The following is a 71475-nucleotide window of genomic DNA, read 5'->3' on the forward strand; positions in this document are numbered from 1 at the left end:
AGGTCAGTGCAGAAGGAGGGGCAGGAGGTGCTCCAGGTGCCAGAGCTGAAGCTCCCCTGCAGCCCATGGTGCAGATCATGGCAATGCACCTGTGCCCCTCAAGCCCATGGGGGAGCAGAGATCCACCTGCAGCCCGTGGAGGAGCCCACATTGGAGCATGTGGAAGCATCTGAAGGAGGCTGTGACCCCGGGGGAAGCCTGCACTGGAGCAGGCTCCTGCAGGAGCTGTGCAGAGGCGCTCACACTGGAGCAGGTTTTCTGGCAGGACTTGAGACCCAACAGGGGAGCCACATTGGAGCAGCCTGTTCCAGAAGGAATGCACCCTGTGGGAGCCACACTGGAGCACTTCATGAAGAACTGCTGTCTATGGGAAGGATTCCTATTACAAAAATTCATGGAGGACTGTCTCCCGTGGGAAAGGCCCCATGCAGGAGCAGGGGAAGAGTGCAAGGAGTCCTCCCCTTGAGGAAGGAGAAGAGACAGTGTGTGATGAAGTGATGGCAGTCCCCATTCCCTCCTGTATCACTTGCAGAGAGAGGTAGAGAAAATCAGGAGTGAAGTTAAGGCTGGGAAGAAGGGAATGCTGTGGGAAAGGTGGTTAAAGATTTGGTTTTATTTCACTCTCTTTTACTCTTAACTGATTGGTAGTAAACTAATTTCCCCAAGTGGAGCCAGTTTCGCCCATGACTGTAATTGCTGAGTGATTTCTCCCTGCTCTAATCTTCACCCATGAGCCTTTAGTTATATTTTCTTTCCCCTGTCCAGCTGAGGAGTGATAGAGCAATTTTGGTGGGCACCTGGCATCCTATTGAGGTCAGCCCACCACATTCAGGAAGAAAAAACTCCAAAATTTTCCCCAGGGCATTTCTATCTGGTTGGTGTCTCCCTCCTTTTTCCTCTCTCAAGTAAGTCCCAGCTGACTGAAGTCAGACTCTGAAGTGCCCCATCTTTCTGACTGACTACACAAGGAATACAGGCTTCAGCAACTTTGGGGTGCTGCAGTGTTCAGTATCCAGGTTTCTCTTCAGATATAGCCTTGTTTCTCTGTGAAGAAAGCCTCAAGAGCCATTTGGAGTGTAGTAGTCAAATTTATTTCCACTGTAGAAGCACACTTGTTTCAGTAATAAAAAAATAATCTTTGCAGAATAAAAGTAAACCTGTAGTGGTATAAATATATTTACTTGCACAAGAATTTACCTAAGTCACTCGACCTACATTTAGACTTAGTATTCTCACAGTCCTAAATTTCCAATGGAGTTAACAAGATAGTTACTTGCAGAACGATGAGAAAGGTGAAGTCTGGCTCAGTTGGGATTTAAACACACATGAAATAGTAGAAAGCTTCCTTGGTTGTTTTTTTTGTTGTATGAATACATTGCTTATGAAAAATACTTACAGCCTTCAGCACTGACCATTTCTGTTCATCTAATTAAAATATATTACATAGAGAGCCACAGAAGCATCTTCTGGCTGCCTTGCAGACATGGCCTTGGTGCTGGCCAGGCAGAACCACCAATGAGTGTGTAAGTGTTCAAGCTCAGCTCTTCTTAGGCTGTGCTCAGTCTCCATGTCTCCATTCCTGAGACTCCCATCACCAGCTACTGCCTTTCAAGGAACAAAGAAACTCTAGCAATTTCCTTTAGGGGATCATCACAGACTCATTAGACAGCATGCCTGATCAATCAGTAAATCCCTGTGCTACACTAACCCAGGTGCTCTACTCCATACAGCATTTTTAACAACCTGGTGAAACCAAGTCCAGCTTTATAGTAGGTATGGCTGATGTGCAACTTCACCTAATATGAATACGTCATGCAAAAAAAAAAAATAAACAACAGAAAAAACAAACCTATTTTCTGCACTCCCATTCAGTTCAAGCCATGGAACAACAGTAAACACAACTGCAACAAATTTAACTTGTACTTTAACTTCTAGATAACTCTTCAACTCTTTTTCCCAATTGTGGGGGTAGAGGAAAAAAAAGGGGGAAATAAAATGTAATGAATCAATCTCATAATGACTCTGTATTCCCATGTTCTGCCTAAATTATACTTCTTTATCATACAGGCTATCGTCAGCACCATGTCCTCACAACAAATGCTGATTTATCTTGATCCTTCCTTACTGTTAGTACAGTGACAAAGAAAATACAAGGTTCAGCCTTGATCCTTCTCAAGGCCTCTATGAGGAGGACACCGAACTAACACAGCACAATACTGAAGACAAGAGAACATAACACTTAAGTTCTGATACACTGAAAAGCAATTTCACACATAAGCTCATTTATGTAGGCACACTGACATATTGAGCACCATTTTTTTTGCAGATCAACATCAACATTCAACTCTGAACAGAAGAATGTTAAGCCTCTAGGAGAGTTTCAGTATTAAGAAACAAACTACTTCTAATTTAGAAACATCAAAACACTAATGTTGACACCTTAGCTGAGACGTTCACTGCAAGTGACCCTCTCTCTGAATTCGAAGGCGCTCCTTCTCCACTTGCAAGCGTTCCTTCTCAATCTGCAGCTTCTCTGACTCAAACTTGAGGAACTGCAGCCTCTCTTTCTCTAACTGCAAACGTTCCTTTTCAAGTTTTAACTTTTCAGTTTCTAGATCCAGAGGCTGCATGATGGGTTTTTCTGTTTGGGGGAGGTCATTTTCCAGGGCAGGTTTTTCAGCATGCAGAGTCTCTAGCCTGAGTTTCTCCCACTCAATCTGAAGTCGCTCCTTCTCAATCTGAAGCCTCTCACGCTCCAAGTCAACGTGCCGCAACCGCTCCTTCTCAATCTGCAGGCGCTCCTTCTCCACTTGCAGCCTTTCGGCTTCGATGTCCAGTCGCTGTTTCTCCAGCTCCACCTTTTGCTTCTCCAGATTTATAAGCAAGTGAGAATCTTCATACGCTAGCCTAGCTTGAGCAGAGCTCAAATTTCCAAACTCTTCAATGTGGGGGAAGTCTGGTAGGTCATTTTCCTTTTTCGAATCTGGCAGAACTGATGACAGTATTTCTTCTTCTTCCTCAATAGGAAACTGGAGAGAGGAATGTGACAGACAAGAATTACATTCCAGTCTTTATGTCAGAATAAATTTGTTACACACAACTTGACTGGAAAGAACATACTGCGTTTTTTCATCTTTAGAACTATTCAGAAGTGTTTAGCTTGTATGTTGTGAAATAACCATGCTAGGTGAGAAGATTTTTCTATCATTACACAGGAAGAGAAACAGGCTTTATCTGCAAGTTAATATCTGGTAAAGAAAACCAGAAAATCTTGTCAGCGAACATGCAAGAACATACAGAAAATACTGAACAGTTGTTATTACAGATCATTCAGAACAACTGATAGAAAATTGGATCTAGAAGACCATATGTTGTTCCTACCTTTCATAGAGCTGAGTGACATTTATGTAAGCCACTAGGCATTTGTTGTGACTAATTATTTATCAGAGCAGATGGATCCATCGGCTATGTGTTATGTAAGCTAACCTAACCTTCACTAACTTGGGGTATTCCATTCCTAAAAAACATTTAATACTGACATTTTTCACAAGCTCCTAACCCTTCCAACTCTATTAAGTGGATCAATAAGCAGGACTTGTTTAACCATTTTGTATTATCACATTTGCTGTAAAGCTATTTGTGACGCAGATGATGAGGTGGTTAGGACCACTGCTCTCAGCAGACTGTAACATTTTGTGTAGAATCATAGCCCTTATGTGCTACAAATCCATAGTACACAAGAGATAAATGGTCTCCCAGTATGTATGCTGCAAGAGAAAGGCAAACTGAGGAAGGTGAGTGCTCAGAAAAACCTTTGAACTAGGAGAAACACTGCCAGTCCTCTAGCATTAGAGAAAACATACACTGTTCCTCAGCACTGTCTGACAGTAGTTCTCACTACCATTTAACAGCTTACAGATTTTTTCCCAGCACACGTATCAACAGAGTTAAGACAGGAGTTGCTTCCCCACTCCTCCCACTCAAAAAAAAACCCAACAAAAAACCTCTCCCGCAAAAACCCAAAGCAATAAAAATACCCCAAGCAAAATTGTTTGGGTACCCCTTTTTGAAAAGGGACCTATGTATTTGAAGAGGAACAGCAAAAGTATTCCAACATTTCACTGCACTCCAGCTGGTTGCCTTTCCCAGGACAGTCACTGTACTACTAGGAGTATCAACCTGTCTACAGAATCCACTACTGCTTGTCAAACTCACTAAAATTCTGACAGAGAGGAATAGGAATGACTGACTGACTAATTCAAGCAATGTTTTCATCTCCTGTAGGTTCATTTTAAGAAATGGAAACAGTATCATAGTTCTTTCTGTATTTCATTTCTCTCTGTACCTGCAGGTAACATATACTTTCATTTGTTAAAGATGAGCCCTTCTCCATTCATCCATCGAGGCAGCCTGAATATTAAACTGACCAGTTTCCTTCAACAGTGTATTTTCATTGCATTGACTCAACTAATTCTTATGTGTGACACATTCAAATGGAAAATACATATGCAAAGACATACTCAAAGTTTAGGGATATCAAATCAATAATCAACATCCAAGACCTTACATACAACTGCAAGTTGCTAGATTTGAATACCATGTCTCTGAATAATATTTACTTCTACAGTTTAATTCACACATTCACAAAAAAGAAGAAACAGATGCTATGAAGAAACACAGTAAAAAGCCTTATGCTGAAATGAAGCAAAGACCATATTGCACGTAGCTCATGCATGTCAGTCACTCACTTCGAAATTCTGCGGATCCTCCTCTTCCTCTTCTACTTTGATTTCTGTTAAAGATCCACCGGCTTCTCTGAAGTCAGTGATATTCTGCCATTCAAAACTAGATTCAATTGCAAATCCCATTTTCTCATCCATGTCTTCATTGAGAGAGTCATCTAAATTGGATGAAGGAAGGTGAAACCCAGCACCTACCACTTTGATGTTTGCATTCAGACGTTTTCTCTTCATGAGTGCTCTCCAGTCAAGGTATCGCCTTTTCACTTCTGTCCCTGTTCTTTGCTCTCCTTCACCTACAGCATTGACACACTCTGCTATTTCCTCCCAAGCTTTCCGTTTCATCTCATTAATTGTTGTATTAAGTTGCTTCGAAAAGAGTACTTCTCTCCTTTTTCTGATTTCCTTAAGGAGAGTTTGAGTTTCCTGAACACTAAAATTGCTTTTTCTTTTTCTTTTTAACTGTTTCATTTTTTCCAGGCTTAACCTAATAATTTCACCACACCAGATCACTGAGATGATCTGACACTAATCAGCTACTAATATAAATAAATTTAAAAGCAAATGAAAGCAGAGCTCAGTTCTTGTGAAGTAAATTTTCTCTTCACTTTGTAGTATTTTTCTATTTGTCAGGCTTCCTAAGAGAAAAAGAGCAAACAAGATAAATCTCCAAGGTATACACCATATATTTTCATTTAACAATTTGACTCCTAAGTCATCATTTAAGGAATGTGTATTTGGAACTGTTTATTTGATAAAGGAAAACCATTTTGTTAAACTTTGAATATAAAGTAGTCACAGATAGTTCCTCTAATCTCCTATGAATTATAAAACCATTAATTATCCACCTCATGAACTGCTAAGGTTGATTTTGTATTTCCATTACAAAAGTACAGTTATTTTCCTTCAGCTCTTCAGAGTTTTGCCAGTTGGGACTTCCTTAAGACTGAAATTTGACACACACATTTCAGTTTGAATCCTAAATTACTTCCAAAAGAGCTGAAATTGTTATATCATTACCTCAAAAACATGAAACGTTTAGGGGACTGAAATTTCTGAGACACATTCTAAAGAAGACACCATTTCCATTAAAAAAAAAGGTAAATTAATATGAAAGGTGGACATTTTCAAGGCTCTTCTAACTTATCATAATCATAAATAAAAGAACTGGAGCAATCCTGTTGAGTGTCATAAAACAACTACTAGTTCAAACAACTGTCATTCATTAGAGGCATTCTCTAGAACACATCTGATACAAGCCCCTGGATTTCCCAGTGAAACATCAGCAAGACCTATATATTTTAGAACTCATGACTACTAACTTCCAGTTGGTAAGGACATCCTGCCTCTTTAACTCTTTCCTTTTTGAAAGCACACTGCCTGGTTAAGGACAATTCCTTCCTAATTATTATAAATGGGGTTAGTGAATTGTCTTAACAGTATATTTACTCCCAGAGATAGCTCTGTGTACCTTTCTGATATATTAACTAAAAAACATTATTATCTAATAAAAGCTGAGATTTGGGATATTCAGTTCTTTGCCATTGCCAGATGGTCTCCAGGATATTACTCTTCAATGAGGAAAAATGAGCTGTTACATACTCAAGGTACCTAAGAGACAGGAATGTAAATAAGCTAGGATTTGTACACATTCTAGATAGCCACAGGAATAAAAAAATAACATCCTAAATCTCAGCAGCTGGGATAGCGTTAAAGCACGTACTAGTAGCTGGGACAACACTGTGTTTTGGATTAGTGTGACAATAATGTTGGCAACACACCAATGTGTTGGTTCTGGTTAAGCAGTGCTCATTTTAATCCCAGGACTTTTCAGTTTCTCATGCTCAGCCAGTGAGGAGGTGCACAAGAAGCTGAGGGTGAACCGCAATGCAAAATGCGTACCTTAACAGTTTGGGTAGAAATGTGAAGTGCTGGCTAAAAAAAAAACCCCAACTCTGATGATATCATAAAGACTTCAAGGGTCTTCCAGAAAAGATGGCTACATAGAGCTTTGAGTCTGGGCCTGTCAGGCCAAAAGCAACCTGTGATCAAGAAGGCTCTCATCACTGTACCAAAGAAACACAAACTGTTCGGGTTGAAAAGAAACAAGTACTGTAAAACAAAGCTGGAAACTCCATAAACAGATAGAATATACATACACTGAATACCTTAGGCACAGTTAAAGACGGAAGCATCTTCATTCTGCCTCTGTCTTTTCTGTCTCCTTTGTTCATACCTTATTGTCTGACCACGTGTTGGACCAATAAAAATAGAAAAATTAACAAATCCACCAAACAAGCAATGAAGCAAACAAAAAGATCCATACATTCACCAGGACTGGAGGACTGTTGCTAGCATCACACTCGAATAATCCTTTACAAAAAAGACTTTTTAAAAAAGATGAAGTCTTGATGATTTTTTAAAATAAGCTTGCAGGGCTTATGCTTGAATTAAAAAAACATTCAAATTACGAGGACCTGTTGTCTCTTAAGTTTTTTTAAAAGAAAATCAGAGAGTCTGAGTAGCTTTGCCTAAGGCTTTCTAGAAAACTTTGCGTGTGATTCCTAACAGATGGCTACATTGGCTTGGAGCAACTTACGCTTTTCTACAAAGGCTTTAGTATAAGAGAATCTGGGTGCTGCACAACACATCACCCAACGCAGCCGTGCAAGAAACCCGCGGTTTACTCAAACGAAAAAGCAGGCACAGAAGGGAACCAACACCTAAAAGGATAATTCAGCGAAGCAGGGAGAAAGCACGGAAGATGGGAAGCAGTTGGGGATTCAGGCTATTGAAGGCACAGACTTCTCAGGCCTAAGTTCCCCTTCCCCTGAACCAGCCACGGCCACGAAGGGAAGAGAAAACCTCATCCCTGCGCGGGAAGCGCGCTTCGGAGGCGTGAGGGCGGGCACAGCCGCGGGTCCGGGGCCAGCTCGGTCCCACCCAGAGCGCTGCAGGAAAGCAAGGCGGCAACAAAGGGAGGCGAGGGCACGGCCGGCTGCCCCGGCCAGCACAGCCCCCGAGTCCCGGGGAGCGGATGGGCCCATGGGCCCTACCGAAAGCCAGGGCCTCTCCGGCCGGCGGGACTCTGCGACTCTCCCGGGAAAAGGAGGAACGGGACCTTGCCCGTGGGGAGAAAAGACGGTGGGCAATCGCCTCATCACCCCCAAGGGCCGAGGGCGGCGGAGCCCAACCGCTCTACCCCCGCAAGGGTACCGGGGGCTGCCCACACGCCGCGGGGGGAGCGCCCGCCCCATCCCCGGGCCGGTCTCGCTGCCCGCCCCACCCGGTCCCCGGGGGCCGCGCGCGCGACTCACCTGCGCCCAGCACTCCCCTCCGGGCCGCCGGTCCTTTAACGGCTACCGTCCTCCCATTGGGCGAGCCGCCTGCCTATCATTCTTCTCCGCACGCCTATTGGTGGTCCGTGTCCGCCGCTTCCCCCGCCCCGCCCCGGCGCGCCAGGCGGGCGGAATCCCCATCGCTCCTCCGCCGGCGGGGCCGCGCCGCGCAGATGCCGGGCAGCCATTGGCTGCAGCCGCCGCCTCTCTCCCCCAGGCCTGCCGCTGACTGGCTGCGCGCTGCCGTGGCCCGCCCCCCTCATCGAGGGACCCTCCGCGGGGTCGGGTGGGGTGGGTTTGGTGCGGCCGCTCCGCCGCAGGGCGCGGCACAGGGAGGGGCTCGGCGCTTCTTGGCGGCGGCCTGCAAGGGCGGGAGAAGCTGGGTCAGCTGGAGCGTGCGGGATAACCGTGCGGGATAACCGTGCGTAAGGCACCGGTGTGGCCGGCGGGTTTATGATGCTGCTGCCCAGAGCGAGCGCGCATCAACCGGGTGTTCCTCCCGAACTGGCGCGGTTTGTCATTAAAATGGAGAAATGACGTTTATCAGACACTGTAATTAAGAAATGCAGGCATTTTTCGGGAAATGCTGCATGTGTGAGCCACCACGCTGTTGATGTGGGTGAATACACACACAAAACCCTTTCCTGGAGCTTTCGGGCTTGGGGCTCCTCGTCCCCCCTACGACACAAGCTGTGTCTGGTCCTTGCCCTCTGTGTTACCTCCTGTTGCCTTGATGATGTAACCCTACTTTTCCGAAGTTACGTACTTCTATTCTGCCTAACCTGATCTGTGCATTTATTACTTTGCATATTCGCTAACAATTACTTGCTCAGTCCTTTCATTCCAAGTTCTTTCACTGGACAGGTAGTTATTTGATTGATACAGCTTTCAATAAGCATAACGGTGATGAAACTACAAATCTCCCTAAAATGGTATTTTCCAGTTGCAGCCAACTATTAATTTACCAGTTTGCTTACAGGTGATAGTGATAGTTTTGCTGCCATACTTGCTCATTGTGTACTGAAAATCATGTTAAAAAGGAAAATGGTAAGGAGTAGCGTGGCAACACCATGCCACTCTGATGGCATATATAATACAGGGATATTTCTTACTGAGACCCATGCATGAACTTGGCTTCCTTTTACATTATTACCAGTATTTTAACAGTGCTCAAGTGCACCCTAAAGGTCTTGTAAGCTAGCTCAAATTAGATTCAGGTGCAAGTAGGTGGACAAATGATGGAAAGTGGAAGTCATTAACAGTCTGAGCCTCTGCCAGTCTGCAAAAATAATTAGTCCTAATTATACCTCATTGAATATCCTTCTTTTATTGTGAAGGAGAAACAGACCAAATATGATTAGTATCCATTAGAATAACTTCAACTAGGAAGCATATGGTTTCCTAGAGTAGCCATGCACATAAACCTAAATAGCTCTACTTTCTCCCAAAATAGTTACTCCACTTTTATGGAGGCTACTGATCACTGGTGAAAAATCCTGGTGTATACCAGCTTCCTCCAACAAAAATCCTTGGATCTCCTTCATTTATGTGAGCTGTCTTGAATTTATGTGTAATTTCTGTGTATTTTAATCGTTAAATCAGATTCTTTCTTCCTTGCTTTTGATGACAGTAAGAAAATCCCTACCATATGGTCTACTTCAGATGCAAACTGTTCCAAGTCCATGGAGAATTCCCTGGATCTGTAGAACATACATATACAATTTCCTTCTGATTGTGCACAGGGTTATGCAACTTGGGCTCTCAGATTTGGTCTGTGAATCCCTTCATTGTTCCATATAAGCTTTTAATATTGTGAATGCTGTTAGAATGCTTTGTACATGTCTCCAAAAGGATTTTGCTAGCTGAAAGGCTTTTGGGGCAAAGGCCTTGGAGTGCTGGAAGGTTAATCTGTATTGATTTAACTCTAATTTATCTACAGAGGAGTCTTGGAGTTACAGAATTTTAAGTTTTGGAAGAATACAAGACAACACTGGGCTCCGTCACTTCATATTGATGTCATTTCTTCATGCCTTGGCATGCTAATTTTAGACTAAGTAGCTTTTATCTCCTTTTATTTAAAGCTACTTCTACTAGTATGGAAGGTCCGTTTCAATAAAAATGAACACCAAATCATTTGCAATACTTAAACTGTTAAAAAACCTGTATATCTATCTCATCTAACTAAAAAAGATACCAATTTAAATGAGTACCTTACAATGGTAAACTTAGGAACTTTTCAGCAGACAATTAAAATTAGCATGGGAACAGTAACTCAGTAGGCAAAGGATATACAAATACAAGGTCCAAGGGTAAGTCTAAACCCCCGTCACTGCAGTTTTCATCCATGCTAGTTGCTTTCTTGGTTATAGCATTCAAAATGTTCTCCAATTAGAAAAAAACAAAAACTGAAAAGAGATTACCTGCATTAGAAACACTGTAGATTCTCTGCAGTTTGAACCTCACTGGAAAAAAAAAAAAAAAAAAAGAGACCCAACAAGGTTTCAGTTGCTTAGTGCTTTATTTCACAAAAGAATGAACATCTCGGCAAACGTGTAATATCGTACTTTCCACATATCAGCAGAGCCCAGGCAGCAGCAAAATGTTACTGTTCTCTATGCTTTATTTGGTGTTAGAAGGGAAAAAGTAAATTGAGCATAATGTTCAACTATAAATATTCTCAAATACATCCCTGTTTTCAGTCTGTTTTAATTAAAATAGATCTTATGCTGCCTCCTGTTGGTCTACAAACAGAAACATCTAAAATTAATCTCCACATTAGGAACTGCAGTCAGCACATTCTATAGCCTATACCTTACCTACTACCCAGTACTAACCAGAGGAGGTAAACAATTTTCTTCACAGAGTAATACCATAAATAAATCTAACTCAAAAAAATCTACTCCATTTTGTGAATATAATGAATTTTTAACAGCAGTAAACTGAATTATTACAAATATATTTAGAATATAGAAGACAAATTAATTAGTCCTTAAATAATAATCATCAGGTCTGTGCAAACACAATCAATAAAACACCTGAATAATTGATATTTATTATAACAACTAAACCAGTATGATGACATTACCAAAGTGCCATAATGTTTTGACAGCATTCTTTAAAAATTGCGATTACCCAATATAATCATCACTGGATATTAAAATCCCACATACAATATATATTATCTTCGTGTATACTATACTGGTCATGCTTATAATGTATTCTGTGACATAAAATAGAATACTATTGGAAATGTTTTGGTTACATCATTTAAGTGCAAATAGTAGATTATAATTTTACATGCATTTTGTATGTTTAAACATCACTATTTCAGTGAGAACATAGGTAATCGTTAATCTAGTTACTGACTATTTTTAGATGCAGGTACTTTTTCATAAAGCTTTGATTCAAAGAGCTTTGAAAAGTCAGAAAAGATATTAAAAAGCTCACTTTGCATTAATTTTGTGACCTTTTTTTTTAATTGCATAACTGCTGTGTAGACTGAAAAATCTGTTTGATCCAGACCTACAACAGTTATTCATGCAAGTAATTCATATTCTTTTGTGTAGTTCACTGAGATTTCTTACATCTTTAGCAATTAATCACAGGGTTTGGAACATAGGTCCTTACTTCTATGAAGCCTTGTTTTTAACCATGACTTTCTAACACTTCTGCTTCTTCTGCATTCAATTCTGCTACCAGATTTAACACTTTGTATGTGGAAATGTGGCAAATTACCTTTTTCCTTCTGCGAGAGCTGTAGTACAGGCTTACCTGCCTAACTGCAGAAAATCAGTACCATTTCACAGTAACTCTTCTGTAAGCAACGTTAGAAAGCAACTGACATTACTACATTATTTCCTGATCACTGAGTAAGACAGCTCAAGTCCCTGTGAAATCCATGAATGGTTTGTCAAACTGGGAACTGACATTAGTTCCTACACAAGCGTAGTGTAGAATATTAAAGCATGACTATTTTCCCAATTCAGCTTCAGTCAGTTTTCACTGTCTATACTGAGGAATATCTCACATACATCACTGCTCTGTCTAATGTCAGATGCCAATCTTATAGCAAGTAGCTGGGTGGAAGAGTGCCAAAAAGATCTGCTGTAGGGAAAAACTTAGGGGAAAGAGCATCACCTGAATGAGTCGCTTGCTGTTTATGTGATCCAGCAGTCTGGTCATGACAGTGGCAATTAAAAAACCTTGCAATTCTCTAATCTCTTCCAATTTGCATAGCTATTTATACCCATGTACTATGGGCATAATATGTTACTTTTCTCAATGCATAAATTGCATACTCATATTACTCAGGTATAAAAACAACACAAATACACAAGCAAAGGTGAATTGCACCTCGTATTCCAATGATGTGACAAGTTGCAATAATTATGGTTAATGAAGTCTCTATGCTACCCTGAGTAGCTTTATTAAAACTAAAACTACTGTTTTCCTATGTGTCTGGTTTTTCCTATTGTTTCAGTAAGCAGGAATAGTATTCTTCCTCTCTCTACTCAATACACTTGCTTTGCACTAACAAAAAGCAGTTGTGTCCCAATATAAAAATACTTGCATTTCTGTAACATGATTGTAAAGGTTACCTAGCTACATTTATTTAAAATATGGAGACTTATAATGAAAAAAAAACAAAATAAATGTGGAAGTTGCCTGAAATACTGTAACAAGCTACTTACTTCTACAGAATTGACACACGTTAATACACAGAAATTATTGAGTGGAAGGGTTCTGCTCGATTAACATGTTCTCTAAATGCGCATAATTTTCATTTACATACTTATGAAAATTGTTATGATGAATGTTATCTAAATTTATAAAGGTATCTGATAACAAATTACAGAGTCAATCACAGAATTGGAACTTTCCATTGCTGACTGTTTAAAACAGAAGAATGTTCTAGGCAATATTAAGCTTTAAGCATTAATATTCAGCTTAGGTTTTGCAAAAAGTACATGCAGTAGTGATGTGACAATGAACTTACCACAGTTGTCTCGAGACATATGAAAGATGTCTCTGATGCCTCACTAAACTTTATTCATGTTTTAAACTGCTTGAAAAGGTGTGCTTAGATGTTTAGAACCATTATTTTGTCTGGCAGAAGACAACCTGCTTTCACAATACTTACATGGAACATAAGGGCTCTCAGTGTCTTATCTGGATACCTGGTAAAAAAGGAAATTCTCAGGCTGTGGAAGATTACAAATTAACTGATGAAACCTAGCTAATTTCATGTCCTCCTGTCAGAAAGAGGACTGACTTTGTAAGCATGAGATCAAATTTACTTCACAACGTATGGCTAGATTAATATTAGCACTAAAAGTCCATTACAATTTTAACATTATAACAGCTGACTACTTAAAGTTTATCAAGCAATATATAGTGTAGTGTTTACTGTGTACTATTTTAACATTTAAAATTACCATGAAGTTTAAGATAAAGTGTTTTAATTAATTTAAACCACAAGAGATGATTTCTCACCTCAGAAAAACTATTTACTATTGACTTTTAATATGGGGGTGCAGTTTTGTAACTTTGTATTTGATGTATGACAAGATACAAACTTTTCCCATAGTTAACTGAAGCAACAGCTACAACTGGTTCTACAGCTTGCTGCTATCAGCAGCCTAGTGACTGCTTAGTAGGTAGCACTGAAGACTTCAGAGATGGAAGACTTCTGTTAGAAAACATCCTGAAGTGTTTTTTCTTTAGTCAACAACATGACTGAAGCAAAGATATCACATGAACCATCCATCCTGTAGAAATCCTACCTATCCTGCAGTATGTTATTGAAGTTTACCTTGCCACAGTTAATGGGATGGAAACGGAAAATAAAGCTACTACTAAGGCACAAGGATGGAGAAAAACTGGTAAACCTGAAGAGCTAAAGTAAGATGACAGGAATTATCAGTCTCTTCAAGTTAGATACCTGGTTTTAATACTGTGAAGGTCACTTTGGCTCTTGTCCTTGCTAAGGTCATTCTGATAAGATAAAGCTGACAATGAATTCCTCTTACAGGTTTATGAACATAGAAAATCTAAATAACACTAATGAAAATTTCTTTTAAACTTCAGTTACATAGGGAAAACAGTATCACAGTCAGTTTTCTCATTTAGCAATTTGTCTATTGGGACAACTGTGAATATTACAGAAATAATGGCAAATGTTACACAACAAATTCCTCATGAATATTCTTTTTTGAAAAGTAGTATTTTGAAAATTATTCTGATCATTACAGAGAAAAGTTGTATATAAAATTAAGTAATACTGTCTGTATAATGACTAGCATGAATGACATTTTAATGGACTCTTCCAAAAGCAATCCTACAGCATATAATTTAAACTGAAAATTTAAACAAATGGGTACGTATTTCTCCATCTGTAAACTAATACTTAAAAAGTGTTCTAAAACTTATGCATTTACATAGACTCTTTTGACTCAGGAGTTTCAAAATTCTCCAGAGCAAATTGTCAGTACAGGTGACCAGGGGTCCCTATACTTATTAAACTGAATGACCTGACAGTAAAACTCAGTTAAGGCTCTTGGCATTGGTGAAACTTCTTCCCACTCAGACCTACTACTGTGGTAGACTTGAACTTCATCTGTGATTTCTTCTGGAGCATAATCACCACCTAGTATATAAATTTTGTCTTCTGTCCCAACTGCCCCTGCATTAAAGCCAGCGCATTCAAAAGATCCTTCCCCTTTCCAAACACAGGTTTCTGGGCAAAAACTGTAGACCTTGTAGGTGGAGAGATCACATATGTACAATGTACAGTTCACTGGAACAGCTTTGATTAGAGTTGCATGGAAAAACTGCCCAAATTCTGCTACAAGCTCAGACCACTGATCAGTCATAGCATTATACTTGAAGAAACAGTCAAGAGATGGATTAAAGGCATCAGTAATCTCTACTTCTGAGCCAAGGACGTAAATTATATTCTGGCATGCACTTGCTTCTGGATAGTAGATACCTCTTGGTAATTGGCTTACAGATTTCCAGTCTTTAGAAAGAGGATTATAGGATTCTACATCCAAAAGACTCCGAGTTTCTTGAGCTCCTCTGGTCTTTCCACCTATTACAAAGAGCTGGTTTAAGGTTACAACAGACGTGTGCATTGTCCGTGGTTTCTTCATAGCTGACACTATGGAGAATTCATTGCTGACTGGACAGTAGCACCAGGTTTGGTCAGTGGCATCATGAAACGGTTCAGCAATATGAAGCCTGACAGTCCTATAACAATTCCCCTTGCATCCTCCAGTTATAAATATTTTTTCACCATAGCTAGATAAACTTGACCCTGGCAGATCGATCATGTGCGTATGTGGTAGTTCTTTCCATTTATCTGTTTTGATGTTGTAGCAGAATGTGTGTCTGTTTTCTCCATCTTCATCAGTTTTATGAACAAATATATATTTTTCTGTTGTTGAAGGACGTGCATCTGGAAACAATCCACTAAAGTTCTGCACACTTTTAACTGCATCATTGATTATTACTGAGCAATTAGCACTCTTAAGTAAGTGTTCTTCAGAATGCAGAAAGTCCTGCAAAGTTTTTTCAGGTAACTGGTGTAATCTCACTTTTTTAATCAAATTAGGCAGGTATTTCTGCCGTGTTTCTAAGTTGTGTTTGGTCCATTGGAGGACAGCTTTCAACACTGATTCTTCCTCAGGGACATTTAGTTCATCAGCCTCAAGACATTTTTGTAATATCTCAAAATTCATCTCCAAAAAATCACTTGATCTGAGCAGCAATGAAAAGTGGTGTTGTACAAAATCTAGTGCATGATCAAACAAGCGGACGGACCCATAACTTTCTGATAGAGAAAGCAACTGTAAGCAATTCACAAGATCAATACTTTTTATTAGGAAGTCACTGCAAGCTTTGGAAAGGAGTGAAACTTGAAGAAATGATGACAGTTGGAAGAGCATTTCCACATTATCATTGGTTATCTCTGTTTTTCCTGTGTAAGCATAATCAAGAAAAGCTTTCACTGCCTTGGGTGATAGGTTACTAATAGTAACATTGCCATCATCTCGTTCTTTCATATTAACTTCAAACATGGCTCTGTGAATAAAATACAGAAAAGATACACACAAAGATTTAGCAAACAGAAGAGAACACTAATGTGGAAGGAGACAATCAGGGGCACGTAATAGTGTGGGCTGGTCTAAAATAGGTCTAAAATATGGAAGTTCTTATATGAACAATGAATTTACTTGGTGTGTTTGAAGAAAAACATACCAAGAATAAGAACATATTCAAAGTGATGGCTTAACAAAATGCACCTGTGTTTTCTATGGATTTTCACAAACAGTGATGAAGTCTGCAGCTCTCAATGTGAGAGAAAATGTGAAATTGTTCAGGACAGCATCAGTTTCAACAGCTTAGGAAAGAAAGGCTGATTTAAAAAGTACATAGTATAAAAGCCCCATGAGTTAGGTCATGCACTGTGGATGAATATATAAAATTAAGTGGAAAAAAAAAAGCCTTCCAAAATGCAGGCTGAGCAAATGGCCAGAGAGATGATGGGTGTAGTCCTCAGAAATAAAAGTAGGTGAGGGATTAATGAGGAAAAAAACCACAAGGAAACTTAATTCTTGCTTTAGAGTTGACAGTGATGTATGAGTACAGGCCAATGTCAGAGAAAAAATGAGGTTTTGACATATGATTGCATGACACAATGAAACTGTGCAGAAAGTAGATTGTGACTGAATACAAAGATGATAGTTGAAATTGTGGAATGAACTATTGATCAGTAGATTTGAGGAAATTTTATTACAACTTTAACTGCCTTATTCTAAGTATGTAATAACATTTAACTATTTCACACAATCTAACAAGGCAAGATAAAATATCTAAAGTTTTACAAGCTGGTAAGTGCTGGTAACAGAACAGTGCTGCAATATCCCTTGCCCTACCCTCTCAGAGCCTAAGCATCAGGCTGGGAAGCAGTGGCTTCTGAATATGACACAATGTAATAGTGGAGGAAGAGTTGGATAAATCATCAAATGCAAAGGACAGAATCTGGATCATTAATACATCATAGTTAATTCATATTAAAAAAAGTGTTATATCATAGTTCAGTTATACACTTAGTATCTCTGTTGTATGGGATTTTTACAATCCCATCCTTTTCTGAAGCCAAAGAGGAAAAACATCACTGTGTATAGCACATACTCTTTGGGACATGAACATCTGGTAAAGCAGGAACTTGCCTGACTTCCTGAACAAGAACATAAAATTACAGTAAGACACCTGTGTCCCAAAGACCTCTTTGCATACTAAGTGATGACCCTTATAATCCTTTCCTCATTAACCCAAGAGCTATGAAATCTCTAATCAGGGAGTAAAATAGCAACTGAATAATACCAGTAGAAGGAGAGCAATGTAGACAAAGGCTTTGACTCTGGAAGCTAACAAGTAAGGATCAAAATATTGCTGAATCTTGGGTTTACACAATGAAGCCAAAACTTAAGAGAAGTCCAAAGGCCAGGAAAGACAAAAGGTGTTCCATTTTAAAATGTATCTAGTGGATTTAGATAATTTTTATTCCTTGAAGGTAAAAAATGGGCCTTGCATTCCAGGACAACTTATGAATCTGATGGCCGCTATTATCCGCTGTATTAACCGTTAGGAGCAGGGAGAGATCTCTCCTGGCAGATTTTAATCTGCAGAGTCTGTAAGTAATGAAAAGGACACATGCATTTCCATATGTGCTTAACTTCAGTTCTAAAAATTACCACTGGAAGCTATTTCATCCTAATATTTCTTTCTACCAGATCATCTCGGTGCTGTCAAGAAGTTAAAAACAAATGAAGTAGTTCCGTGTGTCAGAGAAAAAAACAAATCTGCTGCTACAGTGGAGAAAGTACTCATTTCATCTGCATTTCTTCTTTTTGCAGTAATTCTTAGAACACATCTAGCTGTCTTCTGTCATACATGGCAGACTCACTTAGACCATGGTATGTTCCAGGACATTTGAAAATAACACTCACCTATGTACGGGCAACCGAATTGAGGCCATTAATTCATTCCCAGGAGTCCATTTTTTCTGTTAGAGTCTTAGCTCTGTTTTTCATTAACTGTGTTCAGAAACACTTTCAGTGTGGAACTGCAAGTGTGAACCTTTCTAATAAAAGGGTTAGCAAGGTTTCTTTATAAATTAATATTCTGTATGTGAATGATCTGGCTGTCCTTTAAGAATACATAGCTTTAAGCACCAGAAGGAAGATCCATTTCATGCTGAAAGGCTGAAATCTGTAGTTTAGGAAAAGTATGCATATCTGTTTAAATACCTCTGAAGACAATCTCTACCACACTGACCACTCATCTTGGACAAACAAAAACCAGTTCCATTCAAAAGTTATGTACAATTTATCCACAATTGCTCAGTACAAGATGTATTTGTAGTCAATCTGTTAAGTTTCGCAATATAAATGTGTCACAAGTCAAACAATATCCTTGCAGACCTTCAAGAACTGATATGGGCAACAGGTAACTCCTAAATATATTTAACTTGTGCCAGTTCTACCTAACAGCACAACCACACATGATTTGAAACTTCAGAGTTTGGATTGCTGTCAGAATCTGATTCACAGAGTCCTTGTGATTTTTTGAAAATACAAAGAACTGGCATACCCTTAAAATGATGTTTGAATGCTTTGCTCAAAACTCTGCAGATATATGTAAATTGTTGTAATTTTTTTTCACTTTTTTTTTTTTTTTTGAATTCTATTCCTTCCCTCCCTCCCAGAGAACTTAGAATCTATTTCCTGCATATTCATGCCAAAAATAGGTTTACCTGAAAAAATCACTGCATGCTGCCAGTACACAACGATGACAGGGAATTATTTCATCTTTCACAAGAATTTTAAAATCAAAAAATATATTTTGTTCTCTGAACTTTTGTAGTACTTTTAGAATTTGTTGTCCATGACCTTCAGCCACTAAGGAATTGATTTTATTTTCAGGAACAGAAATTCCATTGCAAATAGGTCTGCTAATGTAATCCCGTTGATTGGCCATGTTTTCTTCAATCTATTCCTGAAATGGAAAAATAAGTAATTGATTCTACAGTCTTATTATTAAAAAAAAAAAAACCAAGCAAAATCAATACACTGTAAAATAAAAAAAGAAGTTCCCAGCATTTAATTTAGTTTGTAAATCCTATGCACAGTTAGAAATTTGTGTTATAAGTGATTTTTACACTGAATTTGATAATACTACTATTTTGTAAAATATATACACATGGCATATTTTTAAAAGTAAATTATCTGCCATATATCAGAGAACAATTCTACAGATAATACCCACCTGTAGGAATTTTTTCAGTAAAATCCAAAGGAAGCACATCAAGGAGTGTGTTTAATTGTCATTTAAGAGAAAGACTAGTCCTAGGCTTACCCTCAAAAACCCCCAAATTCTTACAATTTTATGTAAAATTAAGATGGAAAAAGAAAACTTTGTTACATATTTTACATTCCAAAAGGCTCATCACTCTACAGCTTGTAGTGGAAGGGAGACACAAGCTACTAGACTGCTTCCTAAGTGGATTCCCATGAGGCACTCTGGACTGCAATAACGGAATACAAACACCAACAGCCTGGCTGAATCACAGGATTGCTGGGGCTTACCAAATAGGGTCATTTAGAGACAATTTGGTGACAGTACACCTTTGAGTGTTTACTCAGTTGAAACTGATTTTGTCATGTACCTCTAGTCTTGTTAGGAAGCTTTATGTTTGCCCACTTTGAGTTTCATTTACAGTGGCGTAAATTAACTGGCTTTAGAACACATTTAAATTTAAGACCATCTCCCTTTCAGCAGCCAAGTCTTTTTTGTGATGAAAATCCCTACACTGAAGTGTGTTTTTTTCTATGGTAAATTGGCTTTAACTGGGTTTTACAATGAAAATATTTTACTCCACTTTGTCAACATAAAGAAACTTTAAACATAAGTATATTTTATTTACACCTATTTAAAGAGCTATTTATATATTCCAGATGCATAAACTGCCCTTACTGCAACTCTGAGTCAAGATTGCCTATTTTAAAGCTTAAAGAAACATTCCGATTTTTTTTATTCCAGGATTTTGCTTCCACAATTCCAATTAGAATCAGCAACAGGTAAGGGCCCACCTGAATTGACAGGGGACAAAAAATTCCAAACAAAACCCAGAAACAAGAAAATACTGGTTTTGGTTTTTAATTTCATGGAAAGGCTTATCTGATGACATGATACATTCAGAGCAAACTAAACCATCAGGCAGTCTTCTTCATGTGAGGTACTTTCACAGCAGACTGATCTATACTTTATCTAGTCAGGTAGCTCCAACCACAAATAGACCTCCATGTCTCCTGGAATAGAAGAGATCCAGTGATCTTGCTGCCAGCACTGGCACCCTTGGAGCAGGCATCTTCTCCTTCCCATGGCCAGACAATCTCAACGTATTCACTCTTTCCATTCTAAGCCTGAGGAACTAGGAAAATACAGAAGAACAAGACCACCATTTATTCTGATAATGTATGGCCTCATAAACCCCAACTTCCATAAATCATAAAACTTTTTCATATGTCAGAATTTTCTAGAATACCCTTTTCTTATGAATTTAAAAGCCTGCTCCTCAAAAGACTGAATCTTCAAAAGCAGAGTTGCTTCAATAACATTAATTTCCCACATTTGAATGAAACCTTTGTTAAAAAAGTAAGTGAATTTCAAAGTTAAATTTGGCATCAGGTCAAATAACACTTCTTCTAAAAGAAACGTAAACCTTTCTGCAAAATTCTGGAACTGACAATAGATACTAGATGTCTTTCTCCTCTTACATGTAATTTGTATAGCAAGCTCCAACCTACAACGTGCTTTCTGGAGGTAAAATTTCAGTAATATTTGTATTTTTATAAAGAACATGGAAACATCTACTGTAATCAAGTCCAACTATGCTATTTTAGGCAAGACATCATATGATCACTTTCATACACGCAATCGATGTTTCAGAAAGTTTTCTTTTACCAACCTATTACCACAAGAACTCTATTCCAGTACATTGGTGTAGAGACTGTAAACCTCTTAATTACACAATCAATTTATTAATGCTTATATATATTTATTCTTCTGTTAAAATTGTTATTTGACTTAATTTTCCTTTGTATACTTATTCACTCTTACAATTATCAAGAGTGTTGATATCCTCTCTCAACTTTCATTAGAATGAATAATTGTCAAACTTTCCAAGGTCCACTTGTAAGACTGAATTTCTGTTTTTCATTATTATTTCTTGCAATTTTCTCTTTACTCTGGTTTGATCCTAAATATCTTTCACTGATACAAGATTTGTTGTACAACATTATGGTTCAGATCTCATCACTGTCTCACTAGTCCAATTTGCAAATCATCTAGTGCATCCTAATCCTAATCTCTAATAGCAGTATCTCATTATTTTCTTAAAAGCAAAATTCAGAAGTGTATCTTTAATGTTTTGTCCATGATTAAGGAATGTAGTAATGAATGCTGTGCAATGACTTAGCCTAATTCATCCTCCTCTCCATTTAAAAAAATCTGTACTAAAAAAATTTAATTTCCAGATCTCTTGTAGCCAATTCCTGATTTATTTCATAATTTTGCTATTAATGTACCACTTTACTGAATCTGTTGATGATTTTAGAGCCCTCCAAACTATCTTAACAATTCAGCTAAAACTTGGTATGCTAAACAAGGCCAACTAGCATTTATAATTATTTCATGCAGTCTTCTACAAAGCCATATGAATTAATCAATAGGTTTTTTTATAAATATTTGATCAACTTTGACAATGGGGTAAGAAACATAGGGGGTGCAGACATATGTTGAAGAGGTCTGCAGCTCAGGAATGCTTGGGGAACACCCCTCCTTTTATTTGCTCCATAAACTCCCACAGGATTCCAATTACAAAGCCTGTCTTTATGTGGATTACCAAGAACCAAGCTCCAGTAAATGGTTCATTAGAGTTGTGATCTCTTACTTTTGCTTCTTAAGATATGTCTGTGTGCTGTTCAGCAACCGGCCTTGCAGCATCTCCTGGAACATGACACAAGTACTGCTGTACGTGATCCAGTCTCTCATCACTTGACAAAACCTCCCTGTACTGGACATTTACAATCTTACACTGACAAATGCCCTCTTAGCTATTAGCCTGCTTTTCTAAAAAAACCCAATAAAACAACAAACCTAAAAAGTTAAACATTTGCCCTGGCTTATTTTCCTTGTAAGCCACCTCAAACAAGAGGCCAGTTGGCCACTACAGTGAAAACTGATGCAAATTTCACAGTTGTAAAGGTCAACCCCATACAACAGATGTGTGGGGGACAAATATGTACTTCTCAAAACTATCTGTTCAGGTCTCCAGCTGAGGGGCCAGGCATTCTGCATGCCTGACAATGGAGTGGCAAGCAATGGCCAGTCTGTGTATGGCCACAGAGCAGCCAGCAGCTGATCAGAAGGCTGGTGATAGTAAGCTTATTTTGGTCATTACGGTGGATGAAACAAGGGACCACCTGGGAGCTCTGAGGGTAAGAGCATTCTTATGATCTGTCACAAAATCCAGTAATAAGGGCTGCCTCATGAGTTGTGCTGTTTAAAAGACCCCTCTGTTGTAGAATCATAGACTGGTTTGGGTTGGGAGGGCCATTAGGGATCACCTAGTTACAACCCTTTGCCAGTTTTAACACTGTCCTTTTCCCAAGACAGTAAGGGACAGAGCAGTCTGGAATGTAATGAGCTCATTGACTCAGATAGCAGGTAACCACACTGAGAACTCTGGTAAGACCATAGTCAAAATATGAGATACACACACATTCCTCTTAGTATCTAAGCTATTGGTAAAAAGCTACAAGAAAGTGTTTAAATGACCTTAATTGCATGCAAACAGCTGCCAAAACCTCACTGAATTTCTAGCAGAATTGTTTTATTTCACCAAAGCTAATGCTCCTTTTCCAAGGATATATAGAGAACGTAACATATTTATGATTGTCTTTTAGTTAGAACCATCAACAATCCTTCTTAAGTATTCTTATAATTCTGTACCTAGAAGATACTGAAATGTTTAATTTATTTTCCTCTACTTTTCCTCTGGAAAGTCCAAATGACCTTTAGACTATCAATTTAATAACCTGTATATATGCTGAATCCTAGATATTATACTAGGAGACTGTAAACACAGCATACTGTTAAACTCATAAAGGAGATGAAAAACATCCAGGACAGACATTTTCAGAACATACAGGCATGCACTAAAATCATAACCAGTGCAATACACCTCCTAGAAATGGTTTTCACATCCATTCCACTAAATTTGAAAGAGCAAACAGAACTGTGAAGTGACCTTTGAGCAGAGATGAACTTTTGTTCGTGCAGAGTCTGTTGTAGTTCCCACCAAAGCACTGATCATACTCAGATAATGTATGTATATTAATAAACACTTTTGCTGAAAAGATTTTGCTAAACCAACAGTCCAAATAGTCTTAGCTGCTACAACTGATAAATAAAATGATTACAGAAGTTTAAATATGCTAATGAAGTTGCGCACGGTGGAAGATGTGCAATTATTTCTTAGTGAGTAACCAAGGAAAAGATAGCAAACTAGGCAGAGGATGTGTAATAAGAAAGAAGCATGAACACCCAGATGAAGGTCCAGAAAGACAGTGGCAAAGACACCAAACTGTTTGATCACTTTATAACAGTAAGATAAAAATATACATACAAATATGTATGACTTTGAAATAGCCTAGGGAATGCTGTTTTGTGAAAGTACTGAGCACACGTAAGTATCACACAGAGCTCAGTTCATACTTTGCCAGAAAAAGCCCGTTGGGGCTGTGCCTGCCTGACAATAGAAAGGAACAAAGCCTTTTAACAGGACTGAAGCTGTTCCCAGCACAAGGGTGTGGCCATTCAGAAATTACAAATAACACTGTGTGGGTAGATGCTCTCTCCTCTTCCAAGACAGCTGGCAAAACCAGTCTAAACTCAACCCTGATTTTGTACTTTATTACTTACAAACAATTTTAAAACAATCTATCTGCTTTTGTCTGAAAGCACAATACAGCTGTGCTACAGCACTCAATAATCAAAAAAAAAAAATTAAATCTTAGTACTTCTTAGCAGGTATCTTATGGGAAATAAATTGTTCTTCAATGGAGCATTACGTTTATCACATGGCCTTCTACCAGCCTGGATTGTATGTCTTACTAGGGAACAAGATTTTAATAAAGGTACATCTAAGAGCTGGTATTTTACAGCACACTTTATGTACCTAGGACAAAAGAATTAAGCACAGTGAAGATTAAGACATTGTATAGATTTCTTTATAAAACTTTCAGTTATGTTTTTTCATACAAAATTTAACTGTACATTAATATATGTTCTGAAAAGGTCATTATCAGCATTCTAAGCTCTAATATTAAATACTTTATTGAGTCTACTGTATATCCATCAAAACGATTTGCTATTTTCATTCCTTGCCCATTCAAAAGGAGAGAAATAAATGACTTGTTAACAAGTTTTAAAGACACCACCCTGCACTACACATCTAATTTAACATTTATTAATATGAGTATGAGTAGAACAGATATCTGTAGGATTTGGTGACACTTCTAATTGCTAAAAAGACTAAAAAGACAAGAGTGGCTTAAAATGTAATTCAACTATAAATACTGAGTACAAGTTCTGTACTTTTATATTCCATTAATGTGTTGATTGTCACTGACCGCCTAAGACTGAAAACATTAAGAAAATTCCAACTTCCTGCCTGGAAATTTCAATGCAACTGAGTCTCACAGGTTTTTCATAAATAACTGAACTTCAAATAAAAATAATATTCAGTCAATCATTTTAGGACAAGCAAAAAAAGTGCACAGGACATTTTGAGGCATTTAATCCACAAAAGTGACATTTATCAATAATAAATGTTGAGATAGTATTCTCAGATTGAAAGGTGACACAGACACTTTAAAGCTTTGTGTTCTTTAGAAGTGACAAAAAAAAAAATCAACACGGAAAAAAACCCAGCATGGCACCAGTAGGAAGTAAGGAAATTGCACTAATTCCTGGAAGCATTCCAAGAGTGGAAGATTCCCATTCTGCAAGCAGTGATCATTAAATGCATGTTCCCGGACAAACACATGAACCCGTTAAGATAAAGCAGTAAAAGCACTTAGAAGAAGTAAAACTGGTTGGATTTTATCTTAAAATTAAATTTCTTGAACTCATCAAGTTCCTTTGCAAATTATTTTCTTAGCCAAAAAGATCAAGAACTGTAGTTTTAATTTTCAGAAAAAAATGGAATTAAAATGACATACTGTACTTCTAATTCTGGCAAAAGTAATAACTGCAAATTCTGTAAAAGAAAATCACAGCTTTTAATGGCTTCTGTAGTCTGTCACTTTTGCATGTGATTAAAAATATGTGGTCTTTTTCAAAACATGCATGCAATATTGAGCATCTTTAGAGAATAATTTAATATTATTTATTATCATAGCATGTTTTACTTAAAATAAAGATCTGGGTTTATATTGATATGTCCATACTTATAGTACATATTATATAATGCATCTTGAGCTTCAGTTTGCATTTACACATGAAGCTCATTTTTTTTAAAAAAGCATTAATCCACTGGTGAAAAAACTTGCTACATGTTTAAATCTTTTTAAGTAGAAAGCAGGACAAGCAAAACCTATCAATCAAACCTGAGGGGTTTTTTTGGAACTAGGTAAGATCCACAATTCATTAGTATTATCATCTATCAGTAACTAAATATAGATAAGGCCACTATTTCCTCTTCAGAGTGTGCAGAATACAAAGTTTGAAATGTAAGCCTCAGCTAGAGTTTGATATTGGCAAAGAGTATTTTCCTGGGATTTTTTCTTGACTGTGTTAAATCCTCCTCTGCTGTCAATTAACTTTGTCTATGGGTTTGGATAATACATAAGATTCTGCCATTCCTTGCTTTGCTAAATCATGAGGAAAAATAGGAATAATATTTTGAAATTAGACAAATACCCTACTGATTCCTTGATGATTTTTTTTTTAATCCGAATGTTACTTCTGTGTTTAAAATATTTTGCAAAGGCCAATCTATACTCAGTTATAACTGAGACTTGTTTTAGACACAAAGACCTTCTGGCCTGTGTAGAAACAGCAGTTTTCCATACTAACAGTGAGCTGGGAATGCTAAACAACAACAAAAAAGGAGGAATGTAAGAAATACCCGCAAGAACACAATTTTCAGTATTTTTGCCTCATTTGTACATGGTCAATACAGGATGGATGAAGCGCAAGTATTTCTAAAGGCAAGCAACAGAAAGATAGGCTGTAAATTTTCAAATAGGCCCTAATTTTTTAGCTATGGTTCAACTCCAGAACCAAAGGGCAAGCAAATTTATTACCTTTTGAGGATTTACAGATGGCCTATAATTGAGGGCACATGGGAATCCAGTTCTGACAACCATTAGAGTTCTTAACAGAGCAATGAGCACGAGACACAAAAGGCGCTTGTTCAGACAGATCCTTAGGAGCCAGAACCCAGCTGGGGTGATGCAGCGCGTTTCATCTGCTCTCGGGACAATCAGCTCCTCTTTATAGTCAATAAAAGGCAAACAGAGCCCACCCCGCTGCGACAGCTCTGCCAGGGGCCCGGACGGCTCTCCAGCCGAATGGATGCGCTGACGGCAACACCTCAGCAAGATGCGCTAATGGCAGAGATGCGCCGGGCATCACCTGTCCCCAAGGGGTCGCGCTGCCACCAAGGACCACCCCCCCCTCGAGGGCATAACCACCTCTTTGTGTCGCACAGGGCCGAGGGAGGCAGAACTTAGCGGGCAACTACATTCTTTGTACCCCGGCCAGGGTTATGGGCCGTCTCCAGCCTCACTACTCCCAGCCCTGCGGCTCCGGCCGCCATCGCCCCCGCCCCGCCCGCCAGGGGAGGGCAGCGGCGTCAGCGCCCCTACTGCGCATGCTCAGGAGGCCCGCGCCTGCGCCCCGCGGCGGCTCCCTTCATTCTAAGGGAGGAATAATTCTGACAGGACGGGCGGGATGGGGCAAAGGGATCCCCTTCTCTCACAGCGCGGCCCGGCCGCGGAATGCGGCGGTCTCCGGCACTGCCGCCTCTCCGCAGCCGGCGAAGCGCTAGTCCCCCCTGAGCGCTCCCTCCGAGCAGCGCGTACCCACCTGCAGCCAACACCCGCAGCTCACCGACCGCTCTGGCCCACCCTCCGCAGCAGCGACCCCAGCAGATTGGCTCCTTCCGGCGTCATTCTACTACTACTGGCACTCGGAATGGTTCCGCCGGCCGTCACTCCAGGTGGGAGCCCGCCCATCTCCCTCAGCGGGTTCCTCTCTGACGACACCACGGGCGCAGCTCAGCCGCAGGCACCGCCTTTCCCCTGATCGGTCGGTACCTGGCGCATTCCGCTGTCGCTCACAGCGCGCTCTTACACAGAATTGGCCGATGCCCTCGGGGGCGGGTCCCCCCGTGCTTTCCGCACGCCCATAGGCTCCCGCCGGGACCGGGGGCCGGGACGTGGCGGCGGGGGGCGGAGCCGCGGGAGGGCGCCGGGAGCGCGGCCGTGCCGGGGCTGCGGTGCCGGCGCTATGGGCAGCGTGCGCTGGGCCTTCCCCTGCGGCGCCTGGCGACCCCGCCGCCGGGAGTGGCTGCTGGCCGCGCAGCTGGTGCAGCCCGAGGAGAAGGACCGCATCGGCCAGTTTGTCTTTGCCCGCGATGCCAAAGCCGCCTTGGTACATGGGGAGCGGGGACGCGGTTGTCTCTCTGCAGAGTCAGCGTTGCCCAAATTCCTGACTTTTCGTAGGAAAACATGCCCTGCAAGGGCATTTCAGGGATGTAAAGCTAAAGGATATATATAAAAGTGTATATATATATATATAGGATATATATAAAAGTATGAAGCTCTGCCTCACGGAGGAGCAAAGAGCGGTGTTTGCAGCCTCCCGTCAGTAGTAACTCTGAAAGAGTTCACATCTTCTAAATCGTGATACCAAATTTCGTCAGGAGACAAAATCAGTGTAATGTGTAGGAGAATAAAGCTGTTTTATATGATTCAGGTTTTAAATCTCGCCTAATAACATAGTAATTTAATACACACGTGTTAATTAGTCTGGAAGGAGTTACTTATCACTTCTAGCTGTTGAGTATTTCATTGTGCACCTAAGCAGTGAATGAATGTACTGAAAGGAAGGCTGTCAAGATAATTTTACTGTCCGGGGTGGTGTAAAAAGTATTTATTTGTGCCATAAAGTATCATCAATAAAGTAGAGAAAGGAACTACTGTGATTTGTCTAGGCTGGGACTGCTTTTCATCTTGTGTTGACTGTGTTAATAGTGATAATGTATTTGATATTCTGGTGAACTCTTTTGCTTAAACTGACTTGACTCAGCTTTTATAAAAGGGAGAAATTTACATTATTTGGCTAAAATACACAACTTGATATCAACGGTAATAAACCCACATTTTTTAGGCAGGTGGTTTTCTAGCAACCGCATAGCACAACAGTTCTGTATGAATCACTTCCATTTTATTTCATAGGCTGGTCGCCTGCTGATGCGGAAATTAATTGCAGAAGAGCTGTGCATACCTTGGAATGAAGTACAGTTGCAAAGGACATCAAAAGGAAAACCTTTCCTGGCCAATAACTTACTCAGTATCAATTCAAATTACAACTTCAATATCTCTCATCAAGGTGATTATGCAGTCCTTGCAGCTGAGCCTGAGCTTCAAGTTGGCATTGATATTATGAAGACTAATTTACCAGGTAATGCATCACGGTGACCAAAGCAGATTCTGCAGTGGTTGAGTACTGAACTTTTTTACATTTCCCAAAGAACCAATCTGTGTCCTAGAAATTTAGTGTAATTAGAAGAGAGTGTATGAATGTATTATGTATTTGGGATTTCTAATTGTTAAATGCACTCCTCATTTATTTTGGGGTGCCTCGTAGGACAGATACAGATATATTTCCCATTAAGAGAAGCAGAACCCTGGGAAAATAAGGTCATGAATCCTGGTATGATATGGGCAGTACCAGTATCTGCAGGTACTTTAATTATGGATTTGGTGTCTGTGAGGTAGAAGCAGGGACATCTTTCGAGCTAGGGACAATGGGATCCATCCCCATGAGAACTTCATAGACTGTGTTACTCACTTGTCCCATAAGTATGGACATTTTATGTGTCAGCCAGCTGGCAACATGGATTCTCTGTGAATGTGCAGTAATGCTTAGTGAGAGGGGATCTTGAGGGAACATGTGAGGTGCTCCTGGGAAAAGACTAAACTTACAAAATTTAGTTATTGGCCTATTTATATGTATGAACTGACTGTATAGATTAGTGAACTTCAGGACCAAAATTAGGATTGTAGCAAAGTGTACTTTTAAGTAGTTTTATGGAGATTGTTTAGTTTGCAAATGTTCATCAGTGCATGACGGGGTTAAAGGAGAAACATACTGGGATTTATGATTCACTGGAATTCTAGTTTTCTAGAATCTTCCTTAAGCATTTAACCAGATATGACATTAGTAGTTGTGTTCTTAGAGAATCTTTCTTCACAATTTTTGGAGTTTCCCAGCATTTTATGCTGTGAAATACGTTGTGTTGTAAGGTAGAGATTCAGATAAACCCCAACTGGAAAACTTTCTGTCTGATCATTTTACACCTTTTTAATGATAACTACAAGTGTACATTTTTGGATTGTCATGTTTAGCTAGGATGCACAGAAACTTTGCAGCAATCTGAAGTTCTTTCCTGTGACTCCCATCTGCTGTTGACCCTCATTCTGAAGATGGTAGTCAGCATATGAGGCCACAGGGTAGCCTTTGGAGGATCCTCCGCCAGAGCTGTTACATGTTTTGTAACTGGAATTGTGTCCAGTGGGTAAGGCTGCTTTGGTACAGGGGCACATCTGACAGGACTACAGTAACACAGGGCCCAAATAACCAGATTAAGCTTGAAGCTGGTGCTTTTATCATAGCCCTCTCAGGCAAAGCAAGCAAGACTGTGTCCTCACATTGTTTTGCACACCCTCAGCCTGTTTGCTGGGGGAGCAGAGTTACAGAGCAGGCCTTGATGCTGTGCAAACACTGCTGTTATTGGTGTGGTATCAGCACTGGGTTAGGCATAGACCTGAAACACAGCGCTCTACCCTATGAAGAAGGGTAACACCTGGACGCAGTGCCCTTGGAAACACTCTGGTTGGGCTGCCACTGGCCTTACCACAAGACTGGGTGGTTTTAATTCCTCATTCCAAAAAACTTGCTAGCTTCAGTGTGTAAATAGTGAAAATCAAAATATTCAAGCATTTGTATCTGAAGCTTTTCTTGGGAAGTGCAAAATTCAAATTCAAATGTATACAGAAAAATCGAAAAATTTGTATGTGGAAGTAGGGATATCTTACATCCTCTGCTGGTATTTTATGCAGCTGTAAATGTAGCTGACATTTTAAAGGTATGTTGTCAATGCCCAACTGACCAGTTTTATGAAACTTGTTAAACTTTATTTCTAAAGTCTGAAGACTAAGTAATACTTTGAGGTCTGAGACAGACAGGCTTCAGTGTTTTTACCCAGAGAGAGAAAAATGGTGGTTATTCTGGAGATGCTGGTGATTCCAAAAACTGAATGGTAAAAGATAGCTCATATGTCTTCCTTTTTGTAATTACAATTTGTATTTTTGAAAAAGAAATAAGATACTAATGAAAATATGATAATTGTATGTGGGAAAGAGAGCCAGCAAATAAGTGATAGTAAGGATAGAACTTTAGTTCATATTACAGAGACTATAATTGAAAGCTGGCCATCTTTTCACCTAAAATTTTTCTGAGGAAGATTTTTGTCTTAGTAGAATCACCTGAAATTTTTTTTTGTTGCTTGGTTATGAATAGGTGACACTGACTTTACCAGTAATATTTTCTCTGGTAGTTCCACTGAGTGGTGCTCGTGTTCTGCAGTTGCTAAGAACGTTATATTTCTGAAGGTAGATCCACTATAAATCTCTTTCCTTGGAGCAGCTACAAGGACAAAGAGTTCCCTATGAACAAAGTACATTTCAGGAGGTTTGTTTGTTTTCTTCAAACGCTTTTTTAAATACAAAGTACTTCATCTTGTGATGTTATCCAACAGCATCTTGATTGAGGTCTCCAGTATTGTAGATCTTACATTCCTTTATTGTTCAACCTTCGAGCATGCAAAATCTGCAGTGCAGATATACAAGAGTATCATGCAGCTGAAAGTTTTGAGAAGTCTGCTGTTTTGTGCTATTATGTAACAAGGAGTCCTAGTATACCTAAACGTTTTATGTCAATTCTTAATCCGTGCTATGTGTTTTTGTTTTACTTATTGTTCCTAAGAAGCCACCTCTTTCCATATTACTTGTGCTTCATTAGTAAAATCTGAGAAAAGAAACTACTACAAGACATAGCCTTCTTCTTCAGAGGTGAAGGCAGGCCACAGTAACAGCTATTCTTAGCACTGCCAACAGCAACAGTTCTGCAAAAGTTCCACAGGGATGCAACAGTTTATCACCTTTTTTCCTCTATTCAGGTATTAAAGTAAATACTATTGTGATAGTGGAAAAGGAAAATACCCTCTTCAGGCTTTGTGTGATGCTGCCTTTTGGTTATCTGGCAAGTAATTGTAGATTTAAGTCAGTCTTTCAGTTTAATTGTTTTTGAAGTATTACTGAGATCAGTGATTATTTTCTTTCCTTAGATCAGTTTAAGATGAACTCTTGAGTCATTTGGAAAAATCCACACTATTCTGTCAATTTGTTAGTAGAAGTGTCTGTGGACATTATTTGGCCAGAGAGGTAATGCATATGAAATTATTTTAAGCCTTTCACAAAAGAAATGAGGATTCTCACAGTAATATTAATTCCTGTGGAAAAAACTGAGCTTTTATTTTATTTTTAATTTATGAACAAGAAATTCTGCAACAAGTGTCAACTTGATTTAAGTGGTGTGTGGGATGTTGATTGACCAGTTACTTAAACAGTGTAAAGTAGAATATTTTCAGAGACTTAGGAAATAATTATGGCTTAATAAAGATTGCACTGAGCATTTGAAAAAAGTTTAGATCTTAGGCTCAAGAGCTTTCCTGCTGTGCAAGTGAATTTCTTTTCACGAATGCAATTTCTTAGCTTAGATGGATTTGCAAAGGTAAGTAAATTAACAGTTCATTCCATATCTTTGCAAATCAGCCTGCAATCTTTCTTACCTATCACATTATATTTACTTTGATCTGGACATCTCTAATCTCAGTTTTATTCCAGAATTAAATATTTGACATGCAGTAAAACTAGCTTTTCTCATTAATATTTTGGTTTTATGCTAGGCTTGCTTGTTAAAAGACACAAAAGGGTAAATTTTCTGCCTGTGAATTTTACAGAAAAATTAATTTGATCTAAAAATACTCCATTAAATGCTTTTTTAAGAAAGTGGGCTATTATGTGCAAACACTTGATTATTTGAAACTGGTTTTCTCAGAGGTAAAGAAATATAAAGAGAACTTGACTAATTTTTCTCTTTTTATTCTCATTATTACATTAATGAGGTGAGGTAATGCAAGAGATGAGACCAGATAGATCTTCAAATCAGAGACAGGTCGCACATGAATCAGAGTATCTAAGTTCCAAAAGAAGCTAATTACCATATGTCAGTCTAGCTAATGCAAGAAAGCTCTCTCTCTCCAAACAGTTTTAAACTGCTGTTTATTTTGGTGTATCCATAAGCCTAATTGAGTTAGGCACACCTACATCATGGTTAAGATATTTGACATGTTTTTTAGCTAGCAGCCATGTTCAGTTTTTTGCACTTTTAATGCTTTTTTAGTTGCTAGTTTTTCATCTTTTCAACAAGAATTTCCTAACCTAGAAAGAAATTCCAAAGCAGATTGTTCTTTGTGCTTTTGTCCTTAAGGTGACTTAACTTTACCTTAAACAAAATTTGAACTGTTTTTGTTTTTATTGTTGTATTTCAGTAAATCTCATAGCAGCAATCAGCATTCAATCTTTTACTGCTAGAGATAATCACCAAATTGCTAGCTAATGTTACAGCTTTAGGTGTGTAGATGCAGTGCTTGAAATGAAGAAATTAACAAAGGGTTTGATTTAAATGTTACTTCTAATAGATCAAAGGAGTCATAATTTATAAATGTGTATGTAAGCACATAATTTTTAGATGTGAGGGATGTTAAAACAGCTGATATCCTTGTTGAACTAAAGAATCGGAGTGATTCTGTGCACTTACACTGGGTAAACAGGGAGGCATTTCTTTGTTCTTGTTCTATTTGCAACTGGGAAGAAACAGCCATCTTAAACGTATTCTTAAAGAATATATATTATATAGCAGTTTCATTGTTGTGCTTTATTCACATTCCTAACACAGTTTTAACCTGGAATTAGATGATTCTGTATTTGATGAAGCACCAATGCTTTGAAAACTGTGAAAGAAAGTTGATATTGTGATTAAATCTCCTCTTTACAGGAAAATCTCTTTATTTTCCAGAGAAACACCTTTAATCCTTTATGACTATTTCTTTAATAGAAAAATGTAAAACCATTTGGATTAAAGTATAAACTGATAGCAAAATGCAGAACTATAAGCTGTGGAGAGTAGATATGTTTAAAATGAGGGATAAACTAGCAATAAAGAAAAGAAGAATCCTTAACTAGGAGCCTTTAGTAAGAATCAGAGGTGGAACAAAGAGTAACTATAAGAATGCTTGTCAGATTGTTTTGGTTTTGTGAGGTTTTTTTTCCATTCCACACACTGAATTTACAGTAGTCACAATTTGTTACTTAATTGGTGTTTTGGGAAATTAAGTTATACATTCACAATGAGCAGCTAAATAGAACTGATTTTTTTTTTTTTTTAACAGAACTAAAAGTGTTTCTCAGCCTGCACTAATGACAGTTAGCTTTGGTTTTCCAGATTAAGAAAGTGTAGCAGAAAAATGTGATCCAAGGACTAAGGTTAAGTAATTACTATGTAGGTCTTAAAGAATTGCCTTTTGAGGACTTTCTTGCTAACACTGCCCATTTCCAATAGCTTCAGCTCTACAGATACATATATTTGTTGCAAGAGCTGGAACATAGAAGCTGACTTTATTTTGTGTTGTCAGAAGGTTATTTGGATATTGACTGTGCAGGTATTACAGTTCAGAGCTCTCACTGGTTTCAAGGTTTTGAGACAGTCTTTTAGAGACAGACTTGCAGATTTTTTTAGACTAACTAATGAAATGGTAGAAACTTATCTTAAGTATTTCACAACTCTCCTCAGCGAATGTAAAAAAAAGTAGCCTCAGCTGCATTTCCCTGATGTATTTCCTTTCTATGAGAAATTCTGATTTTCAACACAGCAAATATTTTTATATTTCCTCAATAAAGATGACAGGTTGTTCTTGTTATGTCAGGTGTTCAGGATAGTTTGGAATCGGGAGACATTTGCTGCTTCCATAGGTAGCTGTTTTCTTGCCATTTATTGGGTTGGTGCTGGGAATTCTAAGCATTCATAGCTATTACATGCTGTATTGCATTTGGATGGAAAATCCAATTTTGTGGTGTATTAAAAAAATCATTACTTGTCCTGTATAGTTTTCCTGTTTGTTCATCAGACTTATTTGGTTCTGTATTAAACATGTGTATCTTCCTTTTTTCTTTCCTAGTAAAAACCAGTTTAATAAAAGCAAAGCGAACACTTGGAGATGGTATCTACAAGAGTAGATACAGGTGAATAGACCATTGAAGCTCATTAGTTTTTCATCTGCAGGCCTCTGCTTTTCCATCTGCTTTTGCCATGTTGCAGCACATTTATCTTCCTCTTGCATCTTTCCTTGTATATTTTGGCTGGATAGAAGACAGGTCCTGCAGTGGCAGAAGTTGATCTGTGTGATGTTAGGGGGAAGGATGTGGAGGTACAACATGCCAGTGACTAGCTGACTGCTGTCTCTTCCCTGTGCGAAGATCAAACAAAGCAAAACATGCTGGGTTTTAGCCGTCAAGTGGGACAAACAGTATTTCAGCTGGTGGCAAGCCAAAGAAATGGCTTTCTAATGTTTTGCGGTTTTTTTATTTTTGTTCATTTGTTTTTAAAGAATGTCCATATGTAGGAGAGATTGATTCCCAAATTTAAAACACTAATACTACTGTCATTATGTGGGGTTTTTTGGACTTCATTATGAAGGGGGCAAAGAGGGAAGGATGGTGTACAGACAGAGGTGGGAAAGTTTTAAGTGTGAAAATAAGGGATTTTTACTGCATTTGGCTGTGCAAGTCATGTTCTGGGACAGGCTTCTGTGCAGTGTCCTGACTTCTGCCCTTACAAAGCAGCTCTGTTGTTCATTACATTCATTACTGCAGTAGGATATTGTAAGGGTGAAGGACATACTCCCAGAGTGTGTGTCTCAATACTGAGGACCATTTCCATACCAAATTTAGAGGAGAGATCTCTCATCAGACTCTTTCAGGGAAACCAGCTCAATTTGAATCAGCTTGTGCTTTCTAAAGTCACAGAACTTCCCAGGCAAAAACTGCATTAGTCAGATCAAGGAGGTGTTAGAAAGTGTGAATCATGTAGTGAAATTCGTTTGGAAGATGAAGATGACTTAGGTACTGAGAATTGGCTTGGCTCCTCACTCCCTTTATCCAATATAGCATTTCATATTCCAGATACCAACTGGATTCCAATGCCCCCCCAGGTTCTGCAGTGCTACGAGCTTCTTAAGGATGGGCCTGCTTTCTCTATAATTACACTGTCACTAAACACCTAACTTTTCCTGCTTGATAAACTGTGAAAGGAAGCTCTGATGCTGTGATTAAATCTCTTTTTTTTTTTTTTGCTTGTGTGTTTTCTTGGACTAGTAAGTTGGGGGTTTTGCTGGTTTGTTTTCTTGGACTATAGTTATAGGTTTTCTTTTAAATGTTAATTTTAAAGCAAAGGATTAATTGCCAAAGATTTCAGTCACTATAATATCTCTGAATGTAGAGAAAGACCTTCTAGTATATTACTTCATAAAATGTAATAAAACTTTTCAGAGATCTGCTGGCTTGGTAGTATTATATAGTGTAAGGCTATACATGGTCAGACACCATCTGCACTTTTTTTTTTACATCTGTAGTTGTGTCCTCATGAGTTGCTTTGCAAAGGAAAGTATGTTTTTATGTTTATTTAGATTTTGGGGGTTGTGTTTTAGTGTTTTATGCAGCATAACTTCCTAAGTGTTGAAAGGGGGTTCCTGCTGTTCTGGCAATGGAATGATTGCTGTACTGTTTGATATATGTTCTGTAATGAAAAACTGATTAAAATGCCATTTTTTTTAGGGTAATTTTTGGTTTTGCTGAACTACTATGGCTACCTAGAGCTCTGCTAGCTGTGGTCATACAACTTCTTGGGAAGAGCTTAAGCAAGTAAAAGGTGTAAGCGTAGACAAACACAAGTTAAGAAAGGGTTTCTTGTTTTATTACTGCTCACTTTCTTATTTGTTATCACTCTTTAGTTGTAAGTACATTTTGCTCAAAGAATTTGAGGTTCCTGAGTCATCTTAGTGCTTAAGACCCTGTGTATTTTAAATGCTCTTATTTTCTCCACTCAGAAGCAAGCTAAAACTGTGAGCTTGCACTCAGGTGTGTTTGCCTGCAAGCTCTTCAATAGCAAGTATATATTCTATTTGAATGTTTGGCCTGTAAAAGAACATGTAAAAATATTCTGGAGTCTGAACAGAATTTGAGAGGATCTGGAATTGTTTTAAAATTTTCAGATAAATGACAAAAAGCATGAATCTGTTGCAGACAGTGTGCTACTTGCCTTTAAAAATCGATCAGATAGGAGGTATCCGGTTGGCAGCTTTTAATTTTATTTCAGGTTTTTTTAACCAAGCCATAGCTGTGTCAAAACTGCTGTTTTTCCAGTCAAGTTTTAGAGGTAGAGCTTTCTAAGCCATTATCAATCTTTACTTCCTTTTGTTTTACTATCGAGGCAGCTTGCTTAAATGTTCATCACTGCTGTTAGACCCAACCATGCTAATGCAATTGAAACCTTAGCAGTTTCTCTAAAATTACAAAGGCTTAGTGATGCTAACTGGAGAGAAAATATCACACATTATCAAATTATTTCAGTCTCTTTATGACCTTTCCATTTCTACAATCTGGAAAACGTTGAGAAACTCATAGGAGGCAACATCAAATGTTCAGGCATTTTAGAGTTGGTGCTTCTCTGAGGTGTGCCAAGATAAAACACATCAGTGTAACATTATGAGAATAGATGTTTAACATACATACAATTGGGAGAATTGCAGGTTACTGACAGGAAGTGTAGAGGTCAGAGAATGTAAATCCTATTTCCAGTTCACACTAAAGCTGTGTGAGCTAGTAGACTGAAAAAACATACATTGTTAATGTTCTATCTGGTTCTTGTAAGTTAGTCATTTATCTCACTAATTATTTGCCTTGTGTTGTTTTTAAACATCTGTAAAAGGGGTAGTTGGTATTAATAAACAATTAGGGCTTGGGCATCTGTTGCAGAAGAAATGTTTTCTCTGTATCAGTTTGCTTTGGTTTCCTTTAGGGACAGTAAAAGGTCATCAAATATGGCTTGTCCTACACCAAAAGGATTGTCAACCCAAGAGTCCAGCACTTGAAACAGATGAACAACTGAAGCATGAACAGATCTGTCTGCCTAATAATGTGAAGCACAAGATAGCTGTTCACTTTCTGGGGTTTGTTTTGTATTTTTGTTTTGAGTGTTGATTTGGGTTTGGTTTTGTTTGTTTATTGTGTTTTTTCAGGAGATTAGTTGCTCAGTGAGCTGGCAGTAGTAGCTTTATAAGCTAGCTAGTTTCTATCTGACCAAAACAAGTTGAAGACTGTAAACCAATAAAACTTGAAGTGAAGATGGTCGGTCATCTACTCTTCTCACTATTTTTGAGAGGCCATGTCATGGTTTTAATAATTTTGGGTACAAGTTTGTACCCTGCCTTTGTGAACTGTACACTGTATTACCAAAGCTGGCTTACGATTAACCTGATGTTTGTAAAAATGTAAAAAAACCGTATGAAGATTTCTGTATTAGCCTTATAGATAGTAATTTTCACTATTAATAGCATCCTAATTTACATGGATCTTAATTCTGATTGCCTTTTATTTTCCTACAAATACAGCTTGTTTGGATTCTTTAGCAGGTAGAAAAATGGGGGGAAATTACCCTGTATTTATGTACTATTTCTACAGTGCATTTGCAAACAGGACTAGAGAATATAGTCTGTTTTCTTATCCTTTGCTCCTGCCTCTTTTTAAAATCCGTCTTTTATGTCTGGTCTGTGGCATTACTTTTCTACAGGGAAAATGCAAAGCAGTTTTTTGGCTAGTCTTTAAAAAAAATTAACATAAATCCAGTTGTTATTGCAGTGGAAAACATGGCATTATGTATTAATGTAAATAGCTCATGAAAAAATCCAAAATGCACACACATCTGCATACATATGAACACACATGCTTGCCTGTATGTAGCATGTTTCCTTTCCAAGCTTAATGTTGGACTTTTTTTTTTCCCAGTATCACTCGCTATTCCCTCTTCTCGCTCTTCCTGAAATTTCTAGGATATTGTGTGCTTTTAATTTAATGAAGAAACTTAACTTTTGGGTTAGATTTTTTTTTTTTTAATTCATAGAAAGCAATTTTTGAAACATTACTCAGCTTATATTCTTAAGGATCTAATGTGCTTCAAAGTTTATTAACTGGGAATGTATTTTAAAATCAGAGAAGGCAATATAATTAATGCTCAGCATTAAAAAGAGTTAGTTTGCTTTTTTGAAGAGTTCTGTTTCCTGACATAGGCAAGTAAGAAGTACTTAATTAAGAAGTAAGTTTATTTCTGAAACAAATTGACAAGTGGGACCTACTTTAGAAATGCAAATTTAAAATCAAATAATTAATTGCTATATGGGACTTGTTCCTGTTCTTCCAAAGAAAGTTTTTCATAAATTGTGACAAGTATGTTTGAGGCGTTTTAAATTATTTTTAATCAAAATAAAAGCAAAACAATGTAGCATTTAAACAGAAACTTTCTGCTACTTCTAGCTTTGCCGCAATCATATCTTCTATGTCATGAGAGACAGGGAAAGTTGAAGGGGGTTTAGTGAAGAGCCACCAAGGTGATTAGAGGGTTGGGGAACTTTACTTACATAGAAGTGCTGACAGAGCTGGATTTTGTGAACCTGAAGAGGCGAAAGTTCTGAGGAGAGGAATCTAGTCACAGCCTCCCTGAAATGTAGCTGTAGAGAGGATGTATATAGTTGTCTTCATGAGCATGCACAGAAACAGGGCAAAAGGCAGCAGGCTCAGGGTGCTTCAGGGGGAATTCTGTCTCTGTAGAATTAGTCTTCACCACCATGAGAACAGTAGAATACTGGACTAGGTTCTCCAGAGAAGGAGTGAACAAGGGCCCTTGGTAACCCAACATAAGGCTCTATTTTTCAACAGAAGGTTGCACCAGCTGGTCTCCAAAGGTCTTTTTCAACCTACATTTTCCCCATGGTTCTGTGAATCTGTCTTTCTCGGATAACTGAAGCAAATACGGGGAAATGGACTAGGCAGGGTGTGGTACTGTAAGTAATTTATGGAGAATAGTAGTCCTGAGTCCTCGGATCCATTCCTCAGAGCAAAGCAACTTACTGCATTAAGGAAACAGGGAGGAAGTGCACTTAAGGACAAAGTGCTGCCTGAGCTTTTCAGAGGAGGAATACGACAGACAGTGGGAGTGGAGGGGAAAGTACTGCGTGAATTTGAGCATGAGTGTTGAGAAGGGTAGCTGAATGGTTGAAGAAACCTAGGACAAGAAAAGGGTTGAACAATGAGGGGAAAAGCAGTAGCATATGGGATTGATAGGCACTTGGTGTACTAAATGGTTTAAGTATCGAGTGTATTCACCACATGTGGTTAAGTTGGGATGGCAGGACTGACAGTGCAGGAGCCTTTATATGCCTCTATGTGCTGAAGGTAGCATAGTGTGAATAGTCTTGGGTGGTTTTTTCTGGTTGTCCTGGGCTACTGAAAGGAGGAGAACTCTCTGGAAGTAATGGAGGAGGAAGGGTACACCAAGATATTCTAAAATGTTTTGAATCACAAGAACAGACTGGAGCCTCTATACTATCATATTAAATATTCAAGAAAAGAGAGAAAGGGGGGGAAAAGAAAAGTGGATTTGTTTAGAGCAGGTATTAATGTAGTTATTTTATTGTAAAATGGGCTATATAAACACAGAGGGGAAAGAAAATACCTTTCTCCAAGTTCAATTTTTCATTGTTACTTTTCATTGTTATTTTTCATTGTTTCAGGGAACTTGCATTGTGTAAGTAGATGGATATGGCATTTGCCTCAATAATTCATCAAAGCATACTTAACATTGTGGTTGCTTTTTTCTTTTACTGTTATTTTCTCCAGAGGGAAGTTAGTCCTGTCTTTAGATTGTTCTGGATCATTCTATTAGCTTAGTCCTGCAACTGTCTACAAAATTTCTGTCTAAAGATGTTCTCTTCACTTTAAAAATGCAATTGAGGGCATCTCTGAAATGTCACTGCCATGTCTTGTGGGATGTGTATGTCAGATAACACTTTGTAGTACAGTTTGGAAATTGTGAGAAAACCTGAATGTGTGCTTTAGTGTAACATTAGTTTGTTCAGATCAGTTATTACTGCTGCTAATACCTATTTTTATTTAGTGCTTAGATATCTGTAGACGATAATCACTTTACAGAGAAGGCTTAATGGCTTTACCCTTGTTTAAAATGGGAAACATGAGCATAGAGAAGTAAAGTTCCTTGCCCAGTCAACTCAAAGAATTACTGGCACAGCTACAGTTAGAATCTGCATCTTAAGCAATTATTTAGTGAATGGGTTCTTCAAAGTAGTGTGGTATTGGGAGGGGGAAAGTGTTTTGGTTTAAATATAATAATGTTTTATTTTAGTGAGAACACTGAATAACCTATCAAAGAAATTGTCTCAATATGTTCTATTCAGAATTTTACTATCCCTAGTAAAGAAAATAAGTTGTTTTCTGCCATTGTCTCTTTAGCCACCTGTAGGCCCAATTGGACTTGGATGCTTGCATGGGATGCTGATTAATATAGGCTATGGGAAACCAAGCTTGTTACAAGGTGCATAGATTTCAGTGTACTGTAGAAGTGCCATTGATCAATATAACCACACACTCTGTAGGGTTGTCAACAAGGTAAATGCAGACTAGTGGGGAAAAGTGGTGTAGCCGCTGAAGAGCTGCTGAAGTGCCACACAGCTGTGCTTATTTTTAGACGAAGCTTAAATGTAATCTAAGGAATTTAAGGTTTGGTAGTTTGAGGCTGGGTTTTTGGGGTTTTTTTTTCCCCCTTGGTATATCTCTTACAGTTATTATGGACACCTCTCTACTTCCATTTTTCTTCCAGAGTAAATCCAATCGAAAGAGCTTAATATGTGTGTGATAAATTTGGAAGACTATGCTTCTACAAGTGCTTAAAAAAAGTGTTTCTTTTGTATCCCAGAATCCAAGGGCAGGAGGCAGAATAGCTTGATAAATTTTGACAAACAGCATGCTGTTTTATAAAATGTTACTAGATCAAGCTGTCAGATGCCAGAGACTGTATATGCTACTTCAGTAGTAGAATGCAATTTTTTTATATTTATATAAAATCAGCATTGGTTAAGTACTTTGCCTTTTAGAGAATGCTGGAAATACTGTGTCCTGAACAGTCATGAGCTCACTGCTTTGAGGCTGTATAAATTCAAATTGTGGAGCAGAGTTGGTTCATAAATTTTTGTTCTTACGAGATTTTTCTAGAGCAATAATGTGAAGTAATCCATTTGCTTATTATTACTACTCTGTTAAAATTTCTGTAAATATCTCTGTCTGATTTATAGGTAGTAGCTCAATTCCAAATTTCTTTCACATAATGAAGCGACAGTTTACTGAAGCGGAGTGGGATGTAATCAAGTCTATGAGTAATGAATGGATGCAGCTGGATATGTTTTATCGGCACTGGGTAATACTTCTTTTCCTGTTTAAAGTCTGCAAATGTGCACATTCTTTTCTGATATATTTTATTATTTTCATTATAGTAAAAATGTAATCATTTTGTAGTTGCATAGAATCATAGAATGGTTTAGATTGGAAAAGACATCTAGGATCATCAAACCCACCACTAAACTATGTCCCTAAGCACCATCTCTACCCGTATTTTAAAGAATTTCCGGGTTTGTGACTCAACCACTTCCCTAGGCAGCCTGTTCCACTGCTTAAAAAGCCATTTGATGAAGAAGTTCCCCCATTATCCAATCTAAACTTCCCTCGTGCTACCTGATACCATTTCATGTGAAGACATTCTTGGGCTTAAGATTTCAATGATTATTTTAATATCAGAATAATTTTGATAACCATAGTAGAGTAGGATTTATTACTACCTTTAAACACATAGCCAGAAAAAGGTAAAGGGTTCATATCTGTATGTGCCATTGAGTAATTTCATTTGAATTTAATGCAGCAAGTTAGGCTGGGTAAATACAATGCTGATAACTTTTTCTCACATTTACAGTAGTATGAGTCTTAAATTTATTTTGTCTACAATGTATACTCAGAAGTAATGTTTATAGAACTGTTTGAAAACAGCCAGTATAAATAAAATACCTTTATTGTGTCTTCTAGGCCTTAAAGGAAAGCTTCTTAAAGGCTATTGGAGTTGGAATTGGCTTTAACTTGCAACGAATTGAATTTAATGTGTCTCCATTGCAACTGGAAATAGGGAAGGTGTATAAGGAGACAAAAATGCTTCTAGATGGAGAAAAAGAAGAGGAGTGGACATTTGAGGTAAAGAATGTTTTCACTAGTGATAAGCTGTCTCAACTCCTTATGGTTGCATTGCATATTTGATTTTTTTTTTAAGTGCAGTTTCATACCTTTGTTCTGTATAACCCCACTGAGCCTAGATTATTCAAAATTTAGGATATAAATCTGCAGCATTTTAAAGTATTTTTGATGATTGCATGAACACCCCATAGATACATTCTTTATAATGTATATTTATATTTTTCCTGTTTCTGGAATATATTTCCTGCACTCTGAGAAAGTCATCCTAAGGTATGCAGGAAGTTCACAGAAATATATTCGGACCTGATTTCTTGAACAGGACTAAGATTTTAAAGTTCTTCATCAGTTGGTCTAGAGTGGGACTAGTGATTAACTAACCCCGTTAGTGTTTATGTTAGATGTCCAAAATGGAGGAGGTGTCTTCAGCTCCTTTGGAACTTCTTGTCCACACAAGAAATGTGTGTTTTTGTGAGTGTGAATTAGCTGCTGTCTCTGGGAATGGACAGATGAAAAAAATTGCTTAATGGAAGATTAGTTTGGCCTCAATAGTCTAACTGAGTCTTGGAGTTTGGGCTTTTGTTTTCCTTCTTCAAAGTTATTGGGGCTTATCACTAAAACATCTATCCTTTCAGATTTGGTAAAAAATTATCAGTGTCATTTCATGTAGTTTAAAGGATACATAGGGAAAGAACTGATAGGGACGTGATTTACTGGTGGACCTGGCAGTGCTGGGTTAACAGTTGGACTTGCTGGTCTTAAAGGTGTTTTCCAGCCTAAATGATTCTGATTCACAATAATCTCAAATTACTTAATTACCTAAAAAAACAAGCTTTAAAAAAAAATTAAATTATAATCCCATTTCTCTACCCCCCAGAGGTATGTTCATTCAACCACTTTAAACAGGGCAAAAAATGGAACAAACTGTCAAGTGCGCTTTTCAATAAGGTTATTCAGTTTCAAATACGTATTTTCATTTTGAAAATACCTATATTATTGGAGAGAGCTGTTCCAATAGAGCTGTCTAAATGACAGATTTCTGCTGTATGCTTATTTTCTTTAGTATACAAGCTACATGTACCCTGTGCATGTGGTATGAAAGAATGAATGTTCCAGTAATATTTAACTTCAGAGTACAAGTTTGTACCTTCACAGTTCATTCCATTCAGCATACCTATCCACTTCTGGTTTTGTGTTATTTTACAAGTCTATGCATACTAAATCAGCCCTCTTACTCAATTTCTGTATAGTATGGCAATATCAGTATGTCATGAAATTCACTAGTTGGAGTTACACTGGCAAAAGAAGTTATTGGGAAAGCCTGTGGCACATCTGGTACCAGAATGCTTTCTGTATAACTGCAGTGTACCATGGCCAAGGGAACATCTGCCTCTCTTAAATGAATTCTGGAACTCCCAGTTTTGGTCTTTGACACGCCTGTGGTTGATTGACAGAAACAGCCTGAAGATGATGATGTAGATAGCTCCTTGTAATACTTAAATGCTTTCTAATTCTTTGAATTTTCCTTATTACTTGGTAATTGCTGCCAGAAGGTTCATGCAATTCTTGTCTGAGGAATGTCTCCACTTGCACGCTTGCCCTCCTGCTTCCTAGGAGTGCAGCATTATAATGGGGCAGATTCTAGTATTTCAAAGAAAGAACTTAATATCAAGTTTCCTTTAAATACAAGTTCAATTGGCATATAATTTCATTTAAATATTAACATTCATTAAAATAAAATAAAATGTTTTTCAGTTACCGATCTCTGGAGAGTCTAAAATTAAGCATCGCTTTACTTTTCTATCTCTTCCCAAGTTTCTTTTAATTTTGCATTTGTTTTCTTACTTAAAAAAATCTTTTTTTGTTTCATCAGATTTTTAAAATAACTTTTTAGTTGAAAACACTGATTTTGAGAGATCTGAAAGAGTCACCCAAGAGCAGACATTAAGTCACCTGTAAGACTGCATGTTACTGATAGTCTTTCTCTTAGGTTCCCTGTTGTGCTAAGTTTGCTTGAGGGAGCTTTTTCTATCAAAGAAAAAAATATAATGACTTCACTTTTACTTTTCAGAACTGCCTATATCTTAGTGAAAGGAGATGATCAAAGAGAGCAAGACTGTGTAAAATTCAATTATCACATATTTTGTCTCATTTCAGTTTTAAAGAAAACCTAATTTAATAAAACTAGAAGGGAAAATTAAAGGAGATTTTATCCATTTAAATGACACAAAATATTCTGAAATCGCCTTCAGAAAGTATGTTGTAATATGAAAAAGACAACTTTAAATTCATAAAACCCAGTGAAAGATCCACCTAATACTTGTCATGACGAAAAGGTCAAGAGGAATACTAATGAGTCAGAACAAATCAAAGTTGACAATATTCAGACCCCTTGTAACTGTTCACAGTCAGAGCAAAGCCAATTCTAACTAGTGACAGAATTTTCTGTGAACAGTGCAAAAACATTTCTCTTATTTGATTGTAAATACTGAATTAACTACTTTGTTATGTAGTTGGCTGTTTGTTGTCCTTTCACCAAGGGTTCAGTTTTGCTTGGAGCATCTTTGCCCTCCTTCACTCCCCCTGTTTTCTGGCTTGAATGGAAGGAAGTTGCTCAGAAGCAGCCTCTTCTTGTTTGATCTTGATGGAAGGATTTAGCTTTAGGGTCTTGTTTTCATACAGTACTCTAGAGATTGCTACACAGATTCCCTTCAGCTGTTTCAGGAGTTGGAGGAAAAGAAGGCTTCGTTTAAAAGCATCAATTTAATTTTAAGATATGTCTGCTATATGTGTTGGATATGCTTTATTCATATAGATAGTGCACACTTTCCTCATTTTAAAAAGGTGGCTTTGTTTAGTAATAACTAAAAGACAGCTAGCCCAGTGAAGAGTGATAACAGCATTTTGTCAGGGTGTTGATTTAGGATGGAGTCTTGATGATGATGATCATTATGGGTAATTCTATATGCTCCATTTATTTCCTTTGAAGAAAATAAACTTGGGTAATTGTCCTAGTTTCATCTCCAGTACAGTTAATTTTCTTCTTAGTAGCTGTCATAGTGCTGTGTTTTGAATTTAGGATGAGAATAGTGCTGATAACACACTGAAACAAAGTCAAGGACTCCAGTGTCTCATAGTGCCCTGCCAGTGAGCAGGCTGTGTGGTATGAGCTGCCTACTATGTTCAACTACAACGAGAGTGAAGTAGTAGTTAATTTTAGTTAAAAAAAAAGAAGTTGATTGAAGACAGTTATGACAAGTTCTGTCACTTAAAGAGATCAACATAAGTTTATAAGATAGATTTGTAGTAGATCTTTTATATGGAAAAATATATTGGCACTGGAACATATATTGGCACAGGAACAGGTTTCCCAGAGAACTTGTGGATGGCCCATCCTTGGAGGGCCAGATTGGATGGAGCCTTGAGCTAGGTGGTCTAGTGGAACATGTCCATGTCCAAGGCAAGGGAGTTGGAATGAGATGATTTTTGAGGTCCCTTCCAATGTAAGCTGTTCTGTGACTCTATGGAAAAAAATTCCTAGTTACCGATTTGCAAAATGTTAAATGTATTCATGACCCTTTTTTATTGGTCCCAGTTGTGTACAGCTGATCAGGAAGAATAACTGGATAGCACTTACTGCAATCAGTATTAAAGAAGAATCTTAAATGAGACATATGATATTTCTGTTTTGGTGTCTACCTCAATTTTGGATACAACTATTTTATAAAGGAAGGATATGATTTATCCTAAACTTCAGTCTGGGATTAAGAATCACCTAGCAGGACTACTGTTGCACAAATAATTTTTTGCATTTTTTCACAACAAATATTTGCTTGATATGTTTATATGCAAGTAGATTACTTCCAGAACATGAATTTCAAAGAGAGATTAGCTGGGTCAATTTGAAACATGTTTAGTAATTGCTGGTGTGCAACTGTAGTTGGCATCTTTCACCTTCAGTAAGAGAAGTTAATCCTGTTGCATTGCTAGGAATAAATAAGAATAGAAACATATTTCTAAGACTAGCTAATCCGACTGGATTCACTCATCAATCAATTCTGCTGGCTGGGAAGGTACAGTTTCCTCATAAGCCGTCTGTTGTTGAGTGAATTCGTAATGATTTGAATTCCAGACACATCATTCTGCTGAGTCTTTGAAATGCAATCATTCATTGTAAATCTCTGTGTGCTCTAGTAAGGCTTTCGTTCTGTGCGGGTAAAAACAAATTTTGGTCCATTCCATGTTTTCTGGTTTTTAGAGAGGAATCTTAACAAAACAAACTCTTTACCTTGAAGGAATTCTGTATGATTGTCCTCTTTTTGTTTAATCATCTATTGCCATTTAAAATATTATAAGCTGGTATAGCGATATCTCCAGGGAAGCAAGTTGATCCACTGTTTTTTATAGTTTCACTATGTTTCATTAATTCCATAGCATAAAGTTTTGCTGGCCACTAGTAAAGGCCAGGAAAGATGTTCCTTTCTGTATTTCATTTGAATTTACATTGCTCTGAAACAGCAAAGATAGGTGAAGGGCATAGTTTGTTATGTTTTATTGTAAGATGCTGAAAACTCTTTTGTGATCACAGAGGATACATGAAATAAATGAAATGGAACCTTTTTTGTTCATTGGGCAGGGTCTCTGCAGGGAAGGTCTATTTAAACAGTCACTGCCTGTTAAATGCAGCTTTGAACTGAAAAAATATTTTGCTAACAGTATGTAAAATACTACCTATAATATGTTTTTAGTTGCACAAACAAGTAGTAATATAAGTTGACTTCACAAAAAGAAAATTCTGTGCTTAAAGCTGTTTGCAGACTTCTGATTACAGGTGTAAGCCACTGCTGAATGTGCTGTACTGTGCTCTCTGTTCTGATATGTCTTTGACCTCTTGGAAAATGCAAAAAAAAAGGAAAGAAGGGTGGAAAATGAAGTAATTAAAATTGGGATGTAGTAATTTTTCCATCTAGAAAAACACAAAACACTCCACCCCAAAACTATAGAAATGGTTTAGCAACACCTGATCAAGCATCTAATATTCATAGTCTTTCTTATTTTTGAGGAAGTTACAGGAATGTGCACACTGAGTACAAGTGTTTATCTCTGAGGTAACATTCTTTATGCTTGACTAATTTTCAGTTTTGTACTCTAGTAAAGGAGACGAAAACCCAGTAAAATACTTAATAAGAAATACATTTATAGCTCTTGCAGTCATGTAAAGTATTGCTTATGCTGTAGGTTTGTTAGTGTTTCTTATATTAAATATTTTTCTTAATCTAGACAGAATTGAAATATTCATTTTCTTACTAGCACTTTGCAGAAAGGTATGACAACATGAGCTTGATAGGGTTTTTTTGAAGTAGGTGAGGGTTATAAAATTCTGACTGCTAAAGCTGTCAAATAGGCACAGTTTTGGTGCTGAAGAGATCAAAGTAAAAGCACAGTTCTATTTCCTCACCAGCACCTCTCCACCAAGGCACCCACGTTTGCCAGAAAAGTCCCCCAGTTTTACAGTTGAACTGGTGCTACACATGAATGGAGCAGCTGCTGCCTTGGCTGAGCTGGGCTGAGGAGATCTCAGCTGAACAGCTTGGCAATTTTTTTTTTTTTTATGTATATACAGGGCTGTTTGGGAATCACTGAAATGGTATCCTAGCAACTGAAGTCTTTGAAAAGTCTATACATTAGATGGACTATAGAGACGCCTGATGTGGACTGACACCATTGTTCTAAAAGACATCGTTTTGCGTAGATTAAAAGGGGAGAAAAACAAGGGAACCAACAACCTGTCAGAGGAAATAGGAGGAGATCATGGTGCTTTCTTTATATTATGATATACTGCCATTAGAATATTTCCCAAGGAAGCCAAAATTGGAGATTCAGTCTTACATCCAAGGATAATATCCCAATGATTTTCTGATTTTCAGATTAATGGCAATATTGAAATTGATCACTTTCCTAGGTAACATTCTTGGTATTCTTGATTTCTACTTTAAAAAGTGTGCATAAATTAAGTGAAAACTTTTGGATAAAGAAGCAGGGAAAAATGTATTTCCTCCCTTTATATATATATTTTTTAAAGTCAATGAAATTATGGCTTGGCTATAGAATAAGCATTGTTCTGAAACAGTATATAAAAGTCTTTGGGGTTCTTTTTCCTGAAATTGTTTAGGATGAATTCTTAGCCTTTCTAGAAGAAAACACTTTCAAAAAAAAAACTAATAAATAGGTAAAAACTTTATTACTAAATATATAGTTATAAGTCTAAAAATATTAATTCATATTTACACATCACAGTTCTCAGACTGCTGTGTCAGGAGTTTAAAGTTGGGGTCTCACATGCTGTGTGAAGCCAAGAAGGGAGAGAGAGTCATTGGTTTAAGTTTACACTGATGCTGTTTTTCAGAATACCTTCCAGAAGTTCACAGTTCATCTCACTGGAAAAGGATAGCTAAGATGTAGTTTGGGACTTAAAAGGGACTGGTAAAGGAAAGCTCGGGTGACAAACTTGAATGTAAATATCTACAAATGGATAAGGTGATGGTAACCCATAGTAACCAGTCCTCAGCCCTGTGAACATTTTAATGTATCTGCATCATTGAGCTCTCCAACAAAACTTCTAAAAAGTACTATTGTTTTTTGAATGTCATTATTTTAAAGTATTTTAAATTATGTTCTGCTATTGTTATGAACCATATTCTAAGTATTTATATAGTCTGTACTCCAAAAACAGAGTAAACAAAATGCATTTACATTGCCATTTTTCATCTTTACTAGGAAACCCGCTTGGATGACCATCATCATGTTGCAGTGGCGCTTGGGAAACAGGAGGGATTTGTACAGAATAATTCTGATGTAAGAAATTGTGAAATAGTTTCATGTCTTGGTGATCACTTGAATGTAAACTTATGCTGTAGCTGAAAGTGTGTTATCTCATGTATAGGGCCAAGAAGAAGACTTACCTTAGGCACAGTATTAAACAGAACCAAGCAGTATTACTGAACTGTTTCCCCTAGTTCTCTTATGCCTATTTCAGGAAAAATCTGGGAGGGAGAAATAGTTTCAGAGGACCGCAGCAGATAATGTCAAGTCTGTAATGCATGTATTCAGTGTGTTCATTCAAGAGAAGATTAAGTGATTTTTGTCACAGCCTGCTAGTACTCATGTGGGAAAGATGGTTTTCACAGAGGGAAATGGAAACAGTGAACCAATCTGGACTGCTAAACTTGTATGACACCTCACCAAGCTGATTTTAGTGGGGGACTGTCAGCGTATGTATCCCAGAGCAGATCCATCGCTCAAATACCATTACGACAAGATAACCCCTGAGACAAGCAGCAACAACCAACAGATGGGAAGAACAGCAGTGTTAGTCTTCGTTCCATGTGGTGTCTCTATTGAGAGAAAGAGCAAAGCTACTTAAAAGCTTTTCAGGATTTTCTGTGTAATTTAAAAAAGACCTCAGTCATGAAAATAGCAATAGAAGTCAAATTTAAGGGAGAGGCAGACTGGCAAGTTGTAGCCAAAACAGCCAGACAGTCAGCAAAGGAGAGTGTGACAAATTGCCGGATCTTTCTCTGGTGTTCTAGTTGCTCACGAGAAAATGGGTTAGTTGTCTTCTGTAATTTAGATACAAAGATTTTACCAGGAACTAGAAAAAAAAAATTAGTTATAGGAATGGATAAAAGCAGGAAAGTGATAATGCACACTTGTCTATCATGGTAACAAAGTCTATGTTCATGGATAAAAAAGGGAAGCAGGCCTTTTAACTAGTATTGGTTAGACTGAGAAAAGAGGTATTAAACTGCCTTTGAGGATTTACTGTGATAAATCAGCGGACAAATATTTTTTAAGAAATTACATGCATTCTGTTTGACAGGACATACTTAAGTTCCTGGTGGGGTTGCATATTATCCTTCTGACAGGAATACTGATAACTGTAAGTCTGAGGTGAAAAGAAGGTGGACGTTATTTCAAAGGACAATTACCTAAGTATTTGGCAGAAATCCAGGATTTTTAAGTATTGACCTTCACCATCATGGTCACATACCTTAAACTTATCATGACTATTCTTTCTGTGATATCAAAGGTTATGATGAAAAGTCTTGGAATCAAGAGGAGTCTCAAAGGCTTACTTGTCCACTGACTAAATTTATGATTACCTAAATTTCATTATCTCAATTCAATGAAGAAAGGTCATTTTAAGCAGGACAAGAGAGCATTCTGAGACTCCCCAGTAAGGAAATTAAGTGAAAATTTATGTACTATTGCACCGTGCCTTTTTAGGCTGCCTTCTAACAGGAACATGGAGGAAATGAATGTTGCCTTCTCTCTTAGTAAAAGAACCATAAGAAGGATTCTATTTATTGCTGGATATGTTGAAAGAAAAAGTTGTTCATTGTAGCTTAACATGTGTGTAAATGTTACCCAGTTGTTTCAGGATGTCAGTGTTTGTGTCTGTTCCCTCTCTGCAATCACAGGAGTAATTCATTATGGCCTGCTTGCAGAACATCTATTTTCAGCTTTCTTCACAAAATGATAGCATGTACCTGCAATTCCCAGGAAAGACCGATTGTTTTGTCAATTTACTGTAATTAAAAATCTCTAGTGTCAAGAGCCTTATCAAAATGCTAGTGACTGCTATATGCTTGAAGAAACAGAACATTTATCTGTGCTCTTAACCTAGATCTAGACATTTGTCTGAGGCAAGTCTCAATAAAAGATGGCTGAGTTTAAAATTCTTTATAAATCCTGTGTAGGATATAAAGTATGTTCTGTCTATCACTTGCTAAATTTCACAAGAGTTGTGGTGAATTCAGTCAGGACACACTTCCTTCAGACAAGCACGTGCTGAAGTTCAAGCTACGTCTGTTAGCTCAGAGGCTTATTTGGTATGTGTCTGTGATGTCACTTTCATGGCTCTAGGCACCATTCCTGCAGCTTTACCTCATCTCCAAAATGTCCAATGAACAGGAATGTCTCAGCACCATGTCATTGTGTAAGGACATAAAGTGAGAGACAGCTCAGTCTCTTTTGCTTTCAGTCTGTATTGACAACAAAGAGTTTTTCTGTGTTGCTACAAGCAGCATAAACTATTTTGTTGTCTCTGTATTTATTCCTAGAAGTAGCTTACTGCTCAAATACTGGAGAATAGACATTTTTGTTTTTTCCCTATTTACTGACCTACCTTCATTGATGTGACAGGAAGGGATAACAAAATCCTCAAAATTTACCTTGGATTGAGTCACCTCCATTACTTGGATGTAGGGTCTACAAGGCACAATTATGAATAAATTCCCCAAATCTTTTCCTGGACCTCAATACACTGGAGTGCCTCTGAAGTGCCTGTACACCATTGCACTCAGGATGAGGAATAAACATGATGAGTCAGATCTGTGTGTGGCTGCAGGGCTCCGAGAGCACGAGATGGTGGAGTTCAGGATGCTGGGGGCAGCAAGAATGGCTCACAACCCTTAACATGAGGAGAGCAGACTTTCTCCTCCTCAAAGGACAAAGAGGGGTCCTGTGGGATATGGCCTCACAGGAAAGTTGAGCCTCAGAAAGCTGCTTAACATTCAAGGATCACCTCCTCCACTCTCAAAAGAGTTCCATCTCACTGCATATGAAGTCAGGCAAAAAAGCCAGAGGGTCTACATGGATGAACAGGGAGCTCCTAGCCAAACTTGGACAGAGAAAGGGAAGCGTACAGAGGGTGGGAGCAAGAATGGGTAACATGAGAAGAATACAGAAATATTATCTGAGCATCCAGGGATGAAGTTAGAAAAGCTAAAGCCCAAATAGAATTTAATCTGTGATCAGATGGACAACTAATCTCTGAGGCAGCAAGAAGCACTTCAGTAAGTGCAAAGAAGCCAAAGGGAAGGGTTTTGCTCAACAAGACAAATGTTGAAAGAAGCTGAGATGCTGAATGCCACCTTTGCGTCAGTCTTTATTAGCAAGACTGACTGTCAGCAATCCCAGGTTGCAGGGATGAAAGAGGAAAGGAGCAAGGACGATGCGCCCTTGAAGGAAGAGGATTAGGTCAGGGAATGCTTAAGCAAACTGGATGGGTGTAAGTTGATGAATATTTATGGCATACAGGTGGCAGCGCAAGGCTTCTCTCAATAATCTTTGGTTGATCACGGGGACTGGGCGAAGTGCCCAAAGACTGGAAGAAAACAAATGTCACCTTATCGTCAATAAGGAGGACCCAGGGAATTACAGGCCTCACAGCTTCACCTTGGTTGCTGGAAAGGTGGCAGAACAGCTGATTCTGAAAATCATTTCCAGGCACAGTAAGGACAAAGAAATCATCAGGTCTAGTCAACATAGCTTTGCCAAGAGAAAGTCATGCTTGACCAACTTGGTAAACTTCTGCAATGAAATGACTCACCTGGTAGATGAGGTTAGAGCAGTGGGTAACTGTCTACCTATATTTTAGTATCTTCTAAATTTGGCAGTGTCTCTCATAAGATCCTCCTAGAAAAATGCTGAGTGGTGGGTAAGCAGACAGTGAGGTGTATTGGAAACTAGAACATTTGGGCCCAGGGTGTGGTGATAGTGGTACAGAGTCTGGTTGGAGGCCAGTTACTGGTGATGTACCCCAGGGATCAATACTGGGTCCAGTCCTGTGTAACATCTTCATTAATGAACTGGATGATGGTGCAGTGCACCCTCAGCAGGTTTGCTGGTGACAACGAACTGGGAGGAGTGGCTGATACACCAGAGGGTTGTATTGCCATAAAGACAGGCTCATCGAAAATGACTCAGTTTGTCTGATGTTCCAAGGAACACCACTGCAGAGGAGCCCTACTGAATTTTATGAAATACTAAACACTAAGAATATGTCACTCAAGCAAATGCGCATCTAGAAGAATCAGCTATATTTATGTTTAATTCATGCAAGCTGTACTATATGCCCTCCTGTCTGGAAACAATTACATTTGGAGATGGCATACAGCAGGCTGCACAGTAGTGTCCTCAAAAAAACCAAAAAAAAAACCAGCCTAAAAACAAACCAAATCTTTTTTTTCTTTGAAATGTGATTTTTTTCTTGGAGTGATGAAACTAACATGGAGACCATGACACTGTCATTTCTTAATATCTCAGTCTGCATTTAATGTGGATTTAACGTGGGGAATTGCTGGTTGATTGTGACCACTAGTTTTTAAGTAGCATTTGAAGTCTGAGAGAAGCATGCAAAACCTCAGTGACTACTGGTATTGAAAAGAGTACGAATAGGCACACCTCTGTTCTCACACAATTGTCTCAAATAATCGTATCTGCTGGAGAATGAAGTACAGTTCATTTGATGGTGGTTTTTTCTTTTTTGCTGGACTTAAACACTCATTCTGTCCCACTTGGAGCATTGTATGGCCCTTGTTCCATCAGTTTTGTGAACTGTGTTTCAAGGAAAAACTCTATTTTTCTGTGTGGCCTGTTACATGCTTCTAATAGTTACTGCATAGCCTAAAGTAGGGGAATTGACATCAGTCTCAAATGTAGAATGTTTTCTTTCTTCTTCAGTAAGAAATACGCAGTTTAAACAGGACAGAGAATTCTACAGGAAGAAAATTGATATTTATCGATTCATGTTATGCTAATACGTGTTTTCTTTAGGTACAGTCCATGGAGCCTAACCAACCACAATTTACAGTATTGACTTTTGAAGATTTAGTTGCATCTGGTATTCCAGTCGCACCTGAGGATTCTGCATATTGGGACAATTTTTGTTCAAAGCAGGAGAGTCCAGTGAAACAGAGTTCACATTCAAGATAAGACTGTGTATAAGAAAAAGAAACTTGTCAAAGTTCTTACACTGTTCTTCTGCTTAATTTGAAGTATGGGAATAAGTGCACATATGTAAATGAAACATATTTTTCCTTATTTGAGCTGACAACCTGATTTTCACATTTTCAAAATTGATGCTTCATCAGAATTATAAGGAAGACACTGTAAGAATTCTGAACGAAAAGCCTAAACCAACATGCCTTGTTGCATCTACTTGCCTGTGGTTCTTACACTTCAGTAATTATCCATGCTGGGAACAGAAAGCAGTTGTACAATAATGTTGTTTATTAGTCAACAAGTGTTTAGTATATAAAAATGTGTTTCCATACTTATTTATGCTGAAGCTTGAATTACGATACTGCTTTTTCTATTTATAAATTATTCATTTATTCTCAGATGGACGAATAAATCCAGGAAAATTGGTACAAATTCTTGTGCTGTTATTGTGTGGTGCAAGTGTACAACACTTGGTGTTTGTGTAATGCCAGGCTGAAAAGGTCTGAGTCTTAGCAGTCTGGGAGCTACATCTGTGCAAAATAGTTTGAGACAGGGAATTAACTTACAAATATTTATAGTCTTTTCACTTCTCATCTTTGTTAATTAAAGCTTCCTGCAACTTAGTATTCTTCTTTTAACAGTTCTTTTTTGTATTTTTTCCCTCAGCAACAGTTACAAGCCAAGCAGCAGTTAAATTTTCCTAGGCTTGGATTTGCATCAGTCATGGAGGGAAACCCAAAGAAAAAAAGAAAGCTATTTACTCTTTTTCCAAATAGTCTTGTAACATCTGATGACAGAATATTTTACTGTTCTGACAGTGAAGGAAGGTTTACGGAGATCTGTAGATCTTGAGTGCACATCTAGAATATTTTGTCTTCTTTTTCAAAACAAATCCTGTTTTGTGCCATTACCTCTCACTCTTCTTTTGAGAAATCATAGACACAATGTGGTCCATCTAAATTTAAGAAAACATACTGAACAGAATGATTTTTCACAAAAAGAGTTAATTTCTGTCCTACTGTTAAATATAGATCTTCATTGAATTTGAGGTTGTGTACAACTAGGCTGCACCCTGTAGTCTGGTGAACACCATGTAGAGGAGAATCTACTTGTAGAGTAACCACTGAATCCATGCCTTATTACAAAGATGAAGAAAAGTTTGAGAGAGAGGATGAGGTTTACAATTATTATACAAGCTTTTGGAGTCTGCTGTAGATAATTCTGAATTCAAACATGCTGTTAAACTCTCCTACTTCCAGTGCTGATTAATATTTTTGTTTCCATTTCCATGACTCTCTCATCCTGCATGCTAATTGTAATTTTTGGCATTTTCCTTTTTTTTCCTCTCTCCAAAACTACAAATCAGTGAAGCAATGACTTTTCCCTCCAGACTCCACAGGGGTTAAATTAGATGTTCGGTAACTTCAAATCTGAAGTTAAAAGAAATACAGAGTATTTTATATACAAATTCTAAGTTATGTATTCAAGATTGTCTTTTATAAAAATGAAATTCAACTTGAAATAAATAATTTGCAATTCACAGAGGTCCAGTACATGCCAATCAGTCACTGGACCCATTAATTGCAGCTTTGCCAGTCAATTTGAAATTACCAACTTTTTTGCTAGGACGATGAACTGAGCTACAAATATGGGGTGAGCTGAATAAAGAAATTTCCGATCTAGATTTTGGGGGATGAGAGAATTGATTTCATATTAGAGATTACTTATTTTTGCATGGAAGCAGTGTCTCAAACCAGAAATTTTCTTTCATTGGAAAGAGTTTTAAAAGTATTTATGAAATTATTTCTAATATTGTGCTTGCATGTAAGTAGAGGACAAGCCAGTTTTGTTAAATTATAAAATGGCGCTTGGTTTTCTTGCTAGGAATATGATAGTTTTCAAGACTATGTCTAATTAGAAAGACCTGTAAGAGTTTATTTTGGTTAGTTTTCCATGAAATAAAATCATACTTTAGAGTGGTTCATGCAGAATTGTCTAAAAGACTGCAGTTTCTCACTCTGTGATTTTTTCCACGCTTTTTAATTTATACTGAACTATTTGAAAAATAAGATTAATCTCCTTTTTAATCTTCATAGCAGTAAGGTTAGGTGATGGTAATGCCTTGTGAAGAGCCACTTGAGTCAGGTTGTTTCATGTCAGTGCAAATGGACAGAATGTTACACTTGCTTTTACCTCAGTGGGAAAGAGCAGCTGGATTGGTTATGGAATTTTCAGCCAAAAGCATGCTGCTAAAAGGCCAGCAGGACGTTCTGACTCCTTATGAATGTGAATGATCCTTCTTAAAGTCAGAAGAAAGTTTTTCGGGGTATCTGTGTTGTGGAGGCACATACTGAAATAAGTGCTGCTAGTGTGTACAAATAGACTAATGTAATTTCACAGTTCTAAGACTAATTTATTTTTTAATTCACCATCACACCTTTTGCTGATAAAAAGATAATTGAGCCCTGTATCCACACATGGCTATAACACTGACTTACTTGCATTTCCACGGAACACAGTCCTAATGGCCAGAGAGTCCCTCTGCCATTTTAGAACAGCTCCAGCTTTCCTCACCAAGTCAAGTGGTCAGCCCAGTCCAGGGCAGGTGAGCTGACCTTTGCTGTCTCCCATCGTCATTCTGTCTGCAAGAAATATTCCAGTTACATCCAGAAGCCTCAGGGCCTTTATTTCCTTCTCCAGGCCCCATTCCTTCATCTGTTTTGTTCTAGATACTTCCACATGAGCCTTTCCCAGCAGTGGCTGCAGCTGGGTAGACTTTTTCCCTATGGAACAGGATTGACCAGCCCCCCTGTTTCTCAAATTCTCAGATTTAGGTCTTAGATCAGATCTGCTGTCCTAGGTGACATATCAACACAGCGTTTCGAAAAAGTATTTATTAACAGTCTCTGACCAAAGAATAAATTTTAAAAGTTTTGGTTTTCAGTAAAAAGACTGTCAGATGTGAGTAGATATGTTTTAGTTTGGACTTGTTCAAAACATTTTGTGTCTTAGATCAAAAATGCTTAAATGGATTAGGAACTTCAGGGGGTAAAACTGTGTTTAAGACAGTTTGCACCTGTGTGACAAGAGGCAGGTGCCATCTAATATGAAAATCTGTAACTTTGAAAAAGGGATCATGTGAGTTCACTCAGCCTTTTACAGAGTCTGTAAACTTACACAAGATGTAGATTGTTACTATCTTATGGGATCAAGTCCGCTGATGTTAATCAAGTATGCTTAGCTTAGACAAGAAATCAGAGATATAGCAACAGAAGTAGTGTATATATGGTTGTTAGACATATGCTCTTGGAAACATCCAGGAAACAGCTCAACTTAAACAGCCGTCTTTACCCAAGACACTGCAATAAGGCGATGATTTGCAAAAAAGTTGGACAGATGGTTATGCAAGTCAGCATAGACTGCCTTTTGTCGGAGCTTTACAAGAGTGCAACATTCTACAAAGCAGATAAGTAGTTCTTGGCAGAATTGATACAACCACATCTAAAACAGCAATTGAGACTGTCAGCCTTAACTGCTGCCTGATTCTGCAGGTGTTTGAATGTTCTAATATGTGCTCCATTATCCTCCAGAATATGGTTAGTTTGGATTACTTCATTCTTTGCAGAAAACATAAGCATGAAAATAAATTCTGAATTTTCAAGAGAGACAACATTTTAAAAGTGTTTTGTTTTTTTCAAAAAGTCACCTTTTGTAATACGTTATTTTCTTGAGCTGTACATGCAGTTTTTTATGGCCAGACACTATATATAAATCCTGTTTCTTCTAAGATTGGGTATAATTTCTTTACTGCAATAAAACATGGACTATTTTGTGTTTGTGTTCTCTATTTGTGGTTATTATTTTATCTTGCTATTATTTAGATCCAGACATAGGTGAGATTACTGAAACACTTGTCTAGCACTCCTTTGCTATTTTGCTATTTGGGACTATGAAACTGTGCACTCTTAATGACATCCTTTGGATGAATCATGAAACAAAGGTGTGGGGTACTTAGCTGGAGTACCAGCTCTCCAGTACTTAGTTTCTTCCACAATTTTAATTTTATAACGTGCAACCTAGTTTCTGACAAATACAAAATAATGTTGGTGTATTCTGTGCTGGAGTGAGTATCTCATGTTGTGGTCCAAACTGGCATAGTGTGAAGCTTAATGCTCTTAGGAAGATGCATATTTTTAAATACAAGACTACAGTGATGTCCAGTGTTGCTTACACATGCAAGGAAATTTCTGAAGATTTGTTTTTTGATTAGGACATAGAACACAAAGGTTCTTTAGGTTGTAGCAGGAGCTTCTTCATACAGAAAAAAGCTCTTTTACTTGCACAAGACTTTTCTTTAAAACATTTGAAAACCTGTTTTATATTTATAAGTGATTTAAACAGTAAGAAAATGGGTATTTCAATTGAAATGTATCTTCTGTTTTCTAACACCTAGAGTACTTCCAGGGTTTGCCAGGATGCTTGTCAGGTTTGTCCTAGGGATTTAGTGATGCCTTTTGACATCTGGAGCAGGCTTGGGGCAGGAACACCAAGGTTCCTGGCATAACCAAGATGCTATGCCGGACCTATAGGCAATGCCAGAACTTGGAAGGGCTTATGGAGCTTTGGTAAATGGTGATGCTCTACTTATGAATGGCAAAGCTCTGAAGGGGTTGTGTGAGAGTTTTCTTGACATTCATACTTTGAAAGTTGTATAAATGTCTCACTTTGGATTTGGTAATTACCTCCTAAACTTACTTAGGCATATAAGTCTAGTCAGTTATTCCACATGAGCACTGATATTTTCATTGCAAACTTACCCCTTTTTTATTACACCTGAGTAAGCTGGTGCATCATTTCCATCCTGTTTCTATATGTGTTTGTGTGCCTTGTGCTATGCCTTTGGTACCACAGGACCTCTAACACATCCATCTGAGGTACTTTGCTGCAACAGCTTTCAATGGGGTCAGTCCCAGCATGCCAACAATTCCTGCTGGCAGATTGCCTTTGAGCTAAGAATAAAATGTTTTGGTACCATTACTAAACTCTAGTAAATTAATGGAAAAGACAAGTAGAGAAATTACGTATAAATACTTTCATGCTGTAATGCAAATAATGATAAGTAAATGTAAAAGAGAAGATGTACTAATGCTAGCTTTTAACTCACAGAGAGTTCTTAGTTTTGCTTTATTCTAAGATCTCAAAGGAGATCAAAACTTAGTTCAATCCTATAATATGGGTTTCTGGGTTTTTTTCCCCTCAAGGTTAAATAGTAGCATCTGTATTACAACTTCAAAGTCCCAGTTAAGATTTCCCAATTGTGAGTTTCTTTTCTCCCTGTACCTTAATGTTTCCAGCCTTTGAAAAAGGTTCAGTGTTTGAAAAAATAGCTTTCCTTTAATCATGGAATAGGCTGAAGTTCACCCAAGCAGCCAGTCACATCCACGTAATCTGTGGGAATCTTTGACCAGAGACAGAAATCAGGAGCTTGGCGTGCCCTGCTTCACCCAGGCTGGTGCTGCCTGAGCAGGCGGGGATTTCTCAGCTGTTCCATGTGACCCTGGTTTGCTCAGAGGAGGGGAGGACATGCTCTTGCTTAAGTGGCTCTAAAGCTGCCTCCTGATTTCTGGAATTACCTCGCTCAGCTGAGTGACATCACTACGTGGTGCCACTGAATATTAAACTCTTGATTGTGTGACTGTTGATTTTTTGTTTCCCGGTGTTGGAGCTAAACATTCTGCCCTGTGAATTTGCTACCAGCTGTTTCCACCAATATTTGCAGTTTTTGCCTTAATATACTACTGGTTTTGGCTTTAAGGCATCATAGATAGCAGTCTTAATAACTAGTGCAGAAGGGAAATGCAATAAGACTAGCAAAAACAGAAATAATCTTTATAAACATGATTATAGATTTTATATGTATCATTGCATGTTATATCTAGTAAGCTGTATATGTAATACTTTAACAATAGTATATAATAATTTAATAAATGTATTACATATTTATAAGTGTGGACTTCTATATATATGCACACATTGGTTTACAGTATCTTATCTTTCAATTAAGCATAGGTCTGTGTTTTCCTCTGCAATTAAGTAAGTACACAATTACCTATACATAGTTAAAATATTCATTTGTTATTTTTCATCAGAAGGAGGTGTTTAATATATTTAAATGACTCCCGATTAAAATTACTTGGGGTTTCCATTTAAAACAGCAGTCAGGCAAAAATCTGAAAATACTGCCTTGAAAATATTCTTTCTTTAAAATTAATATCCTATTTTCTCTCAGCTTCAGCAGGAAAGTTTTCAGTAATTTATCACAGCTGCCATCAGGTGAGTGGATTCTCAGTCCTTGTATATGTTGATTGTACAATGTGCACTTCATCCTAATTGAGAGCTGTTGTGAAAGGCACAGTGAACTGCTTATTCAATAAGGTCACTGGTCTCTTTGTAAGAGAAATGGAATTTTCCTGCAGTTGTTAAGTTCAAACACTGTTTACTGAATAGAATAATATTCTCAGCAAGCAGTGTTTACTACCTGCATAAAAGCATTTTGTTAATCTTGTGATGGTTACGTGGTCTGCAATTAATTAGCTGCCTGTACAACATTAGGAAAATGTATTAGATTAATTCTGTATAGTAAAACTGTGTGTGGGTAGAGGTTATACTCCAGTTTTGTACTTCCACATACCACAATTACTATTCTCATGTGAGTGAGAACAGTGTATTACAAAGAGGCTGATCTTTCTGATATCATTGTTTCTGCCTAATTGCTTGTTAGGATCTTTAGATTATTTGCTTTGTTAATTTAGAATGTTTTCCCTAGAGAGCAGTAGGATATTTATTTGCATTTCAGCTGGAGCAGCCAGGCAACTCCTGCTTTGCAGAAATCATTGTTATCTCTTGGTCACCTTTTGGGATAAAGCCAGAAAATAGCGAATTGCTCACTGTAGTGGAAGCACGTTGGTTTCAGTTGGATTGGGTAAAGTCAGACATGCTGGCCGTATGTGGCACTGGTTGTGTAAATGCCTTTAAGAAATCAGAAAATAAGCTTATTCTCTGAGGCAAGTGTTCAGTTAAGGAAGGAAGTAATGTCAGATGAAGGCAATAATTTCTCCTAAAGGACTGCTGAAAGAGTGAAGACCCCTTGAACGTGCTAGGAATTCTAAACCACATTTGATTTATTTATAGAAGTCAGTTTGGGGATTTCAGAGGTCTTCTAATGAAAGGATTGTGGTTTTGGTTTTGTTGGGGTTTTTTTTTGAGTGACAGCAGTTTGAGTGCAGCATCGATTGGATTGAGTTGTTGAGTTTGTAGAAACAGGCTTTTAAAAGGCAAATGAAAATTCAATTGCATTAGAGTTTAAATGTGTTGATGCAAGTATCTGTATGCTATGTTGTATATGTAGCATACACACATATACGTATGCCTATATATGTACATTACATATCTATATACACATAATCAGCCTTAAATGAACTAGAAACCAACCCCATCTTTATTGACTCTGTAACCAGAAAGTGTCAGAGAAGCGCTTCAAGACTGGGTAATACAAATGGTACACATACCTTGGGCTGATGCAAGAGAAAATTTCAGGCCTGGCAGCTGACAAATAAAAAACAGTGCCTTGAACAAATAGGAGAAGGAGCAGATTAAGAGATAATTTTTTTATCTGTTGGGAGCTTTTATTAAAAATATGTGAGTTAAAATACTGTGAAAAGGTGTGAATATAGGTAAATATCTATTTTCTTTGTCATTTAATGATTGGTACTTTGAGGGAAGTCAGTTGAAACTGAACAAACAAGACTGCATTGAATTTACTTTGCTTTAGCCCATTGGTCTTAAGGGCTTTTCTAGTTCAACATTCAGTGGGACACAGGAAAATCCATGGTATCTTTACTGTATAGGCTTGAAATATCTTTGGAAACAAGAGACCACATGCAACTGTTTCAGAAAACAAATGCTTCTGAGAAAGAGAAGCTCTTGACATTGTGGGTTGGCAGGTGGAAAAACACCCGTTTATTAGAAAAGCTGGTCGGCACATGACAATCAAATAACTGTGGTGTCCTGCTTTGAAGAGGTGATTTCATGGTGTTTGTGTAAGGCAGAGTATCAGAAATGCTGCCTACATCTTCTTTGTGCAGTACAGGCCCTGTAGGACTTAGACAAACGTGTTCTTGGTGTCTGTAAAATAACATTACTGGTAAGAGAATAATCAAGACCACAAGTGTTAATGAAAGTCTGAATCTCAGCTCTTGTGAATTCTTCCACCCTGAGCTCCTGAGAATGGACAGCTGTTACCTTTTGTGCATGATGATTCCCCAGCTCTAAAGTATCCCGTTTCTTCCATAGGACACTGAGTCAGGTGTTTGTCCATTACAGCATGCAGGGCTTCCCTCCTGGCCTTCAAGAGGCTCTCTTGAGAACTCACATAAGTCGGGGAAATTTGGTAAGAAAAGTGAATCAGGCCAAGCACTGCAAACCAGTCTCCCACCTGAGCTGACAGCAACTCTTTGGAAGAAGAAGCTCTAATTCTTAAGGTAAGTACAAGGCCAGCTAAAACCAGGTTCTCTACTGTGCTATTTGTGGTGAAAACTACTGTTCTAGGATTTATAGAATCTAAGATAAGAGCCCCAGTCTGTCTGTTTTTTGTTTATGTATGTCAAAGCATGTACTTTCAATTACAGATAGAACAGGACAACAGCACAGTGGGGAGGTAAGAATTAATGAGCTTCCAATTGTGGTGATAAAATGTTTTTTAAGGAGTCTTCCAATTCTGGTAAAATATTTTTCTCTATTCCTTTAGCTTCCAAAGTGTAACATTTCTGCATGTCTAACATTTTCTTGTCATTATTATATATGACTTTTTGTTTATTTTATTGGTCTAAAATTGCCTTTCTTCTGTTTTAACCATGGAAGGGCATGTGGTTATGTTTTAACTGGATGTCTGCTAATATAAAAGTGTCATTTTAGAATTAGTGTCTGCCTGCTGGCTGTATTTCTGTGCAACCATAATAAAATCTCTTCTTGATGCCTGTGTTTCCCCTCTGTCTGTGTATCATCAGCTGAAACTGCAAGCCCCTTTTGAGAAAGAAACTGTCTCCCAGTAAAACAGAGGTTTGGTCCCAGCTGGAGCCCCTTTGCATTAGTCTAACATAAATACTGCAGGAATAATTGAATCCCACCAATGGCAAACCTAATAATCCAACAGCAGCTCCTTCGAGCTCAGATGATGTTGTTGTGCATGGGGATCATTCTGAGCTGCTGTGCTGATACAAGAATGACTTGGATGTTTGTCTCTAATACCGTAAAGTGATGGGCAGAGACCTTGGGTGGCTCCTGTGAGTGAAGACACCGCTGCCATCTTGGCACATTACATTTCTCTGTCTGAACCAGAGGTGGGTTTCAGATGAAATTTCCAGCTGGTCTCATGCCTGCCTGCTCCTCCATTTGCATTAGTAAATCTGTAATGGAATTACAGAATATCTGTGCCAGTAATGTTTATACAGCAGGCAGTATGCCAAAGGCTTGGCAATATCATAACTTAATTAAATGTGAGCTATGTATGAGCGAAGAGATAGTTCAGTTGTGCTTAGGGTATATGGCCTCTGCTTGTCAGGCTTTCCTGCTTAACCTACAACTTCTTGGACAGGGTATTTTTATCTTCTGCGGGCCAAGGTCTCTTTTGTGGTGCTGATTACGTCCCAAGCCAGTTCACAAATACTTTGTAATCACAGCACACTTCCAGCACTCTCTTCTTGCTGTTCACATTCTTTTACCCCTTTCAGTTTAATTTCCCTCTATGGGGGACTGAGTCTGAGTCCCTCTTGCAGTGGATATTGTCCTTCCCTTGTCTGCAAAGGCACTCTGAGCAGAGGACTCCCATTTTGTACAAGTGTAATTGAATACCTGCAGTGTAAGTCTGGATATTTTCCCTCCCACTTTTATAATTTCCCTCTTTTCTTTCTCAGTTCCTTTTTTCTTATGATGTGTTTTCCTCTTCTTCAATCTAAAGCCTCTTCTATTTTTTCTCATTAAACAAATCCACATTTCACTTCCCAGTTTGCTTCCTCTTCCTATTTTCTTCTTCACAGCCCAAAGATCTCACACTGCTGTGTGCTGGCTACAGAGGTGGGGAAGGTGCATTGAGTTAGAGTGGCTCCAGCTACCCTGTGACACTGTTTTCAGGGAGGAGCACAGTCTTCCAGGTTCTGGCACAGATGATGCAATGACTGTTCACTCTTTTTGAGCAGCAGTCAGACTAGGGTTACATTGATTTAATAAACCTTTTTTACTTTCTCTTTTTTGGGGCAGAACCTGAATTTATAATGAGGCAAGGAAGGTGTATGGCTTTGTGCCACATGGGCCTCTCTGGCATTGTTTTACTTTTTACTTGGGACCTGCATCAAGTTACCAATGCATTTGCTTCCTCACGTTTGAAAAGGGCTGACACATTTCTGTTATCCAGTGGTTGGATTTGTTTAGTGCCTCAGAGCCCTTGGATTCAAGCTTTTAAATAGATGAAAATGTACTGAAAAATTGTTATTACAGTTGGGTCTGTGGGTTTTGGAAAGACATCAATGGATTTTAGAGGCTTTAGTAGCTTAGTGTTCAAGCAGAAATCAGCATAATCCACTGTGAAGGTTCCTGAGTGCCTCCACACACACTACCAGCAGAATGGAGTTTAGCTATAGACTATGCCTGAATGGATTTAGGTGGCAGCCTCCACTTTCTTTACCTCTAGCAGTGCAGGTAGACCCAAGAAGCCAATTACACAGTCACTGTGAGCCCCCTGGGATGCACTGAGCCTCTGCTGCTTCTTTGGACCTTCCAGGCTGGTCCAGTCTGGTATTGAGTCAATTAAAACAAAAATGTTCAAATTATCAGTTTAATGGAAATGATGAAATCACACACAAGATAGTTACGCCTCCTCACTGAGGTGGTTGATACTAGCCAAAAGACTGCAAAAAGGAGATAACCCCACTAAAAGACTTCAGAAAACAGATACCCCAACAGTGCAGCAAGGCAAAAAGGATCACTGATTTCCTGAGGTTTGTGTGAACAGTCTGAGTGCAACTGGAACTTTTGATGAGATCATTTGCATAAAGAAAATAAAAAGTTTCATTTTAAGTCTTAAGGTATTTAGAACTTTATAAGGATAAAATTGTTTCTCAGAGGTATCAAAATGTAGTAGATAGCTGGAGGCCACTCTGCTAAGCTGTAGGAATTGGATAAATGTTCATTTAATGTGACAAGTGAATAATTTTATGTTAGCTTAATGCTTTCAAAAGCTTTTTTTATATTTTAATTGCTTATCAATGATTTATGTTGCACACCACAGGAACAGAAACAGTGACTAGCTTAATTATGCATAAAAAGTAAAATGCTTATGATTTTATTATTTTCTGCAGTACATAATAAGTTTTCTACTATTTCCCCATGAGAAAAATATATTTCAGTATATTTGAATATATTATCCAATAAATATAAACTGAGCCTTTGCTTCTCTTCAATCTTTGTCCAACAGAATTATGAGGTCCAAATGACTCATTATGTCATCTGTGATAGAGAATTGTGTATCTGGACATTTACCTTCTGGCTGCTGACTTGTATTGGACAGTGAACAAAGCTGTAATCAAAGCAGCATTTAAACTTTACATATTAACGTTTTGCTGCTTCTCTTCCACTGGATGTGTAAGATCTGCACGGAAGTCATAAGAAATGAAGAAGATTGTCATTGTGGGAATAGCATGAAGCAATCTAGAAAAACTACCTTTGAGGTTTTAAAGCACCAGCCATTTTGATAGGTTTTAAACATCTTGGGGCAGCTTCAAAAAGATCTCAGGAGCAGCCATGTCCAAAAGGTGGATGTATGAGCCTGTGAAGGGAATCTACAACCCAGAAGCCTTTAAATAGCATTCTCAATAGAAGAGGTTTTGGGCCCAGAGGGACATAAACTGTGAAAGAAGAAGCAGTATCTTCTTGTTCCTGGAGGATGGACAACAGGGCAATGCATGAGCTGGAATTCCATCATTGTAGGTGACAAGGTCCAGGAGATGAAGACCCCAGGCCTTTTATGCCCACAATCATTTTAGAAATAAGAGCAGTAGAGGCAAGACAGAACATCCCATGTCCTGCTGGGCACGCACTGAATCTCATAAACTCTTATAGTTAACAAGATAATGGGTTTGAAATTCTGTATTATGTTAATTTATTATTATGTTAATTTTTTAATTGTTAACGTTATGCCTGACTAGGGAAGGAAGATGTAATAAGCTCTGCTTTGCTGAACTCTGGCAAGAGCTGGGCAGTGTGTTATGCACAGACTGTGCCGTGCAGTGGTAGCTCATGAGAAACAGACCTCAGACTCCTTGCAAGGTACAGCCCTGTACAGCAATGGAGGCAAAACTGAATTTTGCAACAAAGAGGTTGGAAACAAAATAATGTGAATGCAGTGGCTATGCTAGAAAATATATAATTGCCTTTCAGAGAAGGTGAGAGGAAGGTGAGGAATACAGTTACCCTGTGCTTCCCTCCCTTTATTCGGCTATATGTCTAATGTAAAGACACTCCTCTATTCGGACCTTCTCCCTCTGTTTCAGGGGTGGGACGTGGGCAGTCATTGGGCGAGGATTGAGGGTGGCCCAGCCGTCCCTGACACTGGGGAGGTTATTAGATGGAGTCACACAAAAGTGGTGCCTGCCCCTGCCCCTTTGTTGGCAATGAAAGCTGAATTAAGTGCCTATGCCTGAAGGCAGCAGGGGTTTGTGTGATCGCTGAGCAGCACTGCAGCCAGAAAAACTTGAAATGCGCATGGGATCAAAAGCTTGTGTTGGCTGTTGATGCTGGAGCTTTTCTGCAAGTGCCTTGCTGTCACATATTTACAGGATCAGCATCCAGGTTAGCCTATGGTTAGTCCTACCTGGATGCAGCAAAGGAGAGAGTTAGAGCCAGCAGAGCCATGTGAAACAAGAAGAGTGTTTGCAGCTGGTGCTGCAGGTAATTGTCCTTTAGGCACTGACTGACAGATGGGCCAGGAGAGGGTCAGACCCTTGTGTGTGAGCTGAGGTGCTATATGGGAGCAAATGAGGCTTTCTCCTTTTTTATTCCAGGCACAGGAAATCTCCAGAAAGAATCAGAAAGCAGAGTTCACTCATCATCTATAACATTTCTTTTTACCCTCTCTATGGCTTGTCTCACCAGTTGCAAAAAGAAGAAACAATTTTAAAATTGTACTTAGGCTTCTGCTCTAGTTTTTGGTTTGGACTCACAAGCTTGTCCTCTCCCTCATGTCATAAATAAAAATGCAGAGAAATTCAGATAGTGTTTGAGAATGCTTTCTGGAGAAAATCCTTTCCCAGTTTCTCTTCTCTATTCTATACTAGGCTTCTGGTTACTTTTTAATTTATTTTTTATCCATGATTTTTGGTTATAAAAATTGTGTCCTTTAAGTTTGAACAGACCAATTCTCTTCTCTAACTTTCCTTACTTCAGTATCACGTTTTATTCTTGAATTTGAAACAACTTACAGCGCATGATAAAAGAATAAGAACTGTTCGAATAAATCAGCCTTGGCTGAATGGCCTTTAAAATGATCCTAAATGCCAATATAAATTTACCCTTAAATTATTTCTATAATGTAGTTATTATTTAAATTCTTGCAGGAGAACACATTTGTGGTGCTATTGCCAGACAGCTTGCAGATTTTGATGGATGTAAATGAGGATGGATTTAGCCTGGATCAGCAAAGGCAGATGTATAGGCAGACCTCTCTGCCACTGAGGTGCATCAGGCTCAAAGGCTCCCAGTGGGAATACTGGGTTCAAATTTCCAAAGGATCTGGAGCTGTGCCTAGGAAGAGTAGGGACTGTATCCAGTCACTCTTGGGACCTCTGGATAGGTGTGTGTTGTATTTAACTTTTTGATTCAAATTTATTTTCAAGTTGGATCTTTTGTACAATTGTTTCAAAATTCTCCAGCCTGTTTCCACCAGATTATAGTTTGGCCCAATATTCTGGAAATAATGATCCCATTCAAAATCCACACCTTGCCTGATGCTTTCAAGGCTGGCCTTGATTTGAGTGTGGAAGTACAGGGTGTCTAATGCAATCTAATGATGCACAGAAAGTATCTATTTAAGCTAACTGGAGCATAGCATTTACGACTAGAAGCCATTTAAGTATTCTCAGAATCACTACTACTTAAGCTGTGTTTATAATGTTTATCTAAATGCAAACAAGAACATTGCTGTTCATATCCATGTTTGTCATTTTGTTTCACTTAGTTTGTCAGGAAAAGGGTTTTGATAAACTTTCTGAAAAGAATACCTACAACTATCTAAAATAAAACTTCGATCGGTGCAGGAAACAGATGAGGAGGTTTTTTATATTAAAATTCCTTGTTTAAAAAACCTGATGAAGTTTTCAGTAAATGTTTTCTGTATTAGGTGTTTAGAACAGGTCCTGTACCTTGGCATATTGCAAAATAATAAATAAAGCTAAATCAATAGGTGTTCATCCAGTTTGCCTCTCTTTGCTGTAAAAGATGTCTTTCGTCCTATTCATGATTCATACGCTTAGGCTTCTGTCCCCTTTTCACTACTGCAATTCATCAAGCAAAAGGTTGTATCTGTCACAACACAAAGAACAGAAGTGCAGTGAGATGCTACCTCTAAAAGGTATTGCTTGACAACACAATATTAGGTCAAACACAAAGCATGTGTTGTGTAAGTGTCCTCTAGAGAAGCCTGTGGACTTTTGAGGACTCAGTTTTCAGCTAGCTCAGTTCCCTTCACTGACCTGCCCACCATGGTTTCAGTGCTGGTACCCAGGGGGGAGGTTGAGTGGCAGAGGACAGGGCATGTGGAAGAGCCTCAATCACAGCCTCTAGCTGCTTCTTGTGCAGGCTTCCATATGAAAAAAAAGGCCCATTTTTAAAGCCCAGCATTTATTTCAGCACAAAGCAATGGTGAGATATCCCTGCCTCTTACCTCACCACTTACATTTTTTCATGTTGCAAAAGGAATACTGATGGTGACCAGGGTTCATGTTGAAGCCCCACAGCTAATGGTGCCATGGAGTTGATGTCTTGCTCTCCATGTGGGTGACAGAAACAGCATCTGAATTCCAGAATGCTCCTTACTGGGAGGACCATCCTTGTAGCTACTGAGCCCAGGAGTGGGTGGTGACTGCTGTGCCCTCAGCCTGCTCTGCAGCTTGTGGGAAGCAACCACCCATGACTGAAGCTTCACCTTTTACAAGCTACTTTTCTAGCGGTGGATTTGGCCTTTCTTGGTGCTGGGGCACAGACCCGAGAGAGGAGGAAAGTTTTAACCATGTGTTTGAAATGTCAGTGATGTGCCTTTACATTCAGCAGTGCTGAGTACATGGGTGTCCTTGGGGAAGGACACACATTATCAAATGGAGTCTATCGGTGCCCAGCACTGGGGGGCCTAAGTGCTGTGTTGGGTTTTAAATGCTGTAATTTCTGGTGTCCAACATGAGAAGAGAGGCTCTAACTTGCTGCCTGCTTTCCTCACAGATACACTGAAAGAAGGTTAATTGGCCAGATTTATTGGTATTTGGGGCTGAATGAGTTTTTTCATACAGCTTGATTAGTTCTCCAAAGAGATGCTCCAAGTTATGTTTCCTCAGGGAACAAGCAATTTGTGGGAGTTCCTTCTGAGTACATCCCATTCCCCATCTACCACTCCCCACCCCAAAAGCACACACTTTCCCTTGGCACTCAGTTGTCAATCGGCCTCGGAGCAGCACCACCTCCCAGGTTACTCCGCCTTTCATGCAGCTCAGTTTCTAACCACATTAACATACAATGTGTGTTTTGGGCAAAGGCTCCTCTCATTTCTTGGAGGCACTTCTCTGCTTTTTGGTTTTACTCTGAGTGAAAGGTGAACACTGATGTTCTTGGCTTTGGGGGTCTTCATCCACTCTCCTGGTTAAAAAATTTAATAGTGGCTTATCTAAGCAGGGTGGTGCCTTCTCTTCTGAGAAATTAATCCTTAAGAGCTCACACAAGATGTTGAAGATGTAAAAGCCTTAACATCAGCGACAAATTGGGAAAATAGTGATTTCAAAAATAATTCTAAATGAAAGTATTTAAGTGACTTGCAGTACATTAAAATTTATCATGTCATATTATACATTACCAAACCCCCCCCCCAAGAAACAGAACAACAGATGCAAGGTTACTGTATCATCACTGTTATTTTGAGAAGCAATATTATGCTTTGTGCTTTGCACAATGCTGCATTGGTAACAGGTCAGAGAATTACTTCAAGAATGCAATTTCATTTGTGCCGACGACAACTGCTTTGGAGAGTGTGTACTGACTTCAGTGAGAATGGCAACTTACATCCAGCCTAACATGGAGTCAGCACTGGTGCTCGTGTAGGGAGCAGGTGTTTATTTTGCAGTCTGTCCCCAGTGCAGATGCCTTGCAGGAGGCAGGAATGGCTCCTGCACTGCTGGTCTGAGGTGTCTGCAACTGAAGGCACTTCCCCAGAGAATATGAAGTATTCTTTGTCTTTATTTCTGTAACCTAAGAGCACTTCAAAAGTCTATCTAAAAATGGCAGGAAAGCAGAACAGTAACTTGACTTGTCTTAGACTAGCACTCTCCAGGAGAGGAGAAATAGGAGACTAATAATTACTAACCTTTCCTGGAAAATTGCTTGTCTAAATAGCTAAAGCCACTG

General features: G+C 38.4%; 3 protein-coding genes across 10 annotated transcripts; 1 reads left to right on the forward strand and 2 right to left on the reverse strand.

Annotated features, from left to right (window-relative positions):
• Positions 1-1068: 1068 nt before the first annotated feature.
• Positions 1069-8133, reverse strand: MSANTD4 (Myb/SANT DNA binding domain containing 4 with coiled-coils). Of its 4 annotated transcripts, none has more exons than XM_032099295.1 (3): positions 8057-8133; positions 4749-5377; positions 1069-3029 (listed from the first exon to the last, which is right to left on the reverse strand). In XM_032099295.1, exons 2-3 carry the CDS (start codon positions 5208-5210, stop codon positions 2454-2456), a joined length of 1038 nt encoding a protein of 345 aa, XP_031955186.1. In that variant the 5' UTR covers positions 5211-5377; positions 8057-8133; the 3' UTR covers positions 1069-2453. The 4 variants fall into 4 exon arrangements, with proteins under 4 accessions (XP_031955186.1, XP_031955185.1, XP_031955184.1 ...); XM_032099294.1 differs by lacking the exon at positions 8057-8133 and adding an exon at positions 6908-8042; XM_032099293.1 differs by lacking the exon at positions 8057-8133 and adding an exon at positions 6642-8042.
• Positions 8134-10576: 2443 nt separating this feature from the next.
• KBTBD3 (kelch repeat and BTB domain containing 3) lies at positions 10577-27441 on the reverse strand. Of its 5 annotated transcripts, none has more exons than XM_032099289.1 (4): positions 27299-27441; positions 20441-20573; positions 18897-19138; positions 10577-16159 (listed from the first exon to the last, which is right to left on the reverse strand). In XM_032099289.1, exons 3-4 carry the CDS (start codon positions 19118-19120, stop codon positions 14539-14541), a joined length of 1845 nt encoding a protein of 614 aa, XP_031955180.1. In that variant the 5' UTR covers positions 19121-19138; positions 20441-20573; positions 27299-27441; the 3' UTR covers positions 10577-14538. The 5 variants fall into 5 exon arrangements, with proteins under 5 accessions (XP_031955180.1, XP_031955177.1, XP_031955179.1 ...); XM_032099286.1 differs by having other exon boundaries at positions 19409-20573; XM_032099288.1 differs by lacking the exon at positions 27299-27441 and adding an exon at positions 26515-27237 and having other exon boundaries at positions 19409-20573.
• A 236-nt stretch (positions 27442-27677) lies between these two features.
• Positions 27678-58598, forward strand: AASDHPPT (aminoadipate-semialdehyde dehydrogenase-phosphopantetheinyl transferase). Its single transcript, XM_032099296.1, has 6 exons — positions 27678-27865; positions 28672-28897; positions 42036-42157; positions 42817-42978; positions 49753-49830; positions 54595-58598. The coding sequence occupies exons 1-6, from the start codon at positions 27722-27724 to the stop codon at positions 54751-54753; spliced, it is 891 nt and encodes a 296-aa protein (XP_031955187.1). The 5' UTR covers positions 27678-27721; the 3' UTR covers positions 54754-58598.
• Positions 58599-71475: the final 12877 nt, after the last annotated feature.

This window comes from Corvus moneduloides, chromosome 2 (genome assembly GCF_009650955.1).
Source record: "Corvus moneduloides isolate bCorMon1 chromosome 2, bCorMon1.pri, whole genome shotgun sequence".
NCBI lineage: Eukaryota > Metazoa > Chordata > Aves > Passeriformes > Corvidae > Corvus > Corvus moneduloides.

What these genes read in the sequence shown, in the direction of transcription:
- AASDHPPT (XM_032099296.1), top strand. Translation starts at nt 27,722, where the DNA reads ATGGGCAGCGTGCGCTGGGCCTTCCCCTGCGGCGCCTGGCGACCCCGC. An exon ending in GCGATGCCAAAGCCGCCTTG is followed by an intron (nt 27,866 to 28,671) that starts GTACATGGGGAG and finishes TTTATTTCATAG; the next exon opens with GCTGGTCGCCTGCTGATGCG. An exon ending in ATATGTTTTATCGGCACTGG is followed by an intron (nt 42,158 to 42,816) that starts GTAATACTTCTT and finishes TGTGTCTTCTAG; the next exon opens with GCCTTAAAGGAAAGCTTCTT.
- MSANTD4 (XM_032099295.1), bottom strand. Translation starts at nt 5,210, where the DNA reads ATGAAACAGTTAAAAAGAAAAAGAAAAAGCAATTTTAGTGTTCAGGAA. An exon ending in AGGATCCGCAGAATTTCGAA is followed by an intron (nt 3,030 to 4,748) that starts GTGAGTGACTGA and finishes TCCTCTCTCCAG; the next exon opens with TTTCCTATTGAGGAAGAAGA.
- KBTBD3 (XM_032099290.1), bottom strand. Translation starts at nt 19,120, where the DNA reads ATGGCCAATCAACGGGATTACATTAGCAGACCTATTTGCAATGGAATT. An exon ending in GCATGCAGTGATTTTTTCAG is followed by an intron (nt 16,160 to 18,896) that starts GTAAACCTATTT and finishes TTTTATTCACAG; the next exon opens with AGCCATGTTTGAAGTTAATA.